General features: G+C 28.8%; 1 protein-coding gene across 1 annotated transcript; it reads left to right on the top strand.

Moving 5' to 3' along the window:
- Positions 1 to 710: 710 nt before the first annotated feature.
- On the top strand, positions 711 to 41,023 carry LOC100208832 (lysosomal Pro-X carboxypeptidase). Its single transcript, XM_065811321.1, has 14 exons — positions 711 to 888; positions 21,041 to 21,181; positions 23,883 to 23,984; positions 29,488 to 29,562; positions 29,746 to 29,803; positions 30,575 to 30,623; positions 35,091 to 35,145; positions 37,024 to 37,129; positions 38,116 to 38,232; positions 38,451 to 38,506; positions 38,634 to 38,798; positions 39,799 to 39,864; positions 40,082 to 40,203; positions 40,637 to 41,023. The coding sequence occupies exons 1-14, from the start codon at positions 757 to 759 to the stop codon at positions 40,851 to 40,853; spliced, it is 1,461 nt and encodes a 486-aa protein (XP_065667393.1). The 5' UTR covers positions 711 to 756; the 3' UTR covers positions 40,854 to 41,023.
- Positions 41,024 to 60,948: the final 19,925 nt, after the last annotated feature.

Genomic DNA, 60,948 nt, shown 5'->3' with positions numbered 1-60,948 from the left:
GGACGTCAAAGCTTACAGTTGTTTTAATTTTTAATTAAAAAGCAACTCAAAATTTGTTTTCAAAATAACCTAACATTAAATTGATTTACTTTGTTTTTTAAACGTTAAAGGTGTAAAAAAAAAAGTAAGTTAATTTAATGTTAGGTTATTTAGAAAATAAACTTTTCCTAAAGATATATATATATATATATATATATATATATATATATATATATATATATATATATATATATATATATATATATATATATATATATATATATATATTTAAACAACTTTAAAATGTATTCTACAAAATAGAGTGCTCTATGTTCTTAAAAAAAGCAGAGCAATTCTAAATTAGTAGTAAATCACTTAACAAAAATTTGTTTTTGTTTAACACTGTTTTATCAATAAAAACTCAAAAATCTCATCAGATTTCTGTTGGGTCTTTATTGATTAAACACAGTGTTAAATGAAAACAAAATTTTGTTAAGTGATTTTTTACTAATTTCAAATTTATATATATATATATATATATATATATATATATATATATATATATATATATATATATATATATATATATATATATATATATATATATATTTATATATAAATATAAATATATATATATATATATATATATTTATATATATATATATATATATATATATATATATATATATATATATATATATATATATATATATATTTATGTAGATAATTTTTTTTATTTATGTTCATTAGCTTTGTTTCTATATATAAGTAATAATCATGTGGCTGAGGATAACAATTTTGTTTATTGGAATTGGAGCCCTGATATCCACTAAGCCTTTATTTCCAAGGCAAAACAGAAAAGCTAAGGAGTCTGGATATTATTACACAACACACTGGTTTCCTCAGACAGTAAGCTATAAGCATTTCTTTTTTAGAATATTTTTAAAGGATATTGAAATAAAGTTTTTTTTTTTAATTTAAATTAATAACATTAATACATTTATTAATAGAAGAAAAATAAAAATTAAACCTTTTCATTTGCATTGAAAAAACTTTGAGACTTTTCTTTCTAATTATCGTAAAGATAAGTGTTTTCAAAATCTGAGCATATACTCAAATTTTGAACATCACATAAATTTTCAAAAAAGACCCCACTAAAGTAGTACTTTAGCAAGGTCATATTTTAAACTCTGTTAATATGTTTCTTATAATATTTAGCCTTGAGTAACAAAAATATTATAATAAATGGTTTGAAGTTATTTGATTTGATTTTAGATTATTTGAAGTTATTTTTGATTTTATTATTATTATTATTATTATTTTATATTTGCTTCCAACAAGGCTGCAAGCAACCACTATTGAAGTTGGAAGTTACTGGAGCTAGCTCTTTAGAGCAGTGCCCATTATAGTATTTATAGAAAAAAGAAAAAGAGACAACATTATGGCAATGTGAAAATGGTTGGAGGTTGGCTGCAAGAGCAGGTCCAACTATGTTTACGATGCATTTTTGCACCTTGTCTAAAAGAGAAAGGGCATCCTTAGAAGATCTGCCCCAAATATGGCAACAGTATTCCATACAATGTTGGATTTGAGATTTTTAAAGATAAAGAATAGAATCTGGAGTAAGAAAATGTTGAGCTCAATAAAGAGATGCAACCTTAGCAGATGCTAATTTTGCAATGGATTTGATATATGGTTTCCAAGAAAGATCGGAAGTAAGAGTTAATCCTAGAAGATGAAGGGTAGTTGACTCAACAAGTACATTACCGTTCATAAATATAGAAAAATCTAACTTATTGCAATAATGATTTGCTGAAAAAAGTTGAGTTTTATCTGAATCAAAGTTTACCAGCCACTGTGAGCCCCATGCTTTAGCAGAAGTGAGATCCTTTTCAAGCTCAGATGTCCCCTCCAAGAAATCAGAGAGTGTTGGCTTCTTATCACGACAAGAATAAATGGTAGTGTCATCAGAATTGAACCTTGAGGAACACCTGAAGTTACAGGATATACGGAAGAGTGCTGTCCATCAAGAACAATTTTTATACTACGATTGGAAAGGAAGAACTGAATAATCTTAAAGATGTTACCAGATACACCTTAAGAAGAAAGCTTATGGAGAAGACCATCATGCCAAACTTTATCAAAAGTTTTAGAAATGTCAAGAGCGATAGCTTTAACCTCTCCACCTCTATTTAATGCTCTTTAAAACCTATCGGCTATTACTGTTAGCAAATCAGCGCTAGAACGAGAAGATCAAAATTTATATTAATGATCAGAAAGTATATTATTAGATTCAAGATGAGAGATTAGGTGATTGTTAGTTAAATATTAAAAATTGTTGTTTATGATAGTAATAAGACTAATGGGACAGTAGTCAGACGAGTCAGATCGTTCTCCGAAATTTTCGAAAAAAGGTATACCAGATGCCGCTTTCCAGCATGCTAGAAAACAAAACTCTGATAAGCTCATGTTAAATAGTTTTGAAAGTATGGATGGCACTGGGGAACACTTCCGCAAGACTACGAAAGGTATGTTGTCTGGACCACAAGCTGTAGAAGCATCTAAGCAGGAAATTACTTTTGATACAGAAGCGGGAGTGATGTGAATCTCAAGCAATAGATCAACTTGTATGACGGCTATGTAAGAACACAACTAGAGGAATTAAGAGATGATTAGGGTGGAGCTTGTTTTTTAACTTTTGAAATATGATCTTCTTACCCTTTAATTATGTTCCTATTAATGAAATAATAATTCAGACAAAATATGAGCACAATTGAACAATATTTAGAGGTAGCTCAATGATGGTGAAGTTTCCAGCACTCTGCCATCAGACTCGGGGAGTCTTAGAGACTCAGATAGGTCCATAATTGTATTCTTTCAGTGTAAAATTTATTTTACAAGCTGTGTGGTTTTAATCCTTTATTAGTCTTTCCATCATAACAATCAATAATAGTTGGAATTGTTCATTCAAACAAAAATAAACTAAACTTGTGACATAATTATCATTAAAATCATAATATTCATCAGTTTAGTGTCTTTTATTCTTCTAATAAAATTAACTAACATGACACTGAAGGTTAGCTTACTTACTCACAGGTTAGAAGCAGTGCAACAGACTCACAGGTCAGAGGCAGTGCAACAGACTACCAAAGCTGACCGCCATTTGCTTTTAAGCATAAGAAATAAAAATTTTGTTTATACTGCTTATAAATGATTGAAATATTGATAATTTTTGTAAATTTGATTATTTTTTCTTCAACACTTGACTGCAACAAACAAGGTATTTAAAATTATTTTTAAATTTATATAAAATTATTTTGAAATTTATATAATGTAGTAGTATCACAGGTTACAGGTTTATCTTAGGTTGACTAGTTGAGCCTAAATATTTTTAAAATTGTTGCGGCAGTATGGCAAATTCAAAATATTTGCTTGATTAATTAAGGCATTGGTCTAATTTTTTAGTACAATTGTTGCTGAATAAACAGTGCTAAGTAACTGTTTTTAATGTTTCAAGTTTAAAAATAGTAAAATTAGTGATTCCAAAAGTCAAATGATAAAAATGCCTTTTCTAATTTTTTTCCAGATTAATTTCTAATCTAAAATGTCGTCTGTGGCAAAAGCAACAAGATCTCAAAACCAGTTTATCTTCTTGGGGACACTGTGACCGTATTAACAGGCAGCAAGTTGCCGTCATTGCGTATGGCTCTGGGGTTCTTTCTTCATCACCATCTCAAACTGAAGGAAACCATGAGACAATCGTTGGCTGTTACCATCAATGAAATATCAAAATTTTGGCTGAAAGCTAGAATCCCGATGAGAGAACATCAAAACTGTCAAACCAAGCTAGAGAAGTCATTTGAGGAATGGCGTCTTATCAAGAAGAACAAAGCACGAGCTTCACCAACTCAACTCGCAAGAGAGTCAGCTTTTGTTTCCACACTCGATGATCTTTTTGATGTTGCTCATGCTGATACTCTGAACATGAAATCAGCTTAGCAAGAAGATAAAGATTTCTTATTAGCGCAGCGAGAAAAAGGAAGGAGAGGGTCGATGGCTGGGGTAGATGAAAAGCTTGCTGCCAAGGAAAAAAGAGTGTCAAACAGAGAAAAAAAAATGCTTGCCAGGCGACAACAAATAAAACAGTTTGAAGATTTCTCAGTAGAACTGGTTTCATCTGGTTCGGAAAACAGTTCAACAGAAGACACAGAGAAAATGGAAACTGAGAATAATGCATGTGAGGAGGCTGTTGGAGGCATAGCACACTAGGCATAGGACACTGAAGAGAAAAAGAGGGCAAAAAACAGTTGTCACTCCTGAACTCGCGGCAGCACTGGATTGAACAAAAGTTTCAGACCGCAAGGCTGTTTTCATTATAGCAGAGACTGCCAAAAGCTTGGGACATAACATTGACGAACTTGCTCTAAACAGAGATTCAATACGACGACACAGAGTTGAACACAGAGTCCAGCGATCAGCAAACATAAAGGCTGAGTTTCAGGGCAACGTTCCCCTTGTTGTTCACTGGGACGGGAAGCTTATCCCTGATCTTATTGGAAAAGAGAAAGTCGATCGCCTGCCAGTATTGGTTTCAGGAAAAGGAGTTTCTCAGCTACTCACTGTTGCCAAGCTTCAATCCGGAACAGGTGAGGCTGAGGCTGCTGCAGTTTTTGGAGCCATTGAAGACTGGGGTATAGCCGATAGTATCTGAGCTATGTGTTTTGACACGACCAGCTCTAACACTGGTCAGATAGCTGGTGCCTGTGTCCTCCTTGAGCAGAAACTTAAAAAGGAGTTGTTATCGCTTGCTTGCAGGAATCACATTATGGAACTGATTATTGTTGCAGTCTTCCAAGTTTGTATGGGAGCCACCTCCTCACCCGTGGTTCAACTCTTCAAGCGCTTCCAGGAATACTGGGCATTCATAGACACGGCCAAATATGAACCAGGGATTGCAGCAGAAAATGTGGCAAATCTAGTGGAAGACATTAGGCAAAGCACCATGGATTTTGCCATCAAGCATCTTGAACAGAACCAGCTGAGAGATGATTATAAGGAATTCTTGGAACTCGTGATTGTTTTTCTCGGCGCTGCTCCTACCAGAGGAGTGCGATTCATGTTGCCTGGAGCAATGCATTATGCTCGCTGGATGAGTAAGGTCATATACAATCTCAAGATCTGGATGTTCAAGGCTCAATTCAAACTGACTCCTGCAGAAGAAAGAGGATTACGCGATGTGTGTGTTTTTGCAGTACGCATCTACTTGAAAGCCTGAATCTGTGCACCTCAAGCATCCAATGCTCCTTATAGCGACTTTCTGCTGCTCAAGTCTATGCTTGAATACTCCTCTATTCATTCTGCAATCTCAAAGCAAACATCAAAGAAGTTTTCCAATCATTTGTGGTACCTGTCGGAAGAACTTGTTACGCTGGCTTTCTTCAACGATCGGGTTAGTTCATCAACCAAGAGACTGATGGTGAGTGCAATGCAGAATGAAGAGGAGCAAGATAAGGACCAATCCAAGAGAATTACAGTAACTCTCGATTCCTTTAAAGACAAGAACTTGGAAGATTTTGTCACAGCTAAGTCAATGACTCTGCTCCGAATGATGGAACTTCCACATGGGTTCCTCAAAGTTGATCCGGATTTGTGGGAGGACAGAGATGATTTCAGGCAAGCTAAAGAAACAGTCAAGTCACTGAAAGTAGTAAATGATCACGCTGAACGTGGAGTTGCATTAATTCAGGAATACAGCGGCTTGTTAACTCGTGGTGAATTGCAGTTACAATTCCTCCTGCAAGTTGTCGAGGATCATCGTCGAATGTACCCTGACAGCAGAAAACAAACTATGTCTGGAGTACCATATAAACAATAAATGGAAATTATTGAACTGACACTATGAACTCTGTCTAAAACTGAACTGTGATTGCAATGTAATTGTGTTGAAAAATAATAACTGAAATGTTAAAAATAAATTGAGAATTCATGTAATTTTCATAATTTTTGTAAACTTTGAAGCTCTTGAGCTACCCCTAAACATAAGAATTTATTGTTCAAACTTTTTTTGTGGTGTTTCTATATTATAAGGAACAGATTAGGAGGGTAAGACTTTCAAAAATACTTGTTTTTTATTTTTTTTATTTTTAAGCTCCACTCTAGAGATATTGATAAAAAGTTCTTAGCAAACAATTCAGCTTTGTCTTTAGCTGAGGTGACAAAGTCTGAACCATACAAGAGAGGTGGAATAACAGATTTGCCCTTATTGTTGATACTGTTAAAGATTCTCCTGAAGTCAAGAGAGCCTAATTTTTGTGATAAAGTACATGTTTTTATGACCTGAGAATAGCGAGTTTTGGCGTTTGACAAAACCTTTTTACAATGGCTTCTAGCAATAGTAAACAGACGTCTATTTTCTACAGAATTGTTTTACTGATAGATATAGAAGTAATGGTTTTGATTGGGAGTTGCAGCAGCACAATGTGAGGAAAACCATGGAGAAGAGCAAGGCTTGACCTAGAATTGTCAAGACGGAATTAAAGATTCCATGCCAACCTGAATCCACAAAGTTATGTAAGAAGCACATTTGTCAGCAGGAAGACAAAAGTTTTCTACCCAAGCGCCATCACGAAGAAAATCACAGAGATAGTCCCAGTCAGCTTTAAAGTATTTGTAAGAGGTACAATGATAGGAGGATTCTGATGATGAAGAAGAATGAGATAGTAGTTTTAGAGAGATTAAACCGTGATCAGAAGCAGCCAAGGGTGAATATGGAGAAACTGAGCACTGAGTAGGATCAGAAACAAGACATTGTTCAAGTGGAGAAGGTAAATGATTCGGGTTGTCTGGAAAGCAAGTTGGGAAGTTGACTATTTGAGTTAGGGATTGAGAAAGGCAAAAGTTGAGGGCTTTAACACCAGCAGAGTCACTGACACTAGAACCAGGCCATTTAGTGTGATGAGCATTAAAGTCACCAACAACAACGTTTTTTGCTGATGGATAAAGAGAAAGAGCTTGGTCAATTTGATCAGAAATAACATCGAAAAGAGTGCAGTCTTGAGATTAAGGAGCGATAGAGAACAAGGAGAAAGGCGATAGAGTGAAGTGGTGCTAAACGAAAACACATAAAAGAATAGTCTGTGGATTCGAACCTAGTTTCCTGACAAATGAATGAATTGTTACGAATGTTAATGCCAAGACCAAGCATGTGGCTATTGGAGTCATTACGAATTAAAGGAAGATAACCATCAACACTAAAATCACAAGATGAGACAGCTAAACTCAAATTAGTCTCACAAAGAACAAGTAAGTCTGGTGAACTTTGCAAGAGATAAGACTCAACAAAAGAAAAGTTATTTCAAAGACCACAAATATTAGTGAATGATTGCTTTAGAGAACTTGGTAATGATGATGGTTTTTTTGTGTATTTTAGTTTTTAGTACTTTAGTCATTTTAAATTTTTTAAAGAACTTGACTCAAAGCATAGATTGTACTCAGTACACTAAACAATAGTCCAAGCAATTGCCCCATTACTAATAATGAACCCTAAGCCGTAACAAAGGTCTCCAAATGTGGATTTAACAATGCAAACCAAAAGTACAAACAGGGACACCATCTATGTGCAACATGGCACTGTTATTACTCTGATTTTTTTCAGCTGTTGAATTAATCAGCCTCATTTGATTTAAATTGATTTGATTTGAGTTTAGATTATTTGAGCAGCTTAAGTGCAGTGATTAGAGTGCTTACTTTACAAGCAAGGGATTTTTTTCAAAACTTTTCACTTTCAACAAGTCTGCAAGCAACTAAAATTAGATTTGGAAGTTACTGGATGAAAAAAGATGATGTTAAGCAAAATAACAATTAACAGACAACTTGAAAGATTGCAAATTATATGAATCAGGAAAACAAGATGAAGGGAGCAAACTGCAAAAAACAAGAGGAATAAGAATTTTTGTAGCACTTAGGAACAGTCACATCAAAAGTGTAAGACTTAATTGAATGGACAGCACTCTTCTTAATGTTCTGTAACTTTAGGGTTTCCTCAAGGTTCAATCCTTGGCCCTATACTCTTTTTAATTTACATTAACGATCTTCCAGATATTCTCGCATCTAAGGTGGCATTGTTCGCTTATGATGCTACCATTTATTATTTTCATGATAAGAAGCCAACACTCTCTGATTGCTTAGAGAGGGCATTTGAGCTTGAAAAGGATCTTACTATATCAGCATGGGGCTCACAATGGCTGGTGAGCTGTGATTCAGGTAAAACTCAATTTTTTTCAGCCAATCATTTTTGCAATAATTTAGATCTTCCTATATTTATGAGCGGTAATGTGCTTGATGAGTCATCTACCCTTCATCTTCTAGGATTAACTCTTACTTCTGATCTTTCTTGGAAACCATATTTAGCATCTGCTAAAGTTCAGGCTTGGTCGAGAAGTGGGAGTGATCGCTCTTGATAACTGACCACGGGAATAATATTTAGTTGCAAAATGCTGGCCAGATTTTTTAGTTGTTTTGAGAACATTTCAAAAAAAAAAAAGAAAGCGCAAAAAAGATTAATTGGACCAATGAGAGACAATTACAAAAAAAAAGCAAAATAAATTACGTTTAGATCAAATATTTTTGAAAGATTGCTCTTTTATAGTTTTTTTATAAAATTAAGCGACATTTTTTTATATAAAAAACATCTCACGATTGCTTAATAAGGAAACAAATGTTTTTTTATGTAATAAAGAGTTTAATATAATTTTTATTTATACACTCTTATCTTATTTTCAGTGCTGAAGAAGGGTTGGGGTTAAAGGGGGCTATAGTCCCGGGCCCCACAATGTTAGGGGCTCCGAAATAGTCAATATAAAAATAGCCCCCAGCCTCAAAAAGTCTAACAAGATTCTAATAAAACTAACGCTAGCTTTAGTTTTATTTAAGCTAAATTATTTTATAAATAAAAAAGTTAATTTTTTTAATAACAATTTTATGTTTCGCGTGAAAATTTTAGCATATTTGAAACAATTCTTCTAAGTAAGATGAACAATCAAATAATTAAATTAAAATTTTTGTTACTGTAGAAATTAAATTAACTAGATAGAAATCAACTAAAACTACTTTATGAAGAGGAAATGGAACTGCTTTAAAATATCGCTAATGATGTTTAGCGAGTGGGCTTTTTAATTTTAATTAGTATTTAAAACAGAAAAATGTAACTTTTAGTTAGAGGATAATGAGTTTGTAAGAATCGCAATTGAAGCAAAAATATTTAAAGCTAGTAAACCAATATGTAAGAACTTTAAAACTTTTCTTTATATTTAATAACTTTCTAAATATATATATATATATATATATATATATATATATATATATATATATATATATATATATATATATATATATATATATATATATATATATATGTATATATATATATATATATAGTATATAATATATATATATATATATATATATATATATATATATATATATATATATATTTATATATATATATAAGTTTATTTCATAATTAGTTTTATTAAACTTCAATGATTATTAACAATTTCATTGAAAACACAATTATTGTTGAAAGTCTTATTGTTTAACAAATAAATCGTAAAAATTATGATATATATATATATATATATATATATATATATATATATTATATAATAAAAATTTTAATATTTATATATATATATATATATATATATATATATATATATATATATATATATATATATATATAGCGCGAGTTACATTGTATGCATGTTTGTGCTTAGTTACCAGAAACTTCTTTTAAGTTTATTTCATAATTAGTTTTATTAAACTTCGATGATTATTAACAATTTCATTGAAAACACAATTATTGTTGAAAGTCTTATTGTTTAACAAATAAATCGTAAAAATTATGATATATATATATATATATATATATATATATATATATATATATATATATATATATATATATATATATATATATATATATATATATATGTATATATATATATATATATATTATATAATAAAAATTTTAATATTTATATATATATATATATATATATATATATATATATATATATATATATATATATATATATATATAGCGCGAGTTACATTGTATGCATGTTTGTGCTTAGTTACCAGAAACTTCTTTTAAGTTTATTTCATTATCAGTTTTATTAAACTTCGATGATTATTAACAATTTCATTGAAAACACCATTATTGTTGAAAGTCTTTTTGTTTAACAAATAAATCGTAAAAATTGCTTTAAAAGATTTCATTAGAATAAAAAACAGATGCACATAATTTCATTTACATAAAAAATACATACTTTTAACTAAAAAATAAGAATATACTAAAAAAATAAAAATCAATAATACATAATAAACTTTCAAAATTTTGACAATTTAAAAAATATATATTTAAAACACTTATTTTTGTAAACAAGTAATATTAATTTAAAAGATTTACAGCTTTGCAGATGTGTCTCCGAGAATGAGCCATAGTATTAAAGTATTAGTTCGTATGATATATGTTCTTAAAACAGTATATGCTAGAAATATCCAAAAAGTTCGAATAATACAATTATTATAACAAGTCAACAGAAAACTCTGGAACTTTATTTCGCTTAGTCAGCGTATTTTTTAAACCAATAGAAATAGTTTGTTCAAAGATTTGGCGGGTTTTTAGTGTTCGCGGATATTCTTTTTATTCTTCCACACCAAGATGTTTTGAGAACATTCAAGTTTATGTATGTTTCCATGTATGTCCATAAAACAAAAAATTTTTTTTACAGACATACATAAACTTAAATGATCTCGAAATGACTATAAAACCTGGCCAGTTTTTCGCAACTAAATATTATTTCCGTGGTCAGTAATTGAGAGCGATTGCTCCCACTTTCTGACCAAGCCTGAAGTTGCATCTCTTTATTGAGCTTGACACTTTCTTACTCCAGATTCTATTCTTTATCTCTATAAATCTTAAATCCAGCCTTGTATAGAATACTGTTGCCATATCTTGGGCGGATCTTCTAATGATACCCTTTCTCTTTTAGACAAGGTGCAAAAATACATTGTAAGCATAGTTATACCTGCTCTTGCAGTCAACCTCCAATCCTTATTACATCTTCGTAACATTGCTTCTCTTCCTCTTTTCTACAAATATTATAATGGGCACTGCTCTAAAGAGCTTGCATCTCTTGTGCCATCTACTAAAATTCATTCTTGTGTTACTTGTCATTCAATTAAGTGTCATCTTTTTTTTGTGACTGTTCCTAAATGCTCCAAAAACTTTTCTTTGTCTAGTTTTTTTCCTTGAACATTAGTTCTTTGGAATTCGCTTCCTTCATTTTGCTTTCCTAATTCATATTATTGGCAAACTTTTAAATTGTCTGTCAATCATTATCTTGCTCTGTAATCTTCATCTTTTCTCTTCCAGTAACTTCCAACTTTAACAGTGATTGCTTGCAGTCTTGTTGGAAGCAAAGATGAAAAAAGAAAAAGAACAAGAGGAATGACAAGTAATGAGAGAATGAATTTTAGTATATGGCACAAGAAATGCAAGCTCATTAGAGCAGTGCCCATTATAGTCTTTATAGAAAAGAGAAAGAGAAGCACCTTTATGACGATGTGACAATGGTTGAAGATTGGTTACAAGGACAGGTCTAACTATGTTAATGATATGTTTTATCACCTTATCTAAAAGAGAAAAGGGCATCATTCGAAGATCCGCTTCAGTGGCAACAGTATTCTATACAGAGTTTTTAACAAAGGCAAAAATAGCAAGACCAAGGCAAAAATAGCAAGACCAAGGCTGCATGTTCTAAAGTTATTTCTAAGGACAAGAGTTTCAAGGCCAAGGCCAATGCAAACATTTTTTAAGGCCAAAGACTTAAATTTCGGCCTTGCATTAAGGGCAATTATAAAAAAAATAGCAGGTAGCAAGTGCTGTGATAATGATAACACATGTTGTGAAATTTTACCTATGTTATGTGCAGAATTTGACCAAGTCAATAAAAATATTTGGAGATATATGAAAGACAAAAAAAAAATTGATAAAAATAAAGAATTGAAACTTTTAATTCTTAATTTTTATGTATTTTGTGCTTAATTCTAACAAATAACACATACATCTTTTAATTAAAATATGTTAATATTAGCTGTTGGCATTAAATATGTCAAAAGCATCAACTATCACTATATAGCCTATAGGTCTTTGTTACATTTAAGAAACATCAAAGTTTCAAGCAACGAATTAGAAATACAAGCTCTATGAGGGCACATTATCAATCCACTCTAAGAAAAGCTATCCTTGACAGGAGTTGGTGTTGCAGGGACACAGAAATACTTTTCAATTTATATTTCTAATTTTTTAATATTGTTTCATTGTGTATAGTTTTTTTAACGAAAACTCCTTTTGATTAAATTCTAGTGATTTATTTGTTCAAGATAGTTTGTCAAAACTATTTTGTTTGTGAAACATAATTTTTTCTATAATTTGCAAAAAGGCTTTTTTTTTTGGTAAGGTGTAACACTATTTTTAGTAGATGTCAAAGTGGTTTCTGGTATTTTTTTTGAGCAAATCTTTAATAGTTCAGTGACCGAACTATTAAAAAAGGATAATTAAACTATTGGTTATTGGTTCAAAGTTGTATTTTCTAAATAAAATTATTTAAAAATACTCTATTAAGAATATTTATAAAAATATAAACAAATTATAGTTTAAATATAATAAAAACTATTTTAATTCAAAAAACCTTTAAATTCTGTTTTTAATTTTAAGAAAAATTCACATGTTTGAATCTTTTTTAAATTTTGAAATGTTTTAACTAATAAAAAAAGTTGAAACAAATCATGTGACTTAATATATAGATGTAATAAATTTAGTCAAAAATGGCAATTTAAACCGTGACATAAAACAAAAAATTAAGTTCTAAAGCTTTCAAGTAAACAAAAGTAATTCTTGTAAACAAATCAACTGTATTATAATTTTTAAATTGCTAACACAAAAGAAAGTTCTAAATTCAATTAAAAAAGGTGGAAAGCCAAGTTCTAACTGTTCAAGGCTAAGACCAAGGCCAAAATGTTGAAGGCCAGTACCAAGGCCAACAGTTTCGAAGCCTTAATTTTTTGGCCTTTAGGCAAGGTTAAGGACTAACAACTCTGATTCCATACAAGGGCGAATTTGAGATTTATAGAGATAAAGAATAGAATCCAGAGTAAGAAAGTGGCAAGCACAATTAAGATATGCAACCTTAGCAGATGCTAGTTTTGCAATGGATTTGATATATAGTTTCCAAAAAAGATCGGAAGTAAGCGTTTATCCTAGAAGACAAAGGTAGATGACTCATCAAGTACATTACCAGTTATAAATATAGGAAGATCTAGGTTGTTGCGAGAGTCCCATGCTGTAGCAGAAGTGAGAACTTTTTTAAGCTCATATGCTCCCTTCAAGCAATCAGAGAGTGGTAGCTTCTTATTAAGACAAGTATAAATGGTAGTATCATCAGCGAACAGTTCACCTTAGATGTGAACTTCTGTGATTTTTTTGTACCAGGGGTGGGCTAAAGTTCAGAGGGGAAGGGATGGGGTTGTTATTATAATTTCTATCTTCTTTGTTATGTTAATATCAAACTGTTGTAAATAATTTTTTACAATCCAATATTGACACAAAAATGATAAAAAAGTTAACCATAGTGTTTAAGTCCTTACAGGTTAGTTTTCTGATTAACTACTTTAAAATACAAACAGCTTGATACAATTTAGAATTCAAGTATATCTAGAAATATATTTTCCATTAGTCTTTCCAAAGTTAAATTTTTCTGTTTTCAGCCATTTTAAGAAATTTAATTATTGGGTTATTACATTTCAAATGACCTAGAAATTTTTGAAAATGTTACCTTACATCTCAGATTTTGCTGATTTTTACACAGTTGAGAGTACTTAGTAAAATAAGAATTCCTTGAAAAATTTAGCCTCTGGCTTGAAGAAGATCCTGAAATATGACCATTTTGTATTTAGCAGATGTTTACCAGGCCCCTTTTGTCCCTTCAGTATTGCAACATCTATTTAGAGGTTCAAGTTGCATAACTTTAAAAATGTTTGATTTTTTTACTTAAAAATTTGCACCTGGCTATTTTCAGGGGTGGCGAATCCACCGAATTTGAATTTTTAAGTATCTGTATTTATCAATTTAAATTATATAATTAATACTTTTTTGTAGCAGTGTATTGCAATTGACTTTTTATTACCTTCCAGGCTAGTTACTGTAATGAAGTACTGAAATATTTTGCATTTCTGTAGTGTTGATGAATGTTCATGTTAAAGTTGTTTTCATGGCCTGAGGCGCCAGGAATGGAGGGGAGGACTGGGTTATGGGCCTCACTTTTTTGTAGTGGAATCTTGTGATAGATTTTTCACTACTTTCCAGACAAACTAGAGCTCTGAAAATTTCAGTCCTGATGAACATGTGTTAAAATTGTTACCAGGGCAGATCACCAGAGGGCTGGGGCACTGGAGGAGATGCCCCACTTTTCTCAAAAAAAAAAATTTTTTTGCATTTTAAATAAAGTAAAGATAACTTTGAAAATATTGTTTTCAAAAACTATTTTTGGTTTACATTTGTTCCATTCAGCTTTTAAACATGTATTTTCTTAAAACATTTTAAGAAAAAAATATGTCTTTGAGATTTTTGATTTGTAAGTTATTTGCAAGTTAAATTAAAAACATTGATCCATCTAAAATAATGATTTTACCAGGATTTTACATTGTATAATTTGCAACATTTTGAATTAAAAAAAAAAGACAGAACAACATTAATCTAACAAAGAGCAATAATTGAAGAATACAAATTGATGTCATCAGAGGTAATATACAATTTTACAGGTCATTCCTACATTGCAAAATGTCAAGCAAGGCAATAAAAAGAAAAAGTTGGCACTAGACTGTTATATTGTTTTAGGTGATTTTGCAGAAAGCTACACATTTGTGATTTAAGATAAATCTAAAGTTTGTATTATTGCCAGTCAATTCAAGTTACACAAAGTTTTTCTCTATTTATGAAACAAAAATGACTGGCTTAAAGAAAAATCATTCTGCTTCATGTTAGAAGATAATGAACATGACATTGGTTTTTTGTATGAAGTTCAGACACAAATAGTTAATTATATAAAAGAAAATCATCCTAATATTTCAAAGATTCTTTATTTTTTTAGATGGTTGTGCTGCACAATATAAAAACCACAAAAATATTTACAATATCTGTTTCCATACCATCACACGGTGACTTACCATGACAGATATTCACAATATCTGTCATGGTAAGTCACCATGTGATGGTATTGATTGCACTGTAAAACTATTTACTGCAAATGCAAGTCTACAAAGGCTCAAAAATGACCAGATATTTAATTGAAGAGATTATTTTTTTCAAGGTTGAAAAAGTAAGACTTACAGAATTGCGCACCATTTTGAAAAAAATGTTTTCAGCTAAGTAGAACAATTCCTAGAACTTGGAGCTATCATCAATTTAACCCAGAATCTAAAGATACTGTTAGCTTTAAACCTACAAGCGAAGATTATAATATATTAAAAGCATGTATTCTTTTTGGTATTCAAAGCATTCAACTTAATCAGCAAATTGACATCAATACATTGAAATTTGGTGAATTTTTTGTGTAAATATAATACATTTCATTGGATTGGTATGATAAATGAAATCGACAATATTGAGCAAGATGTTACAATAGCATTTATGCATCTTTTTAGCAAACTTTTCTAGCCATCTAGAGCAGATGAATGTTGGTTTCCAATTACCAACATAATTTGTATCATTGACGCACCTGCAACAACAACTGGACATATGTATACTTTGACTGTGGGGGCATCTAAGCAAAACACAGTTTTGATATATTTTTACTTTATATTTTTGTATTTTACTTTGTAAATAATTAAATAAAACTGAACAAGTACAAACCAAAAAATTTTTTGAAGACATTATTTTTAAAGTTATTTTTACATTGAAAAATGCAAATAAAATTTTTTTCTTTTCGAGAACTCAAGTGTGGCGTGGCCCCAGTGCCCTTGGCCATGGAGCCTCTAGTGGTCTATCCTGGAACCACGCATTTATCAGAACTACACAAACAGTGAAGTTTTAGAGCTTCAGTTGTCTAGAAATAGTGGAAAATCTATCACAAGATTCCACTTCAAAAAAGTGAGGCACTTGCCCCAGTCCCCCTTAATGTCTTAAGGCCCTGAAAACAATTTGAACATGCACTTTCATTGGCACTACAGAAATGCCAAAATTTTTAGAGCTTCAATTAGTCTGGAAGGTAGTGAAAAATCAATTGCAATATTCCACTACAAAAAAGTGGGGACCATGCACTGGCATCCATGTATAGAAATCCATATCAAATATAAGGGTTTCCATTTATGGATAACAGGACACAGATCAAAATCTTTATATTTTTTGAAAAATCGATGAATATAGAATAATGTGTAATACTTTTTTTTTTGATATCATCAAGGCAACATGGGTTTCTAGAGCATTAAAAACAGGTATATAAAAATTTATTTAACCCATATCCTACCATGATCCCCATTTGGGGATTTTTGGTTTTAGTTAACAGTAGTTGGTAGTGGATGCCATTTTTTCCATCTATTATTTTACGCTATACCAGCCATGATCCCCAGATGGGACTTTGTATAAATATTTTTTTTTTTTAACAATTTTTTTTTTTTATTAATTTAACTTGGATAAATACTTTCCCAGTTAAAAAAACAATTATATTTTACAAAATAAATGTTTTAAAAAATTTGGCAGGTAATGGGTTAAATTGATAATTACAAGTACTTAATAATAATTTTTTACACTTTTGATCATTTCATTGGATTCGTCACTGCCAAAAATAGCCAGTTACTAATTTTCAAGTAAAAAAATCAAATATTTTTAGACCTCCAAATAAATGTTGCAATTCTGAAGGGACAAGAAGGGTCTAGCCAATATCTGCTAAAAGTAAAACAGTCATATTTCAGGATTTTCTTGGAGCCAGAGGCTAAAATTTTCAAGGAATTCTTATTTTTCTAAGCACTTTCACCTGTATAAAAATCAGCAAAATCTGAGATGTATGGTGGCATGACCTGGGTCATTTGACATGGAATTACCCTATTCTAACATAATGGAAGCCTTTCCAGAGAAGGTGTGTGACCCACACTCGTGTCTTTGTACTAAGGACCAAAGAATTTAATTTTTTAATTTTTAAGTTTAACTGGGAGATAAGTTTAGATCTTATGTGTGTCCTGAATTTAACTTGATTTGATTGATTGAATTTAACTTGATTTGATTGATTGATTGATTAAATTTAACTGAATTTAAGCCATTTCAATCCTTGATACTAAATTTTAACGAAAATCTGAATTTGCACTTTAAAACTAAATTTAACTGAAAGTGGAATTCGGACTTCCTAAAACTGCATTTAACTAAAAGCTGTGTTTGTACTTTTATATTTAAGTTTAACTGACTAATCATGCATTTTGATTTATAATATACACATAATATATGTATGTTTAAAATTTTGTTAATCAAAATTTTCATAAATTAATGAAAATTAAAAAAAAAAACCTCATGAATTTTTTTTGTCAAAAATATTATATATATACTTAATAATATATAAACTTATTACTTTTATAAAAACAATTAAAGTAAATTATTACTTTAATTGTTTTTATAAAAGTAATAAGTTTATATATAATTAAGTATATATATAATATTTTTGACAAAAAAAGTTCATTTGGTTTTTTTTTTTAATTTTCATTAATTTATGAAAATTTTGATTACAAAATTTTAAACATACATATATTATGTGTATATTATAAATCAAAATGCATGATTAGTCAGTTAAATTTAAATATAAAAGTACAAACACGGCTTTTAGTAATTTGGAATAATTATTTTTATAAATCAAAATTATTTTTATAAATCAAAATTATTTTTATAAATCAAAATTATTTTTTAAATACCAAGCTTGTAATTAACCATTAGGGTGGTCCAAAAAATTTCTTTTTTTCAAAAAGTGCACATTAAAACCTCTCATACTTATCCATCTGCTAAAACAAAAATTTGGTAAAAATTCAAGGTGATTTAAAGCATTTTTAAAGGTTGCTCAAGATCCTTAAATATCAGGCAGGTCCCTAATATCAAAAAAAATTTTTTTGTAAAGTTTATCATATTGAGTTTTGCTCATAAAAGGCAAAATTTTACTAAACTTTAAAAAATTAATTCAATTTATATAGAGATTATTGATTTAAATTTGAAAATTTGCTTAAAAACTGTTGTTTTAAACAAAAAATAAAAGTACATTTTTAATATAGTTTTTAGATGAGAATTTTTTTCAACTTGTGTTTCAAATTTAAAAAAACAATAAAAAAAATTAAAAGTAATTTTAAATTTTTTTTTTCGTTTATTATTTCAAAATTGTTTATAAAATTTTAAAATACTTATACAACCTCAAAAACCTTATAATACTTCAAATCACCTCAAATATTTATCAAATGTTTTTTTTAGAAGATGTATAGAATGTTATGTTACAATATGCACTTTTTGTTATTAACCATATGGTTGACCCTATTAATTTGTTATTAGCCATATGAATGACCCTATTAGCTTGTTATTAACCATATGGATGACCATATTAGCTTGTTATTAACCATATTTCAAAATGTGATGAAAAAACAGCAATTCGTGTCTAATACAAAATAAAAAACGTAATAAAAATGTAATAAAAAACATAATAAAAAAATGTATTAAAAAACAGCAATTCGTGTCTAAAGCGAAAACCTGAGATCTAAAAATGCAGCAATAATGAGAAATCGAATTATGCAATCTTTACAGCTAATAAAGTTTTAAAATAAACATTAAAATGTTCATTGAAAAATTTCTAACAGTGAGGGGTGCAAGATATTGACAGATAGTATTTAACTGCATATTGTGAAGATTTTTACATTGTTTTGTTGCGCAAATCACATCATATCTTACCTTGAAAATCTCTTAAACTACTAAACAAGTGCTTTCCTTCTATCTGGCAAATGACATTTGTTGTTCTTATTTTTCAAAACTCCAGAGATTACTCTGACCCTCGCTCAGTCGGTCTATTACTATCATTATTTTAACTTTTTCTCAGTCAGTTTTCTTACCATCATTAGCATAGCTTTTGAACTTTTATAAAACAAACTTTGAATATTTCATGTTGACTTTATAATAACTTTCTTACAATCAATTTTAATTTCCTCTTGTTTTATAGTTTTATTGATGAAATTTAATTGCGATATTAGATTTTATCGTGATTTAGATAGCAGTAAAATAAAAGTTTGGAATGCTGGTTTTTTTTAATTGTAGTGTTTGTTAGGCAAAGTTTTCATTCTCTTCTTTATTCCAATGATAAAGTCTATAAGTACTAGTTCTAAGGTACCGCTAGTTTCCATCCTTGGTCCCATTTGTTTTTTATATACATTTACAATCTTTCTAACACATTTTCCATTACAGCTTTAGCTTCTTCTGCCGTCACAGCTGGAGCTTCTATCACATAGTTGTTTATTAAATTAATTTTGTTTTGCTAACAATATTATAAGTTTTTATAACAATATCATATATTGTCAATTACTATATTGTATTATAAATGTTTTATATTATGCATGTAGAACTATATAATAACGGGTGATGCGGAAGTTATCGGACAAAATAAAAACGTCAATAACTTATTTATAAATAAAAAAACAAACTACTATTATATTTTTTTTAAATAAAGCATTTATCTTTTAATAAAAATATATTATTTTTTATATGAAAAAACACCACCATCTGCAATTGATCTCAATTTCGCTCTGACGCCTTTCATATGCGACTGTAAAAATTTTAAATCAATTTCTTGTAGTTTTAGTTGAATGCAATCAATCAAAACTTGCTCTGTTGAAGCTTGCCAATCTCCGCTCGTAAACTTTCTGTGCCAAATGTCCCAAAAATTTTCAATTGGTCGTGCTTGAGGCACATTTGGGGGATTGGATTCTTTATCAACGTAATAGACATATTGGTCCATCTAATTTAGAGAATCTTTAGAATAATGAGAACTTGCTAAATCTGGCCAAAATAAATAGTTAAAGTCTCCATGATACTTGTGAATAAATGGAAGAAGTCTTTTTTCTAAACATTCATTAATATAGATTGATGAATTGATTGCTACAGCCTTGGAAGTGCGAAACAATGGCTCAGTCATACCACGGTCAGATATGGCTATCCACATTAATAATTTTTTTGGAAATTTCTCTTTTCCTATAAATCAAACACTTTCTGGGCTTGTCTTTTTGTTGTTTGTGTAGTATCCAGAATTTCCAGGCATGTTGTCCCCTGTAAAACAAAAGTATTTTTTGTCATCGATGACTAGAAGCGATTTTGTGTTATAGAGTTGGTTAACTAGTTTCCTGCTTCTTTTCTTTGCCTTTATTTGTTGTTCTATAGTGTATTTTGGAGTCTTTTCACGTTTTTTATATTTAATATTTTTTTTTTTTTAACTGACAACCAATCGTCGATTGATTTACACCGAATTTAATACCTATTTTTCTCTGACTGACCCTTTTTCGATTGTTGACAAGTCTCGTTAATTCTGCTTTCTTTTCTCTAGTCAAGGATGTCAGATGACCAGGGTGCTTTCTATCAGAAAACAATTGAACAGTTTTAAGTTTTTTTAGGTTATCATATATTGTACTTCGAGCAAATCCTTCCTTTTCAAAATGATTTACGATTTTTTTTTTTTTTTATATTAGGTTTATTTACAAAAAACATTTTTAGTCGCTTTCGAAAAGATTCTCGTTCAGCTGCATTTAACCTCATTTTGAATAATTGTGTTTCAAATAATAAAGTTTATATTTTATAGAATGTTTATGCCTACGCATAAAACCACAAAAACTAATTATTATGCTCAAATAATGAAATCAGGATTTGTCCGATAACTTCCGCATCACCCGTTATAATTTTGCATATTATATATAAGTCTTTTTTTTTAATTCGTTTAAGCTTGATCACTTTTCATTTCGGTCAGAAGACTATCAGTTTGCTCAAAGATATTTGATAAATGATGATTACTTTAAACCAGGTGCCCCTGTATTTTTTTACACTGGCAATGAGGGAGACATAACTTGGTTTTGTAATAACACAGTATGTATTTTTTTTAGTTTGTTTTTTTCTTAAATTTTTATTGTTATAAATGCAAAGATATATATATACATATATATATATATATATATATATATATATATATATATATATATATATATATATATATATATATATATATACTTAGTTTAACCAATAACAGATAGTTGTAGTATTACATTACAGTAATACATTACACATTGGTTTTTAATGTAAAAGTTCTAAATTTATATAAATAGAAAATTAATATAAAAAATATTTGCTTATTTATTATAGTACTTGAACCAAAAACAAAATCAAATTTATGTTTTGTCTTATATATTTATTCATTAAATGTTTTGCCTCATATTTTTAGCCATTAGTTGTTTTTAGAAAAACATATAAAGTATGTATTTCACATTAACATAAAAAGTAAAATACAAGAAACTTATAATACAATTTTATAGCTTCAGCATTTAACTTATAATAATAAACATGTTTTATTGTAAGACTTTACTGTGCAACAATAACAATTTGACTCAGAAAGGTCAAATTAAAATAACATTATTGGATCACATTATCATAGCAATCTGAATGACTAGAATTTATTCCAAACAAAATTATAGTTGAAAATGGGTAAATGATAGTGTCATAATGTACAAGTCTGCTTGGTAGTGCAATATGGATAATATGTGGAAAATCAAAAATCAAATTAAAATATAATACATTATGAGTTAAGAGACAGAAAAAAATACAATTAAAAAATTGTGATACTGTATTGTAAAAGTTGTAAGACCACAAATGTATAAATGTTTAAACAAGTAATAAGCACCAAGAACTTTTTAATTATAATAACAATAACATACAATTAGCATATTTAATAACAATCGAATCTTATATATGCAGGGCTTGTGGTGAAGCGAGCGCGATCGCGCTCCGCTCGTAAAACGGGCCTGTCAACAGTATTTTCAAACTGTCTAGGCGCGATGAACAACACTCGTTCAGCTTGTAACGAGCGTATAAAATAATCCTCGTACAATAGTTCGGGGAAATTTTTTTATTTTCATAAAATATTTAAAAAAGATTTTTTGTTAAAGATATTCTGTTATCAAAGCATTGATAAAAAATATAAAAAGCACAACGTCGTTCTCTTTTGCACTAACGTAATGAATGAGCAGTTGAGCATAGTCACTAATTTTAATAATGGAATGTGCACATGGAAACACAATGTGAATACAAAAATGCGCAAACAAAATAAGAATAGAAAATTAGAAAACCTTTTATAAGAAAATTGAAACTGCAGAGTATTTTTAATCTTGTGAAAATATCAAGTTAGATTTATTTGATTTATTGTTTGTAATATTCCACACATCGTTTATAATAAAAATAAATATTAATAATAGAGTAATTTTTAAAATTAGATTTTGTTCATAGTATAGGTTTTTTATTAACTATTATTTATTTTAACTCAAATTTGAAACAATTCAGTTGTTTAAAATGCTCGCGACCAAGGGCATTCGAAAAGGAACAAAGTAATGATGTCCACATTTATGAAATGGAAAGTTATTATTCTTATTTATTATTATTTCAAATTATCTTTGTATTATTTTTTTAAGATAAAAAAAACGTAATTTAAAAAAAAAATTTTAGAAAAAAATTAAATAATTAATTTGAATAAAAAATATCAAGAAATATAAAAACCATTAACCGTTAATTAAGTTTATAGCGTAACATTTTAAAATACATATATCAAAACAACGAATCAAAACTCAAGTCACTAAATTATACTTCAATACTAAATCAATAAAAGTTGCGTTTTTGTTTGATATTATTTTTTTATAACATAAATAGTTAAAAATAAAATCGCGATCTGACAATATACAAGAAGTTTGGAAATATAAAAATATACTTCGTTGAAGTAGTTTCATGAGTGTCATACTAATTCAAACATTTTTTGACAAAAGAATTATGTAACAAATAAAAAAAGATATAAAAAATAAAAAGCTTTTTGTAAGCATCGCCTTCAGCAATTTTCATGATGGCGCTCACCGACGTTATCTCAAGCGCACATAATCACGCTCGATGAAAACATATTCTAATTTTACGAGCGCGATATAACACGCTTGACGATTTTCTTCATCACAAGCCCTGATATGGCATTGATAAGTTGAGATTGTGTCTTGCTTAGTTGTCAAATAATGTTATTGATAATGCCTAAATGTTCTCTAAGAATCAGCTGTCTTTTGAGAGTACTGTAAAGTTGTTGTTATCAAGTTTTATCAAGTTTATGTCGCTATCAAGCATTTCTTTAACTTAATGTTCATAGCCATTTGTATTTAGCACTGCAATTCTGCTTCTTTTATTTGCTTTTTTATAGTAATAATTTTATTCAACTCAATTCAAGTTTCTTAATCCTTCTCTTGTTCTTGTCCTTGTTAATTTGCTGTTAGTTTATTATTGTTTTATCATTATTATTTTTATCATTATTATTATTATCATTAATTATATTTCATGGAATTCACGTAAGATTATTTTTTTAGCTATTTTTAAATGACCTTGACCTTAAGTTCTTTTGTTAAAAATGTTTACTGACTGATAGGTTTGGTTTTTTAGGGTTTCATGCTGGATATATTGACTTATAGATTTTTTTTTTAAGGGTTTCATGTGGGATATATTGACTGATAGATTTATTTTTTTAGCATTTAATGTAAAATATTTTTTTTAGGGTTTCATGTGGGATATAGCAGAAGAATTTAGTGCAATGCTTGTTTTTGCTGAGCATAGGTATTATGGAGAATCAATGCCATTTGGATCAGACTCTTATAAGGTATGATATTTTAACTTTTCTAGTAGAGATAGTCATTCAATTTTTTTATGCAGTTTTATTGAAAAATAATAATTTTTTTAATGTCAATTTTTAATGAAGTGATAATTTTTTTCATAAGTTTTATTGATTTATCAATCAGTTATTTAGCTTAACTTTAATAAATTTTATTGCAGAGGGGCACATAAAACATTACTGATAATATTAAAGTAAAGGAATGGCAGGCTTTAGTACATACAAAAACTTGAATGTTATATTATAGACAGGAATTCTCTTTGTATGGAGGTGATCTTTAATAGTAAAGAAAAATGTGTTTATTTTTAATTTATTTTTATTTTCTCAAATGTCTGCTCTCAAAAAATTCCAAAAATACCGAAAATTATTTAAAAAAAACAACACAAAAAACAAAAAAAAACAGAGGAGGTGCCATAATAATTATGCCCTAATAATTATGCCCTAATCTAATATGGTGTTAGGCATGTTCTAATTATGCACTAATCTAGTATGGTGTTGGGCATGTTCTAATGCATTTATATCACCTACCAATCAAGGAAACCAAATTTTCTAAGTATGGATGGGCAAATATTTTTTACAATTGTTTAATTGTTAATTTGTCTAAATATTTTTTCTGAAAGCGTAGCATTGCATCCTGGTTAATTTGAAAAAATAATAGTCAACATATTTCATATTGAAACTTTTCACAGTTCTCATTTTATGCTTTTATCTCTTTGTTTTTATGTCTTCTATGTCTCTTCTATAACAACATCATCTTCACTATTACACATGTTTTTATATTTTATATCTTGTAGGAGGCCTCCAATGCAAAGACTTTAGGGGTAAGCAGAATAATTCTGCTAACCAGCCTCGAACCCCTTTTTCATCTATTAGGCTGGTGTAGATGTAAATCTTGTTACATTATTTCCTGCCTAGGATGATGAATGCTGGATCTTCTTAACTCTTCTCATAAGTTTTTGCTTGTGCCTCCTTGATAGTGGTTATGTAACTCTTCCTGTTATCTCCTAATGCAGTGGTGTACCCTCCAGTTTTTTCCCAGTTGCCCTGCGGGCAACTAAAACAGTTTTCATTTCTCATTTGAGTTGTTCTCTATGATAATCAGTAGTCCTTTGAAAAAGTTTTTTTTTTGTATTTTTTCTTGGGTGAAGCTAATGATATTTTTAAAATTTTAGTTTATGCAAAGCTGTGTACTTTGTTTTTAAGGAGCAAATTATTATAAATTTGTAAAGGAAAAAGCTTTAAAACAAAAAAAAAAAAAAAAAAAAAAGTTACAACTACAAAAGTAGCAACACTCTAGTCAGCTGCATTATAAAAGTAATAAAACTATAATACCTGGCGGACAAAAGAAATAAGACCGCATATGCAAAACTTTTGTTCGTATTTTTACAGTTTTTTGCAAGTCATACAATGACTCTTTTTGTATTTTATGAAACCCATTGTTTGATTTATCAGGTGCACATATATTCATTAAAAAATATTTGTGTTCATTATTATTTCTGATTTACCTAAAAATATTTACCTTAAAAATGAAGTTGTCAGTGTTGACACTTAACTATCTTTTTAAAGCGGGTCCTAAAGACCTAAAGTCTTTGATGAAATTAACTGGGATACCTAAGGCAATAGTTGTAAGGTATTTAAAGAAAATGAGGAAAGAAATGAGCTTGGAGAGAAAGAAAGGAACCAAAAAAGACCAAAAAAACTTAATTTAAAGGACCAACAATGATTGATTCAATTAGCTCAAAAAGATGACACATAATCCGCCTGAGATATTCAAATTGAATTAATCAAAAAAAGCAGTCCCAAGATTGCTCCCAGAACCATTGCTCGTTATCTTAACCAAAGTGGGTACTTCAGTTTTGTTCCCAAAAATCAACCCCTATTGACTCCTGTTCAACAAGAAAATAGGATAAAATGGTGTGAAGAACACTTTAGAACAAGATGTAATCAATGGGTATTTAGTGACGAGAGTTGTTTTGAGTTATTTCGGACTCGAGAAGGTTGATGGGCAAAGAAACAATCGAGAATCGGCAAACCAAAGTTCAAACAGAGTCTCATGGTTTAGGGGCCAATTAGTTCCAAAGGTAAAACATCATTGCTTATAATCAAGGGCACTGTGAGTAGTGTAAAATACAGAGAAATACTTTTTGAAGCTGAACCAACTCTAAAAAAATTTTTCTCAAGGAGTTTTACATTTCAACAGGATGAGGTGATGTGTCACACTTCAAAATCAGTTTCTGAGTGGTTTACAGAACATAAATGGAAAGTTTCTTCTTGGCCCGCTAATTCACCGGATTTAAACCCCATTGAAAATGTGTGGTTAATGAAAAAAGCAGTAGAAAATGCAATTCAAGAAGTTCGGAACAGACTTTCCTTGGATTATTTGAAGTCATTAATTGACAGTATGAACCATCGTGTTCAAAAATGCATAGAAGTCCAAGGACACGTGAGCGAGTATTGATCAATATATTATTTTAAAAATTAAGCTTTACTCTTTATTTTCTATTGAACAATTTTATTATTAATTTATTATTTTAAAATTAAAACTTAAAAAACTTGGTCTCATTTTTTTTGTCTGCAAGGTAGTGTTATTACTTTTAAAGCACTTATAACTTTTATAGCACATTCTTTGTTGAAACAACATTAGTAGTTCCAAACATTAATAAAAGTAGATAAACATCGAGAAAATATAAAGTGGATATTCAAATATTATTAAAAACATTAGGAACTTTTGCAAATACTTAAACAACTTTATAAAAATGTACTTTATAAAAAGTTTGGCATTATGAAAAATATGACTAATAGTCCATTTAAAAGCGCATTTATGTTAAAATCAACCAATAAAAAGTTTTTATTAGTTAATTTTGAAATTGATGCACATTTATACGGACCATTAGTAACGTTTTTCATAATGCTAAACTTTTTATACAGTACGTTTTTATAAAGTTGTTTAAGTTCCTTAATAAGTTTTGAATATTTTTTAAATATCCATTCTATTTTTCTAGAGGCTTTTCTACTGCAATTAAAATATAGTTTTATTAATAAACACACTCTTATAAGTAACAAACTGTCCGGTCATCATGCTGGGCTACTGACAGGCTTTTTTTTTTAATTTAAGTCACACTTGGAAGAAATGAATTGTCCTGTGCCACCAGTTGGCGATGAGGGTACACCACTGTAATGAAGGCTCTAGCACTCAGTTTAATGGTTCTAAGGCCAGATAGTAGTAAGGTTTCTTGAACTCTGTGGTACTTCTCAGAGAGGCTGGTTCCATCAACAGCTTCAAAATATATTAACAGTGCCATGTTGCGCATGAATGGTGTCCTTGTTAATGCTTTTGGTGCACATTGTCGAGGCCACATAAGGAGCCCTATGTTATGAATTACGGTTAATTAACAGGACTGAGCAAATTGCATAGCTTATTGCTTAGGAGGCCATGCTCTATCTATGAATGAGTCAAATATTCTTTAAACTCAAATCATATTAAAAGTAACCTAAAATATTAAACATAAAAAACCATCCCCACTATCTGTTTTAATATATTTTTTACTAATATTCGTGGTCTGTGAAGCAACCTTCCATCAGATGAATCTTACCTCTTACAAAATTCACCAGACTTGCTTGCTCTTAGTGAGACTAATTTAAATTCTGCTGTTCCTTCTTCTGATCTAAATGTTGATGGATACTATCCTTCGATTTGCAAAGACTCCAATAGTCAAATGCCTGGCTTGGGGTATACATACGCATCAATTCACCTATTTATTGTGAAATCAGGTTCAAATCCTTTGACCACTCATTTATGTGCTTCTGCTTAGCACCTCTTCGCTCTATCACCTTTTCTTTGTTCTTTACCATTCTCCTTCTTCCCAAGACTGCACTCTTTTAGATGTAATTTCTGATCAAATTGACCATGCCCTCTCTATTTACCTCTCTGCCAATATAGTTGTTATTGGCAACTTTGATGCTCATCACACTAAATGGCTTGGCTTTAACGCCACTGACCCTGCTGGCACTAAACCCTATAACTTCTGGATTTCTCAATCTCTTATTCAGATACCTAACTTGTGACTTGTTTTCCTGACAACCCTAATTATTTACCTTCACTCCTTGATTTATGTCTGGTCTCTGATCCCTGCTTGTGTTCAGTTTCTCCTTATTCTCATTTAGGTGGTTCTGACCATACAGTGATCTTTTTAAATCTTTCATCTCGTACTTCCTTTTTGCACTCACCCTATCATCGCACTACTTAATTCTACCCTAAAGCTGACTGGGATTCTTTTCATGATTTTCTTTGTGATGGTCCTTGGGCTGATGTTTTTTCCCTCTCAGCTGAAAAATCCCCCTCCTGCATAACCTCCTGGATTCAGGCAGGAATGGATGCCTTTATTCCTTCTTGTCAGTTCCAAGTCAAGCCTCATTCTACTCCATGGTTTTCACCCTCTTGTGCAGTTGCTATATCTTATCGTAATCATTTTTTTCATCTTTTTCAAAAGAACAACCTTTTTGAGAACGAACAGCTATTTATCATTGCAAATAAGAGAATGGCCATAAGATTCTCTTGAATCTTATGGGCATTCTCTTCCTTACATTCCAATTAAACAGGTTAACCCATTGTTAGACATTCTAACCACTCCAGCTCTTGTTGCTTAAGTCATATCTTGGTTAAACTCTTCTATGGCTTGTGGTCCAAGCAACATTCCTGTCATAGTCTAACAAATGTGTTCCCCAGAGCTCTTGTCAATTCTCTCTAAAAAAATTTAACAAGTGCTTGACTGAGTCTTGTTCTCCTGCTTGCTGGAAAATAGCATTTTCATAGCTGGGGTACCTCAAGGTTCTATTCTTAGTCCTGTTTTGTTTCTTATCTACATCAATGATCTTCCCAACAACATTATTTTTAAAGTAGCTTTTTTTGCTGACTTTATACTCCTGTTTTGACAAAAAGTAAATTGTAAATTTTTACTCCAACAAAAATCAGTTATTTTTTTCAAACCAAATGATTCAAAACTTGAAAAAATTAAAACTTTAAACCCTAAAGAACTACTAAATATTTTAAATATTGGCCAGATAGTCTTGCAAATGAAAGGATAATTTTTTTATGCTTACGGATCAAATTATCTTTTGTAATACCTTGTGGACATTAACTTGCAAGACATAAAATGTTTTTTTGAACATAGAAGTTTAAGCTTCTAGACACTCTAGAAAGAAGTACAGAATCTTTTGAACCTGGATTCTAACTTACCCTGGTAAACAAGGTTTTAATAATACAGTCAGAAATTTTGTATTTTTTTTTAACTTTTTATTAAAGCTTATTTAAAATAAAATAATTTTATATATTTTCAAAGTATTAAGTGGTTTTATAAATATTTGAAATATTCTGTTTTTGAATACTTTAATGAATAATGTAATATTTTAACAATAGTTTTTAGTTATTTTCTTTATTAGTGAAAATCTAAAAACTATGAAGTATGTTTTTTTTTATAATACTTTTCTTAAGGATGCATCTCATCTTGGATATTTGACTTCAGAGCAGGCTCTTGCAGACTTTGCAGTTTTGATTGATTATATAAAGGTTTCTTTTAAAAAAAAATTTTTTAGTTGAAGTTTTATTTTTAACTTTCATTATTTGTTATTTTAAAAAAAAATTTTTTAAAGAAAAAATAGTCAACTTGATAAAATAATAAATATATTATGCAAAGATTTATTGATGATGAACTTAATGATGGGGTTTTTTTACTAGAAGTTTTTCATTTAGGTATCTGTGCCTGCTACTTCTGAAAGTCCTTTTATTGCATTTGGCGGATCTTATGGGGGTAAATGTAAATTTATAAAACCATACAAGCATGTCAAAAAAACAAAACATAACAAGAAAACATCCTGAGGAATGCTACAAAAACATATAAAGCTCTAATAATGCACTGAAAATATATTATATAAAACCATACTAGCAAGCCACATAGATACATATTAGGGTCTGTTAAGTACGAGATTAATATAGACTTTAACGTTAAAGATGTTCATTTAAATGATTGAATTATTTAAAATATCTAAAATTTATTTTGATTAAAAACAAATAAGACAGAAAAAGTTTAGAAAGTTTTAAAATAAAAATTATTTTACCTATTTATTTTTATTATCTAAAAATAGGTGTTGTTTTAATAAAAGATTTTAAGGTACTTAAACATTTATAATAAATAAAACTTATAATGGCATAATAAATAAACTGAATGATGTTGACTTTTAATATTGTATAATATATAAGAATTAGTAATCATATTTAATATTTTGAGTTTGTTCTTGAGGTTTTAGGAACTTTGAAGTTTGATGTTATATTTAAATGAGTTATATTTGTTTGATGATGAGTTATATTTTTTTGATGATGAGTTATATTTAAGAATTCTGTTTTCTAATGTTTCTTATGTTATGAGTTTTTTTAAGAATTTTTTTTGAGTTATAGAGTTATCTTTTGAGGTATTTTAAAATTATGAGTTGCCCAGGATGTTTTCAAGTTTTGACTTATCTTTTATGGTTAATGGTTTTAGAATTATTAGTTTTTAAAGTTTTAAAATTTATGATTTTTGTAGGAATGTTGGCTGCTTGGTTCAGAATGAAGTATCCTGCTTCAGTAGTTGGGTATTTATGAAATTTATTTCATTTATATTTATTTATAATATTTATTTAATATATACTTATTTATGAAAATTATTTTATAGAATTGTAATATAAATATTATTATATTATATATTAATATAAAACTTTTTTATAATATATTTAAAAAAATTTTCAACTACTTGAAATATAGTAATTTTATTTTATATAAAAGTTTTGCAAAAATTTGGAAGAGTAAAGATAATTATCCGAAATAATAAAATTGTGAGTTTTATTCTCAGAATATTTGATGAGTTCAAAATATTATCAACAAAAAACTTTAAGTGTGTCAATTTTGCTAAAAATGTTGAAAGATTTTAATAAAAGTTTTTATTAAAAACATCTTTACATACTCTAGTTTATATACAGTTTCTCTCATTGCACAGTGGGTCAAAAGTGACATTTTCTAGCCAAAACCTCTAAAACCAAAATTTTTTTATTTTTTTTAATTAGAAACGGTTTATTATATTGAAAAACATAGTTAGTGGAAAAAATAACATTTGTTTTTTAAAAACTTCAAATTTTATTACATAATTACGCAAATTATTAAAAAACTCATTTATTTTCCATTTATAAAAAATTCCATTTTTACTCAACAAAATTAACAACAAGGATATTATTAAAATTTATGTTTTACGCAGAGTATTCTATCGTTGGCTCTTGCAATAGTTCAAGTACACCAGATGGTAGACTTTTTTTTTTGTTATGTATCTTCTTTCTTAATGTGCAAATTAAAGGATCAGATGCACATAAAAGGCGATGAAAAAGGTCTATATTGTTTTTTTTCCGATCGCATTTTCTTGTAAAATTTTCACGAAAAATCTTTAAAACCTTATTGGTAGCCTCTTGAGCATCTTCATAAAACATACCTAATGGAAGAGTAAATAGTTATATGACTTCATAGCCATGAATCAAAATCTTATGAAGTGTTTGGGTCATAGGATACCAAGGGTACAGGAATACATAGAGCGAAGCAGTTTTTCAACAGAATGTTTTAAATTTGGATGAGTTAATTCATAACCACTTGATATTGTGGCCAGAATAATATGAAGCGTTTTCATAAGATCTACATCGATGTTCATTATACTAGCTGAGACATCGTGTTGCTGAAAAAATTGCCTAGCTGTGTTGCCATCGTTTGATGTACCTGCCCCACCTATTCTTGGTTGGTCTATGACAAGACCTATCCTTGTTTGAAATTCAGCACAGACTTCAAGCTTTCTCAGTTTAACAATATTTTTTTTGTCTTGATTTCTAGCCTGCCACTTCATAATCAGCATCTTATAAGAGATATGGAGCATACATTCTAAAAACCTTATCCAAGCATGCAAAGTTGAAACGCCATGTTTTATATTGCCTTCTAAAGTTTTTTTTTGAACAACTAAAGGTAAGTTGTTCATTTCGATTGGAGATGCACCACACACTGAACAGCATTGGTATGAGTTGGTTGCTGTGGAAATAATAGTTTGAATTTTTCCATTTATCATTGTTAAATTTACAATATGTTGTATTTCAACTTCCTTTGTTGTACCATCCTCCAATAAAACAGGTACAACAGATAATGTTATCTTTTTAATAGAAGCCATAATTGACTCATATTCTGCAAGAATTACTTCATTTGATTCTTTTCTATATTTAAATCTCAGAGGTCTGCAGTAATTAGTTGATGATGGTTTCGGATTTCTCCAAACAACCTGTTTTTTGTCATCTTTGAAACAATATAGTTCTAGAGGAACCAAGCAAGTTATGAAAAGTGATTCATCTGTATAAAGTTCACTAGAAACATCTGACAGTTGTTTATAAAAAGATTGTCCTGTTGCACCATCAAAACCAGCTTTGTATATTATAAATAGTTTAGTACAATCTTTAAGCACAGGTGAATTTAACACAACACTATAAGCTGAACATATTCTTGATGCAGTATGAAAAAGAAGAGCTTGTAATGGAACCTCTGCAGAGTAGTCACTGACCTGAATGTTTTAAGGGTAGCATTTATTTTTAGCCTCTTTTACAATATGATAGGATGGGTATAGAGAGCTGAATGGAAGAGCATTGTTTCTTAAATGCTGATAAGTTTATTTGGATAAATTAGCATCTAAGACTAGCGCTAATGATTGTTCTGAAGTAAGTGATTCTGTCGATAATTCTTTGTTGTATTTTTTTTTAACCACTTTTGCTTCTATAAACCTTTTATCCCTTTTCAAACTTTTACTTGCTGCATATAAAAGTTCGTTTAAATTATATTTACTCAAAAGCTCTTTAATTATGCGATCTTTAGTTCTCACAGACGCATCTTCAATTAAAATCGAAGGTCGTCAACCTTAAAGTATAATATTATTTTATCAATTATTAAATCGTCGTAATAATAATACAAATAAATTATACACATTATAATAAATTTACACATAGTTAAAGTAAACATACCACAGGTTTTTGTTTTGATTTTTTTTTTTTTTTTACAGTCAAATATTGCTAGGTTTAACCAAACTTTATATCTTTTTTCAAATACTGCACTTGTTCTATTCGATTTTTTCCACTTTTTTTTAGCTTGGTAAATGAATTTCGTAATAATTGACAAGTTATCATTAGATTCTTTAAAATTGCTTTGGGAAACAAAACTCAAAATCTTTGCATGTAAATCATCATTTTGTAGTAAATTATTTTCCATTATATAAGACATCTTCTATCCATTTTTAAGAGATCGTCTGTTCAATAAAATACTTTTAATTTGAAGAAAGTAATTTAAAATGTTTTTAATAAAGTAATTTTTTTATGAGCAGTAACTATGAAACTCAATTCCTTTCCTTTATTTCTCATTATTTGTTATCGTGTTTTTTATCAATTACATATAATTTTATTGTTTTCCGAAATTATAAAATAAATAATAAATATTATGTACCAAACTTGTACTATGTAGAAGTATATAATTCATATTTTATCACAGTCTCTGATTTTTTAGGAAATTAGGAATAATGGTTTCAATGCGATCTAAATGTTCATTGAGCAAATACGAGGAAGTTACTGGAAAGCAATTAAAAAATACAAAAATATTTAATTTTAAACTTATGTCTTTAATAAAAATTATTATAAAGTCAAACTGCAGTTTTTAAATTTTAAATCTTCTTAAATTTTTTGTTATCGATCAAAAGCGCATTAACAAGAAACGTGGACGTAGTTAATTGAATTTAAAAGTGTATTCGTTTAGGCAGCTATAGGCAGCCAATTTTTATACCACAAGATCAATGTCATATTGGTATTCAAATATATATCATTTTAAGTGGTTGATGCAGGTTGATCCGATGGTTTTAAATGATATTTTTGAAAAAAATAAAAACTTATAACTCAAAATTATTGATGTTTGCATTGTTGAAAATATTTATATAAAATGCAAAAAATATTTTTTTTTTATGTGATTTAAATATTAACATAATACTAAATAAGTCATTTATAAGTTAAAAAATAAACTTAAACTTCTTTAAAATAAGAAATCAAAGTTTTCAAAAGATGTAAAAAAATAAAATTTTCACACTTTTTTGTTGTTATTGATAAAAAGTATTTAAGGAAATATTTAAACAACAAATATGGCGTTTTATTGAAAAATTATTTTTTAATAAAATATAATTTCTGGCTTATTAATATATTGAGCAAAATTTGCCTTCAAAATTTCAAAATTTAAAAACTTTTTTGTATGGTTTTGCCGGCTTCTGACCCACTGTGCATTGTTTCAAAGCCTTTTTAGTAAATGGTAGAAAAAATATAATAATATTTCATCTTGATTTTCAATAGTTAACATTAGAAATTTCTTTTGTTAACAAGAATTTTAATAAGCAATAACAATAACAAGTAAACATTTATTGATAACTAATGTTTATATTAAAAACATCTTTACATACAATTATAGTTATAGCATTACAATTATAAATACAACAATGTTTGGGTTATATTTTACAATAGTTTTTACTAATAGTTACACTGTTACTGACACTTACAATAAACCATAAAAATGATAATTATGTAATTATTGATGCTTTTGTGATGGTTTTAAGATATTTGTTGGAAAGAAAAAACCAAAATTTGTTTTTAAAAAAATAATAATATTTACAGCATTAAAGCATCGAAATGAGATTAATCAAAATGACTTTATTGCCAAACCTTTTATTTTGGCTTTTAGTGAATATACTGAAGAGTTCCAGTGATGAACCTATTATCAATTTTAATGTCCAAAATATCAAAATAACATAAAGGAATAAAGCAGATTAATTAAATAATGAGAGATTACGATAGTTAAAGATTTTCAGATAATTAAATAAAGATAGTTAAATATAACGATATCTGATAAAATAAGATAAATTAGAGATACGGATAAGATTAAAATATATTTCTTGAAGTTCTAGTGTTGTTATTATAAAATTATTATTATTCATTTTTTACAAGCAAATTTTTGAAATTTAGCGCTATATCTTCTTCAGCACCTATTCTTGCTTTTGTGGATATGAATGATTGTGAAGTAAGTTGGATTTATAAACATGTTTTAATTAACATTTTTGGATTAATAAACATGTGTTGTAATATGTAATAGCACAATAAATTTTAACTTTTTTGGGGGGTCTGAAAAATTCCCACATTAAGAGCGACCACAAAAATGATTGTGTTCTCTTGGTTTCCTACATGTAGATAGTGTTAAATATGTTGTAGAATGTTTGTTTTCATTGCTTACACATTAGTTTTTATACTTGTAAACAGTTAAAAAATCAATATTTTTTGTTTACAATTTTTATACATTACAAATAAAAAATATTATTATACAACAATATATTGTTTAATAGTAATAAATGACAATTACTGCTTAAAATGTTGTTTTTTTTTAAATACTTTAACAAGTAAAGAAATTTTATGTTATTTTCATTTATTTTTTGAAGAAATTATACTGCTTGTTTCAATTTATGTTATGTTTTTTAAATATAATTCTTAAATTAGAAACATTCAATGAATGATAACTAACAAATTAAGATATAAACAAACTGGTAAAACAAAAACAAAAATATTTTTTAGAAAGTATTTTTGCTACAGTTTTTCATTAGTTGGTCTTAAAATATATTATATTATTTTATTTATAGTATTATATTTATTTTATTTTATAAGTATTTATTTAAAATTGCATAGTATATAATTGAATTTTACAATTTTTGCTTCATAATGTATCTGGAGTATTATTCTCTTAAGTTAAAAAATGATAAGTGGGAGATGTACCGACAATGTTATTACTACTTAATTATTGCTAGCTATTTTCTAAAACTCTATAATTACTTTGGTTAGGCGGTTCTTGATTGTAACAATCATATTTGGCTACAATTTTGATTGGAGCTTAATTGATAATCTTGATAGTTTTTATGATCTTCTGCTTGACAATTTTTGTTGTAAACAAAAAAATTTTAAAAAGTCAGAAAATTTATTAGACAACATTTTGGTACTTTTTTCTTTTTTATGTAAAGGATATCTGTATTTGCATAGTGAGAAGATGCAGGATCTGGAATACTTAATTGAAAATACATATAAATACAATACCTAAATAATGAATGCTTGATCAATGGAGTTATTTGAGGTTTATTTAGAATCATTGACAAAAATAGAATCATTTCAAATTATGTAGATTTAATTGTCATCATCATTAGAATCATATCTAATTATGTAGATTTCTTGATTAGAAGAAAGTATAAAACAAAGCATGAGTTAAAATTTTTATTTTTTTACAAAGTGAACTGTTTCATTTCTTTAGAAAATCTTGTATTGGTTAAAATATAACTCTAAATGAAGTAAATTTCATATTGCTAGTGTCATATAATTTCCTTTTTTTTTTTTTATTAGAAGCAACATAAGGCAATGATCATAACAACATAAGGCAATGATCAGAATTTATTACACTGTTGTCTGCATTTGCTTCTTTAAACTTTCTACTGATTTGCATTGTTTGGAGTTTTATTCTTTCTTTGCAGTTGTATATAGTAAATTGTAGACAGTAGCAGTGTAGTGGTAGAGTACTCACTTCCCAAGTAAAAAGTTCAATCAACAGGTTTGTCCCTTGTAATACCACGCTTAACTTGTTACTCTGTAGTATTGCTCGTCAAAGGTCATCTTTTATTGTTAAAGGGTTTAAAGAGGTTGCAAAATTTTGATTTGGTCATTTTTTATTGTCTTTAGCTCCTCTGACTCTATATATAACCAATATATTTTTTTTATTAAAATTTTTACCAACATTTCTGTAATTTAAGTAGTACCTATATTTTCCTATTGCTTTTTTTTTTTAAATTTTCAGTCATTTTTATAACAAAAGTATAAATATAATTTAGAAAATTGTATTTTTTAGGAAAGCCATTTTCTTTTTTAGTTATTCTATCAAATTTCTACTAATGATTTCAAGCTAGCTGGCGGCAATGCTTGTGCAACTTCTATAAGAAACTCATGGCAAACTGTTTTAAATATTGGAGAAACAGGTTGTTTTTTTTTTGTTTTTTCTTTCATTCTTGATATAAATTGTATATATATATATTTTTTTTTTTTTTGAAAGGAAACTTGAGTGTTTTTATTTTTTGATTTTAATTTTTGTTTAAAATATTTTTTTATTATTTTTTTAATGCTTATTTTTAGTGTTGTTACGACTAATAAATAATTTGACTGTCTGTTCGACTAATGCATTTTTGAAATTTGTCGATTTAGTTGAAGTACGGGAATAATTTATTTTTTTGAAATTAATTGCAATAAAAATAACAAAGCAATTTATATTAAATTATTTAAATAATAATGGAGCAAAACAATACGAGAGAATGGTTGCTCTGGCAATAGGACAATCTATTCCCAGACCCCAATGGTTTTGGGATTGGCTCAAATACATGTTCAAATACATATCAAAAAATCATTACAATCTTATTTACAATGTGATTGTATAGATTAATGAAATTTAGATTTTGGAACTTCACAACATAACTTTTTCCCCAGGGCCTCGAGCCAGCTTGGAGCTTTCCTATATGAAAGTATTTATGAAAATCACAAGCATTGAGGAAACAAAAGATAAAAAATTAATGAAATACATAATCATAAGTTTATTTAGGTATATTAATATGCTAACATGCTATGACTTAGACAAAACTTTAAGTGAGTAAACAAAAAACTAGGTAATAGTTATAATAGTACATACTATTGTTATTTAAATGAACAAACAAAAATTAATGATTGAAAAGTTAAATCGAATGAAAAGATATAAGGGTTTTAAGAATTTTTCTTGACAAAATTGACTTTTATTTGATTAGTAGAAAGTCTATAGTTGGTTAAATTGACTATACAATTTTTCAAAGTTGACTAATTTTGACTCTAAACTAGTAGACTTTTAGTTGTGATTTAGTCGAGGTCAATAACAATAATACTTTTTTAACAGATAACTTAAATTTTTTATTTATAACAGATACTTTTTTGTTTATAACAGATACTGGTCGTTTAAAATTATCAGAGCTATTTAAACTTTGCAAGCCATTAAAAACATTTGATGATGTTTACAATCTGAACAATTGGTTTTCTGAAGTTTGGGTTAATTTAGCTATGGGTAAGTTTAGATGGTGGTATTACAATTTAAAAAATTATAAAATTTCTAATAAAATTGTTTTAAACAAGTGCTCTTTAACATTCCTAAGCATCAAATTTAGTTATAAATGATAATCACTTTTTTAATTCATTTATTTTTTTTTTTATTTTTCTTTTTAATTAGTGTATTTCGTAACAAATATGTAATCATTTTTTAATCTTTTTTTTTTTTTTTTTTAGTTAACTATCCTTATCCTGCAAATTTTCTTGAGGATTTACCTGCATGGCCAATAAATGTGAGTCTGTTAATAAATTGTAACAGAAATTTTATTGAATATTACGTTAAAAATAATGCCATAATTATTTTAAAGGTTTACATAGTTTCAGGTTTTTTAAAGAGTTTCAAATATTAATATTTTTCAGGAAGTATGCAAGCATCTCCAAAATAGCAATGCCACAGGAGATGAGCTAATTCAAAATCTTGTCAACGCTGTAAATGTTTATTTTAATTTTACTGGTCAATCTTCTTGTTTAAACATTGAGCAACAAGCTTCTGGAAGTTTAGGAGATCAAGGATGGGATTTTCAAGTATTTTAGTTTGTTTTTTTCATTTCTACACTTCTACTTACTCTTTGTTTATTTATTTTATTGTTATATCTTAAAGTTAAAATTTTTTATTGTTATATCTTAAAGTTAAAATTTTTTATTGTTATATCTTAAAGTTAAAATTTTTTATTGTTATATCTTAAAGTTAAAATTTTTTATTGTTATATCTTAAAGTTAAAATTTTTTATTGTTATATCTTAAAGTTAAAATTTTTTATTGTTATATCTTAAAGTTAAAATTTTTTATTGTTATATCTTAAAGTTAAAATTTTTTATTGTTATATCTTAAAGTTAAAATTTTTTATTGTTATATCTTAAAGTTAAAATTTTTTATCGCTATGTCATTTAGTTTAAATTTTTTTATCGCTGTCAATAAGTTAAAATTTTTTTATCGTATGTCATTAAGTTATTTCTAATTCAAAAAAGTGATCTTCAATTTGAAAATTCAGTAAAAATGAAAAGTTTTTAATGTTTATGTCTTGAATAGAACTTCATGATATAAGCAAATCTTTAAAACTTTGTATATTTGCAAACAAAATGCTAAACAAGTTATTGTTAAGCATTATTATTGGGAGATGTATAGAATATAATATATAACCAAAGTAGTTAAGATTTTTAACTCGTCTGAACTTAGTAATCGTGTTTCAAAAATATAAATTACAAATTTTAAAAAATTAAATCTCGTTTTACATGCATTGTAAATTTAACTGATATCGTATTTGCAGGAGCATCTATTTTTGATAGGGCGTCTTGGTATCAAAAGTTTTGAAACTATTATTAATATTTAATATTTTTGAGGCATCGGTATTTTTTACTTTTTTTTTATTTGTTTTTTTCCCGCAAAACATAATAAGTTGAAAAAAAGTCAACAATTATTTTGTGTCAAATTTTAGTTTATAAATTTATGAGTTTTGTTATTAAAAGTTATATTTTAAAATTAATTTAATAAGTCTATTAATTTTAAGAGTTTATATTTTTATTAGGCGTGTACAGAAATGGCTATGCCTCTATGTCAAGATGGTATTCGAGACATGTGGCTACCATATAAGGTATTAAATCTTCTCACTATCTCCGTTAATTTTATTCAACTTTTTTTAAAACCTCATAATCCTAAGAGTTGTGGAGTTTTTTTTTATTCCAGAGAAAACCTGTAAACAACAGGGGGTGCTTTTTTAGTAGATAAAAGTTTAAACAATATTTCTCGACAACGCCTTCATAATCGTTTTATAAATTGTTAAGAAATTACGATATTTATAATTTTTTTAGTATGATTTCGATGATTTTGCAACTTCTTGTAAACAGAAATGGGGCGTAACAACGCGCAAGTATTGGTCTCAATCACAATACGGGGGTTTTAATCTTAACGGTGCAAGTAATATAGTCTTTAGGTATATAATATATTCTTTAGATAGACAATGCTTGTATTGTGAATATGTTTTTACATTTGTTATAAAATAGGTAATATAGGGATGGTGTTAAATACAAGGGAACCAACATAAGAAAAATTAGTTTTTAAAAAAGAATGAATAACAAATAAATAAGTTGGCACAACTGTCACAAAATGGCGCACGCTAATGATATGCTTAGATTCTTTTTACAAAGTATGTATTAGTATTTTTTATAAAGTATGGTTCTAATGAAACACAAACTGAATTTTAAGGCAAATTTGAGATTGATTCCATTTTGTTTAACACCTCCCATATGTCTTATGTTGATAATGTTTCTATTGTTCTCAGTTATCATCGTTTCCGTCGTAGAAATGATTTCTTTTTTAATATTGTTTCAACATTTTTTTCTTGGTTGAACCTTTTGAATCTTTAGTAATGGCAAGTTAGATCCTTGGTCTGGCTATGGAGTACTGAAGTCTCAGTCCCCAACTATTAAAGTTGTTATGATTGAAGATGGCGCGCACCATCTTGACCTAAGAAAATCAAACTCGCTTGACCCACAGTCAGTAATTGATGCAAGGAACATACACAAAAGTAATATTCATAGTTGGATAAACGAGTATCACATGCAAAAGAAAAACACAATTTAGAACTCGTTTTATATTTTTTATGTAATTGATTTTATTTTATAAAAATTTGCACATATGTAATATAAACGAAGTAAAAGTAATATTTCAACATAATTATATGTCTTTTTGAATATCATTTTATATGATCATTCGTTGTAAAACTTTTTTTATTATCAGATAATCTGTTTTTATAGCTTTCTATTCACTCACTGACGAGTCCGCATTTTTTTTTTGTGGAGGCCAAAACTTCACAGCGCTTTTTGAAGCAATTCTTTTGATCGTACAGCCCTGAAATTTTACAAATAATCTTTTGCCGACTAACAATAGCTATATTTGTTACATTTGATTCAATAAGTATTTTAGATTTACGATGCCCCACCTCCCCGTTGGTTAGATCTGGAACTCCGAAAAAAATATCGGAAACCGAGAGGGCATCAAAAAGTGATAAGTATCAATATAAATTTAATCAAAAATTTTACGAATATTCCACTTGTTAATTTCAGACAAATAAAAATGCGTCCAAAACAGAACAAATACATCAACCGAGAAGAAGACCCAACCAACATTTAAATTAATAAAAAAAAATATGCTCCAAATATTTTTGTTAATTATTATATACAGAATTCAAAATAAATTTTTATTGAATATTAATCATAATCAATAAGTGTAATAATTCAATTTTATCAAGACTAAAAAGTAGAAAATAAAATAAATAAAAAAAACTTTTTAAAAATAGCTTTCTATTCAATCGATTAAAAAGTAGAAAATAACTTTTTTCTGTTTCTGGTACTCGTGGAAATCATGTACTTAGTAATAATCACTTTTGTAAAGCCAATACTGGAAGACATTGAAGGCAATTCATGTACGTATGTAAACAAACAAACTCATCGAAGTAAAGGAATAGAAAGTTTGGCGCCTTTAGCTTTATGTACATTTATAACGAATTTGATTTTGAAAGCATCTGACATAAAAGGCGCCAAACTTTCTATTCCTTTACTTCGATGAGTTTGTTTGTTTACATACGTACATGAATTGCCTTCAATGTCTTCCAGTATTGGCTTTACAAAAGTGATTATTACTAAATACATGATTTCCACGAGTACCAGAAACAGAAAAAAGTTATTTTCTACTTTTTAGTCGATTGAATAGAAAGCTATTTTTAAAAAGGTTTTTTTTTTCATTTGTAATTTGAAAAAGTCAAATAGAGATTACGATTTCGCTGTTCTTATTTTAGCTATATTTTGCAACGCATTGTGGTAAATATTAAGATAAAATGATAATTCGGTGTCCGCAATGTTTTTTATATTTACGTTATACAGACTTTATCTTATAAAGACAAATAATCATATTTTATTATAGTAACATGTAATAAAGAGGTATGTATGATCACACTGTTTTCATTATAAATTATTTTCCTTCGCTATATACAGTATTGGCCATTAATAACATTCCATCATGTTATTGTAGTATGAATATAAGTTTGAAATTACATATTTTAAAAATTAAAAGAGATTTTTTCTTCAATTTTTTTTTATTCAAATAAACCAAATAATTACTATATAAATTTATTATAAAGTAATAATAAAATAAAAAAATTAAAAACTGAAATATTGAAATGAAAACAAGTGTTCATATGTATCAAAAAAAATGTGGCCAAAATAAACAAACCACATCAACAAAATTAACTAACTATAAGAACAAAAAAAAATTATAATACACAAAAAATGAAAAAAAAAAACAAAATTAATATTTTGTTGATAATCCTTTAGCTTTTAAGCATTCATTGATCCGTTTCGGCATGGAATTCACTAAATTCTTAGTAATATCTTTTGGAACATTATTTAGTAATTTTGTTACTTCTTCTTTCAGCTGGTCCAGATCTTTTATTTCAATTTTACCAAGATTGTGGTCTAACCAAGACCACAAATTCTCTATGCAATTGAGATCTGGACTATTGGAAGGCCAAGACATGACTTTAATGTAGTTTTCTTCAAACCATTGCTTGCAAATCTTAGCAGTGTGACATGGAGCGTTATCTTGTTGGAAGATAATTCCCGTGTCTTTTCGGAAAATGTCAATATAAGGCATCAAATAATTATCCAATATGTCTAAATATCTTTGAGAATCAAGCCTGCCATCAAATAGTTTGAAGCAACCGACACCTTCATAGTTCATGCAGGCCCAGATACCTATACTGCCACTACCTTGTTTTTTTCTATACATAGAACAATCTGGGCGCATTCTTTCATGTGGCATTCTTCTCAGCATTACTCGGTTTTTTCTTGAATCAACCTCATTGTTCATTTCATCGCTGAAAAGAACGTTGTGCCACATGCTCTTAGGCCAAATTTTTCGAGCTAAGCACCAGTTTTTCCTTGCTTTCCGGTGTTTTTTTGATAGACGGGGTTTTTTGCAAGCAGCTCGCCACATGTAATTAGGTTTTTGTAGTACTCTTCTAATTGCTCGAACACTAGCAACAACACCAGAAGCATACTGCCATTTTCGACTGAGATCAGTAGATGATAACTTTCTACTTTTTTTCACTATGCGAATAAGTGAACGTTCATTTCTTTCATTTGAAATGGTGGGTCTTCGAGGACGCGGAATATTTTCAATTGTTTTGTATTCATGATATCGGTTGATTATTCTGCTAACAGGTGGATGTGTTGTGTTTAAATGTTTCGCAATTTTTCTCATTGAGATGTTTTGTTCATTCATAGCTATGATTTTACATTTTGTCATATTATCAGTAGTTTTTCCAGTCATTTTGATTTTTTTATTGCTGAAATGTTGTAGTTGCTAATTAGATGCAAAATTTTATATTTCATTTACACAAACTTTTTAAACATTTGTAACAATTTTTAAGAAAAACTCTCTAACAATAATTATTAATTTGCAAATAACTTTAAAGTTTTACTCAAAGACAAACGTAATTTTGAAGGAATTTTAAAATAATAGAGTGGATAGTTAATTTTGGCCATTATAAATATTTTAGATTATGAGGTAAGTGTTAAAAAAAACCAGATGATTAGCGCATCGATTGATACTTTTATGAAAATCTATATTTATTTAAAAGAAAATATGATACTCATCAATTTACACTTTTTATATTTGAAATGAGTCAAACAATCATTGATTTATTATCAATCAAAGTCGAATAATATCAAAAAAACCATGGTGGATTGTTATTAATGGCCAATACTGTATAGTATAGTTTACTGATCACTATGTATATAGTCCACCAAATCAGAAAACTCCTATTAAGTAATTATGGCATTTTAAAGATTTTTTCGCGCCTTTTATTTTGCGCCTTTTTTTGCAAGTGTTTTGCGCCATTTTTTGGTCCGACATGTTCTCGTTCAAAATTTTATTGTAAAAGTTACAGACAATTTATTGGAAATGAATAATACAGATGGTATTGTGTTATATTACATAGTTTAAAAGTGGATAATCACATAATCGGAATGTTTTAAATCATTAAAATATTTACAAATATAAAATTAAAAACTATTTCTTCTTGAATTGAATCACTAAAAGATATCAACATGTCCAAGAGAAACAAGATGTTTTCATTATAAGAACTTAATGCCCTTACTAAATTATGTCCATTATTAGAATTATTTGCGGACACCATGTACCGTTTCCACGAGGCAGTTTTGAAGAGGAATAGACTCCAAGGCCTATTTTTTTTTGTTTTACAGAATTCAGATACATGATTGAACTGGATATGAAATTTTGGTGTTAAAGTAATACCATGTTCCAACATCAAATTTTTATAGCAGGCTTTTAAATTTTCGATACTAGTATGAAAGTTTTTATCAAGTCCGGATCCAAAGCAAGACTCAACAACTAAATTTAACAACCATAAGCATTCTCCAAAAGACTTTAGTTTAATTGGCAGCTTGTCATTTAAGACTTCCCAATTTTTAAGAATTTTTCGAAAAGAATTTCCATTAAATTTTTCACTATGTTTACCAGCCTTTATAATTTTCAACTGTTCGTAAATCTTCTTCATATTCATTTCCGACCAAACCCGTTCCCATGTTTTCCATTACATGGTTGACAGTTCCCTCCATTATATGAAGCTCCGGTAAAACAAGTCTATCTACAAGAAATTTAGAGGGGTTTTCATGTACTAATACGGGGTTTATACAATTTTTAAAATGTTGTGTACACTTAGGTTTTGAACCAGATTCTTTGAATTTTGTATAGTTGTTTTGACAGCTCTCGAAAGTTATGAATGTAGCATTAGTCCAAGTTTCTCTTCTATCCCACTCACATACATAACAGGGATGAATTGAACCGCTACTTGGAGATATAGCTGTCAGAACTTGAGTAAGTTTTATGTCGCATACCCCAATGTGCTCAACTTTTTCAAGATTTAATTTTTCAAATAATATTTTAATGTTTAAATATCTTTCTGAGATTTCTGGAGCTACCAGGAGAAATGAAGCATTTACTGACGAATCTTTAAATATTTTTTTTAGACCATTTTCATATAAAGACCTACCACCCAGCTAACACACATACATTGATAAAACGTTAGAACAATGTTGTGCGTTGCGTTGGCCCAACATCGACCGCCAACGTTGTTTTTATATTATTTTGGTTACAAATGCGACATTGCCGATAACCAAAAAACAACGTTGTACTTTACGTTGGTACAACGTTGTATTTCACGTTGGCAAAACGTTGTATTTCAAGTTGATTCAACGTTATATTTTACGTTTGCACAACTTTATATTTACCTTTTATCGGAACCGAATTAATTTGTTTTATGATAGGCATATACAATATCGGACAAAACGAGTGCAACCAAATAATGCTAATTTAGTTTCTTTATAAAAAAGTGCTGCATTTTTTCAATTTAGAGAAATAACTATGTAACTGTTTAGAGACAGAGTTCTTCTAGTTTTATTCATCACAAAGTTCATTATTTGTACACGAAAATTAATAAATTAATCAAAAGTATTAAAAAAAATTGATTTCCTTCTGGACAAAACAAGTGCAACTCGACAAAATGTTGACCAAGCTGTATTTCGCTATCAATATTTCGTGGCGAATCCTTTGTTGTCGATCACAGCCTTGCATCTTCGAGGCATAGATTCGATCAGGTGATCAATGAAACTTTGTGGAATCGCTGCCCAGATCTTTTGGATTTGTTCAAACAGTTGATCTTTATTACGAACACCTTCACGATTATTTCTGCGGTTGACAATCTCCCACAGGTTCTCGATAGGGTTGAGATCCGGAGATTGAGGCGGGCCATCCATCACCGATAGGTGGTTGTCTTGAAACCACTGCTTGACTACTTTTGCAGTGTGTTTCGGATCGTTGTCTTGCTGAAAAACCGATTGTATTGGCATATTCCCTTCAGCATGAGGTAACATAACACCTTTCAGGATATTTTTTAAACATGAAACGGTCCATTATTCCATTGTTTTGATGTATTGGACCTAGACCGTTAGCAGAAAAACACCCCCAGACCATTACATTGCCTCCACCATGCTTCACGGGCAGTAACGTAAATCGAGGCGTTTTCCGTCCGGTCAGCGTACACGGCAAATGTCATCGCTCCCAATCATGTTGAACTTTGATTCATCACTGAACAGGACAATTTGCCATTTCTGCACATTCCAGTCGATATGAGATGTACCAAATAGGAGTCTTTTCTTGTGGTTTTTTAGTGAAATCAGCGGTTTCTTTGCAGGGCGTCGAGAAAACAATCCGGCTTCAACAGCACGTCGTGTGATTGTTCGGTCCGATACAAGCAGCTCTAATTGCTTTTGTACCTCGACTGATGATATCCAAAGATCCTTCTCGACGGATCTGACGATCATAGAATCCTCTCTAGAAGTGGTGGAACGCGGTCTTCCACCTTTGTTATCTGCTGCCAACTTCCCCGTAGAACGATATTTGGAACATAGTCTTGATACGGTCCATTTTTTCACGCGATATTTATTACAAATACTTTTTGTGACATTCCACTTACGTAATCGTCAATAATTTTCTTTCTTAGTTCCAATCCAAGACTGTCGGGAGCCATTTTTGCACTTGAAGTCATAAAAATAATAAAAATAAATAATCACGCTTCTCAAGGCTTACCGTGTTACATTTACCTTGTGATGATACAATAATGTATACAATACAATAATGCTCTGTGGAACACAACGTCTTGGTTGGATGTGGACTGTATTGATGTAATGAAACACTTGTTGTATTTCACTTCTTGTATTGATGTTCTTCGATAAAACACTTTGATAAAACTCACTTGGATACACTGTCTTGATAATACTGAATGATTGACTTCCATATACTGACTGAATTACATGTCGATTTACATGTCTCTTATATAGTAAAATGAACCTGTGTGAGCCTGTTCTGGAAGATTCTAGATGCTTCTTTTCAATGCTTCTGAAAGCTTCTGGATGCATCTGGATGCTTCTGAATTATTCTGGATATTTCTGGATGCTACTGGATGCTTCCAGATGCTTCTTCTGGAAACTTTTGGAAGCTTCTGGAAACTTCTGGAAACTTCTGGATACTTCCTTTAATTATTAAAAAATTTCCGTGACGTTGACACGGACGAGACTTAAGAAAATGAAACAAACCAAAAAAGTTGCACTTGTTTTGTCCGCTGCAAAATGGCACTTGTCAACGAATTTCTGCCTGTGTGCTGTCACCTGATTGCTCATGTCATGGCATGCTATGACTCCAGACTCCTGAACTGTTTGCTGTGGTAGTATAGTTCGTTTCGTTTTTAAGACATGTATAATTAGGAACACTTTTTTAGCATTGTTCGATGTTGGTTGCAAATGTTTTGTCCAATACTGTACATTTAAACATAAAATATTATATATTTATGCGCGTGTATAGTTGTAAAAATGGGTATTGTGGTTTATCCTCCTCCGGCTAATTGTCATATAGAGGCCACATACCCGGGCCAGCGAAGACAAGTTCAGCTCATCAAAGAGCGTCATCACCAGCATTGCTGAACAAGAGTAAGTGAATTTAAGAAGAACGAAGTAAGCTAAAGTGAAAGTCAGAAGTCGAGTTAGAAAGATAGCATAGAGTTAGCGGGACAGATATTGCACTAGGTGTTAGAATGTGCAAATTTTAATAAATGTATTTATACATTAAACGCTGTATTAATGTATGTAATAACATCGTTGTAAGAATCGTTGTAAAAATGTATAAATGTATTTTAACATATATTATTACTATTATTATATTGCATCTGATTAAAGAAACATTATTCGTGTTTGCTTTGCTTGTGGGTTGATATTTCATTACATACAAAATATATTAGCAAATCTATTTCCATGATGAACTGAAATATCTAAATGAAAAATAATTCTCATAAATTATTCAAATGTATATTTGTATATCCGCCTTTTCTCTATGCAAACGCAATGTTAATCCACTGTATAATATCCAACGTATTTCCAATGTATGTACATACACCAAATCAACGACGTGTTATAACATTGGATCAACGTTGGGTTTAGATCGTAAAAACAACCAACTTTTTGCGATGTTTTTACATACACTAATTCAGCGTTGGTTTATACACATTAAATCAACGTCGGTTTAATAACGTTGGGCCAACGTTGGGTTTACATCGTAAAAACAATCAATTTTTTGCGATGTTTTTACATACGTTGAACCAATGTAAATAAGCCAGCTGTTTTTAGTTTCGTCGGTATTTATTTCATCATTAAACAAATGACATGGGATCAACGTTGGTTTTGCATTGGAAAAAACAGCCGACGTTTGCGATGGTTTTACATACGTTGGCCCAACGTAAGTGTGCTAGCTGGGCTGCAAGCTGTTATCGGTTTTGTTTTAAGGTAATCTATTTCAACTTTGCCGTAATTTTCAAAAATTTCATTGAGATTAACTATATTTAAACAAAATTTGAAAAAACCACTTCCCCCGTCAACAGCAATTTTTAGCAACTGATTCTTAGAATCGACACATTTAAGATCCAGGAGTAGTTTAACAAAAAGAGTAACATCATTGCAGTACGCTACTGTAATATTTTTATATTCCCCAAGTTTTATCTTTGTTTTTAAATTCAAATAAAATATTTTCTTCGGTAAATAATGAGAGAAGATAACTGTTCAAATCAGAAACAGTCTTTCAGTCCAGGTTCTACAGCGTTTCTTCTTTTTTCAACAACTCTGTAATTATCAATTTTTTTATATAATAAGTTTTACTCCAAATTTTGCATCATTTTATTGTGCAGAATTAAATTTGTATTAGTATTGTGATTTTACCTTATCATATTAGCAAGTTTTATCATTTGACGGTTACTTAAGGAAAGAGAATTCTGAATATTAAGAAGATTTTTGTGAGCCAAACTGGTTGTTTTTGGAGTATTCTCAGATGCAATAGATAGTTCTAGTTTACTGCCTCCTGTCTTCAATGAAATGGTGCCACCACTTTCACTACATAGTTTTTTTTAATTAACCTGAGAAGCCATTAGTTCCTTGACATCTAAATAAGTTACAAAACTATGAAGACTGAATGAAAAAGGTTTCGACAACTTTACATTGGTAAAAAGGTTATAGGTTCAAAAGCTTACAAAGGTTTTTTTTAATTAAAATTATCATTTTTGTTTTATCATTCTTAGCATCACTTATCTCTCTATTATCTATTAGTAACGCAAATTAATACGGTTTTTCTAATACCTTGATATCCGGATGCAGCTGATATGTTATTTCTGAAAAAAAAATTACATTTACAAACTTGTATTCTATAGAACATGGTATACAACCTTTCACATTCAAATAATCAAAGTTATAAAAACGTTTTCTACCTGAGCGTTGTTGCATTGCATTTATGATGCAATCCTCTTTTAACTTTAGTCAGACAAGAACTACACCGCGGACTAATAGCTGCCGTAAAACTCTTTATACCAGATTTTTTCTTGGGTATCCTTCCCTGCGTTTTTGCGATTTTGCATACTTCACAGCTGCAAGTTTTTAGTTTCCTGAAATTATATAAAAAATTGTAATTTTATATTTCTTTACAACAGATATACAAAAAAATTTTTTTTTTACCGATTTCGTGTTTTAGTCGGGATAGTCATCTTTGACCAGTCAATATCAAAATTAATTTTCTGCCTGAGATCAACATCATTTGTTCTTTCAACTATATCCCAACACCTTAAAAAGCTAAAGATATGCTAGTATCAAGCAAAATGAGATTTGATTCATTAATCAAATCTTATTTTTTTGAGTTCAACAAGGTATCCAATTTTTCAGTTATGTGAATGGTTATACGTTTATGACATATAGACTTTTTATGTATATTTATTTAGTTAAAAATCATTAAGTATACCAACCTTGGACACAATCCAGTAGGGTATCGATCATCAGCAATGTTATAATCCGAAAAACAGCTCTGAAATTTAGAAATTGAATGGCTTTGGCTGTTAATTTTTGTATGACATTTGCGACCACGAAGAAGACATACTTTTTCTCTGTTCTTTTGATGATCTAAAATAGTCTGAGGATGTGATTTTCCGGTTCTTAACATTTTTTTAAACAAAATTTGTTCTTTTGCAATTAAATTTGTGGTAGAAAAAATGGCGGATTAAAGATGATTGTTAATGATAAAAAAGGCGTAAAAAAATATTAAAAATGCCATAATTACTTAATAGGAATTTTCTGATTTAGTGGACGTAGTGATCAGTAAAATATACTCTTTTAGAAAACGTTGAAATTAATTTGGACACAATTCAGAAAACCTAAATTTAGTTAAGGCTAACCGTGCTTATGTACAACCTATTACTAGATAAAACTTATGTACAACCTATTCCTAAATAAAAAAATATTTATCGATCGAGTAATACTTATCTGTTGTAATTTACATAATTTATAAAACTAAAAAGATATTTTAAGCATTTTCAATTGAATTATTTGATAAAGAAAATTAAGTTTTTTAAACGATTTCTTTTAAACATATTTCTAAACTTATTTTATTTAGTATTATTTGTCAGTATTGCTATCATCAGCAACCGTCATCATCAGCAATTATTGGCTAAAAATAAAACATATAGCAGCATATTGCCTAACAGTGGTTATTAGAATTTTATAATTTTTTATCACTCTATTGATTGTTTTATATGCACTTTAGCCGAGCGATTGGTTTTTCTTCAGAGAAGGTAAATATTTGACAAAACATTCTGTAAAAAGAATTTTAATCCTCTTTCCTTTCCAATTCCAAAGTCTGCTTCCAAGTAAGTTGAATTTGAAAGCCTGTACTACTACCACCATCAGTAATATACATTAGTAAAACTCCCACCCTAAGTTTTTTTTTTCTACTAGTATATATTTTTTAGTAGTATACATCAAAACAATACTCTCACAATAAATATCTGAATCGAATATTAGAAGGAGAAACTTTTTTATGAAACAAGCATTGTTTTTAAAGTTTTTTCCTTTGATTCCAAAATAAGAGTATAGCGAAAGTGTAAGTGAAGAAAATCTACCCATGTTATTAGTGTTTACGTTACGTTGCTTGTTGTCATGATGAATCTTAAATAGAGATGTCATACCTTAGTCTACACCAAACCATACAGAAGTTTAATTTCTGAGCAAGTGTTTTAACGTAAACATTACAAAAAAAAAAAAACTTTCTTACTGTCAATGTCGCTTTTTGAATCCCCTCTTTTTGTTTGAGTGACTTAAAAAACTAGCTTATGGCAAAATATTCAAAAATTGTGAACAATTCGTTACTTTATAAGCTAGAATGAAATTTGAAATAGAAACTTGTTACATTTATATTTTTCTTTTCGTTCTTTATTTATCACAAATACGTGATAATATCACGAATTTGTATAGGAAAAGTGACAGGTGTCTGGTTAATAATACCATCGGTCTTGTGATGGTTTTGAGCGTTCTTTAAATAACGTCTAATTTTTTTTTTAATTAATTAACGGGTAATTCCGCATCAAATCACCCAAAATTTAGAAAATTTTGAACCATGGGTCTTCAAATTTTTTAAAAACCTCTTTGGCTGTTGCATCTTAAAAAGAAAAGTTAACACATAAAATTTTAGCTAAAAATGTTGAGAGGTTGACAAGATACTGCAATTTTAATACTGACCTGGTTTCCTAAAATGACCCGGTTTTCATAACACTCTGAAAAAACATTTTTCTTAAAATAATAAGAAATAAAAATGGACAAAACATGAAAATAAACATATATAATGTTTTTTTGATGCTGAATTCAATAAATGTACTTAAAATGCTAAAATATATATGGATGTGCATTTGTTTTTAAAATTTTGACAACTTTTGTAAAAGTTTATAATAACTAGTTTATAAAAAGTTCAGTTAAAAAACAGCATTCGTAAATTTTATTTAAATTTTAACAAATTAACAATTTGATATATATATAAATTGTATATATATATAAATATATCTATAAAGAAAATTAACAATATCTATCAGTGTAAAAAATTATACAACAGTGGGATTCTGAAAAGGTTTGAATTATTTCTATATTAAATTTTTTTTTTTTACTAAAAATTAAGTAGGAAAATTCTTTTATTTAAGTAGGAGAATTCTTTTAATTAAGTAGGAGAATTCTCTTTTTTTTAGGAAATACATTTATACAAAGTAGTTTATTATAAGATGTGTTCTATTGGGTTAATGACATCAGATGCATGCAAAGGCCAACAAGATGTTATTGGAACTTTAAGCAACGAAGAAAAAATTGCTATATCATTACGCTGTAACATTGAACTATCAAACTTAACAACATTATGTGAAAAACATGCTACAAATTATTTGAAAATGTATCCTATATGGCAGAAAGCATGCTGTGATTCATACAAAAAACATACAAAGAAAATTACAAGTAAGTAAAAGTGGAATTTAAGTATTTTAATATATATATTCTTTTAATTTGTGTTTTCCAAAACATAAACAATGTTTTAAACAATTGTGCAGATAAGCTATATACAACTATACATACAATTATACATAATATACAAAATACATAAAGCTATATGCAATTATATATACAATTCAATTACTTTTAGAAAATCTTAGAGTAGTTACGATAAATGAGTCACAAGACATGATGAGAAGTAGCTTAAATATTGCTCCTGGGAAGAAACTTTGCAAACCCTGTAAGCAAAAGATTGCCAAAAAAGCAGATCTTAAAGAAGAGAAGCAAAGTCAGGGTGAACAAGATGAAGATTTTCGAATATCATCATTCAAATCAAAAAGACAGGAGATCAATGAAGAACTTGAAAATTTTAATATATCTCCTCTAAAATCTTATTCAAAGTCATCAAAACATATACTCTCAGAAGGAAAGCGAAAAGTTGCGCGCATCAACGAAATGGTAAATAACCTTACTAGAAAAACTGAAAGTCAATTCAATGTTCCCTCAAAACTGTGTTATGAACCAAATGACATTAAAAAGAAGGCTGAAAACTTTGATGAAATTATGAGCTTGATAAAAGAAAAAATTCTATGTTCTGACAAAAGAACAATTGTTCAACTTCTAACACTGACACCCCCAAATTGGTCAATATTAGAAGTACATAATAACTTTGCAGTTACAGAATACCAAGCAAAGAAGGCTAGACAACTTTTTAATAAAAAAGAATTGCTGGCTACCTCACCTATGTATAAAGGGAAAGTCTTACAAAAAAAAAAAGAAGGTTCTGTTAAACTTTTTTATGATTCAAGTGATTTATGTAGAACTATGCCTGGAAAAAAAGATTATGTTAGCATTCAAAAGAACGTCCATAAACAAAAAAAATTGCTTTTGTGTAATTTAAAGGAACTATATTTATTATACAAAGAAAACAATCCAGAAATACAAATAAATTACTCAAAAATTGCTTCACTTAGACCAAAGTGGTGCATTTTGCCAGGTGCAAGTGATACACATTCTGTTTGTGTTTGTTCTTATCACCAAAATGCCATATTGCTAGTAGATGCTTTAAATATTGGACTAAAGTATAAGGACTTACTTTCAAAAACCGTTTGCTCAGTAGAAAACAAAGAATGCATGCTTGCACAGTGTGATGATTGTCCTGGTAAAGAACCCCTCACCAAATATTTGTATGAGATTTTTGGAGAATACGAAGATGATTTTGAGATACACTACAAGCAATGGCAAACTACTGACTGTGCAACACTATTAAGTTTAACAGCTGATGTTCCAACGTTTGTTGAACTATTAGCATCTTGTTTTGAAAAGCTACAAGCTCATTCTTTTATAGCTCACTCTCAATCACAGTACCTTAACCAACTGAAACAATTTATGGATCAATCAAACATTATCATTATTGGCGACTTTGCTGAAAATTATGCTTTTGTTGTCCAAGATGAAATACAGAGCTATCATTGGAACGCCCAACAATGTTCTTTACATCAATTAGTCATATACTATAAAGATAATAAAGTTGAACTGAAACATATTTCTTACTGTTTTACATCAGATGACATTATACACGATGTAACTTATGTGTACAAAATATTCCAACTAATCATACCAATATTAAAAATAAAATTTTCCAATCTGTCCAAATTACATTTATTCACTGATGGTTGCGCAGGACAGTACAAAAATTGTAAAAGCTTTTACAATCTATGCCAACTAGAGAGCGAATTTTGCCTTAAAATTGAATGGAACTTTTTTGCCACGTCCCACGGAAAGTCACCATGCGATGGGATTGGTGGTACTGTAAAAAGATTAACAGCACGAGAAAGTTTAAAACGACCGTACAGAAACCAAATTCTCACATCAGAAGCTTTGTATGAATTTTGTATTGATAAAATCAAAGTTGTTAACTTCATTTACATAAAGGGATTGGATTTACAATTGCAACGTGAACAGCAAAAAGAAAGGTGCACTGGTGTAACAACTCTACCTGGTACTCGTAGCTTTCATCAATTTATACATCTTGGAGATAACAAGGTTGGGGCAAAGAGGTGTAGTACAGACACTAATTATACAATAATCCACAATCTTAAAAAGAAACAAGACATATCTCTATTTGATACTGTCACTTTAGGTTGTTATGTCGCTGTAGTCTGTGATGATAAGTGGTGGATCGGCATTGTAACTAAAACCAACTTAGAAGAAGTTGATGCTAAAGTTAAGTTTCTTCATCCATATGGTCCATCAATCTGTTTTAACTGGCCTGAAAGAGACGACTACTGTTTTATTCCAAACACCAACATATTGAAAAAACTATCTGTTCCACAAGCTTGCTCTAGTTCTGGTAGAAACTATGTGTTTGAAAATGCTGAAATAGAGGAAGTACAAGTAAAATGGGAGCAATATTGTAAACTATTACAAACACAGTCAAAATAACTTTTATCTTTGATACCTTTTCAAATCTTGTATATTTAAGTAACTTTTTAAATTATGATTAACTTTATTTTATTTACAAATATTTGTAAATAAAATAAAGTTTGAAAATGAACATATATAATGTAAATTATTTACATTATATATGTTCATTTTCATGTTTTTGCCATTTTTATTTCTTATTATTTTAAGGAAAATGTTTTTTCAGAGTGTTATGAAAACCGGGTCATTTTGGGAAACCAGGTCAGTATTAAAATTGCAATATTAAAATCTTGTCAGTATTAAAATCTTGTCAACCAGGTCAGTATTAAAAACCAGGTCAGTATTAAAACCAGGTCAGTATTAAAATTGCAATATTAAAATCTTGCAGTATTAAAATCTTGTCAACCGCTCAACTTTTTTAGCTGAAATTTTGCATGCAATATTTTTTTATAATTAGGAATAATGTGTCAAATATAACACAAAAGGAAGACACATGGTTCAATGGACTGGGTGATTTGATGTGGAATTGCCCTAACGTCTTTTTTACTTTTTCTTTTTTTTTTTTTTTTTTTTTTTTTTGTGAATTATACAACATTTGTGGATTTAATTATATACTTAGATTTATTTAAACGTCTTTTTACTTTTTTTCATTGTTATTGTTGATGGCTTTTTTACATTACTTAACTCCACATACTGCAATAAATGTTTGCAATAAATAATATTATAAATAATACCTTTTAATAATATAATTGCAATAAGTAATATTATTTTATAATATTGTTGCAATAAATAATATTACTTTATAATATTATAGCAATAGATAATATTATTTTATATTCTTATTGCAATAAATAATGTTGTTTTATCACATTATTTAATTTTTCTCGCTAATTAAATAATTGCGTGGTTTGATGTATCTGCATTTAAAATATATAAAAGTTTGTTTTATTATTAAAAAACATATTAAAAGTGAGGTCAAATGCAGAGAAACGAGAATTTTTTTAAAAACCTCGCAATTTTTTTTGTATAAAACCATAGTATAAAAAAAATTCATTTCGAAAGAGAAGAAATAGTACAAAATACAATTATGATAACTTAAAAAGACTCAAAACTGATCATTCATTTTCTGATAAAAAGCATTCTGGTCATCACGCATCTTGGACTAGAGAAAAGAAAGCCAAACTAAAGAGACTTGTTAATAACGGAAAGGGGGTCTGAGAAAATCGGGTTTTAAATTGTAAACCAATTTGTCGTCAATTAAAAAAAAATGAATATTCAATACAGATAACGTGAAAAGACTCCCAAATACACTATTGAACAACAATACAGATAACGTGAAAAGACTCCCAAATACACTATTGAACAACAATACAGATAACGTGAAAGACTCCCAAATACACTATTGAACAACAATACAGAAAACGTGAAAAGACTCCCAAATACATTATTGAACAACAATACAGATAACGTGAAAAGACTCCCAAATACACTATTAAACAACAATACAGATAACGTAAAAAGACTCCCAAATACACTATTGAACAACAATACAGATAACGTGAAAAGACTCCCAAATATTGAACAACAAATAGAAGCATGAAGAGGAAAACTCAATTATATAACACGAAATCATTTTTAATCATTGATGATAAGAAATACTTTGGTTTTGCAGGTAGTAAAACAAATAGAAAAGCTGGATTTTACACAGAAATCAAAGAAACATGCCAAGAATATGTTCGCTTTGTGGAAAAAGATTTAGAACAGTTAGAAATAGCAATGTACATTATTAGTTTTTTAAAAAAATTATAATGTAGACTGCTATTTCTAACTGTTGTGAGTCTAAGCCATTTTTTCGTATTTCCAAGGCTGTAGCGACCAATACATCAGTCTGTGTTGATGAATGTTTAGAAACACAGCTTTATCCATTCATTGATAAATATCAAGTTGCATTTCTTTGTCTTTTCTACAATTATAATTTTCACTGCTCAAACGAGCTGTTGTTTATATTTCCCGCAAATAAACTCTTTCTCTCTTAACTCGTCTTTTAGCAAAACAGCACCCTTTATGTATATGTCCTTTACGCTCTAAAAAATTTTTCATCTAGTTTTTTTTCTCGCACATCAATGCTTTGGAACTAGTATATTTCCTGACTCACACAAATTACAGTTCTTTAAGTCTTTTGTTAACCATTATCTTGCTCTCTAACAGTATTCTTTGCTTATTGGTAACTCATAACTTTCTGGTAACTCCAAACTTAAATAAAAGTTACTAAATAAGGGTTTCTTTTAACCTTGTTGGGGTTGATTATTATTGCAAGTTTTTTTTTTTTTTTTTTTTTTAATAACACAATAAAGATATTCCTCATGCTTTAATGAGCTGTTGTAAGACAATTCCGCCATTCCGCCCCTCCCGCTTTTTATAATTTAACTGGATAACTTGTTCTGGCTAAATATAGAATTTCCTAAAAATATTAAAGCACATTCTTTCGGAAAAAATAAAAAAAAATATTATTTTCTTGAATTGTTGAGTTAGTCAAAACAACTGTTATATTCATTCTTCGAAGTTTCATTTGAATCAATTTTACGGTCTTTTTGATAAAATCTTTTTGATAAAATTGTAACTCTGCCCATTGGATAAACTAGGGTTTATCCAATAAGCAACTATCGCCTTGACGGAAAAAAGTTAAAGATGTCACACTTCAAAAAAATTAAAAGTACAAGACACAAAAAAAGATCCTGAAACTTGAGGACTTCTTCCTGAGCTCATATACATAAATATTTACTTACAAATAAATGATTAACACTTGAAATGTATATATATATATATATATATATATATATATATATATATATATATATATATATATATATATATATATATATATATATATATATATATATATATATATATATATATATATATATATATATATATATATATATATATATATATATATATATATATATATATATAATTAGAAAACTACACCTGGTGACATGAAATATTGTTCCTTAACATAATAAAATTATTTATTAAAAAAAAGCGTAATAGGATAGTAAAGAAAAGAAAATATATGGCTTACAGCTGTGTGAACTTTCCATGTAACACTGAGCTGAACACTCTCGAGTGTGTAATGCGCGCATTCAATTAAATCTGCATAGGACCCTTTTGATTCCCGAACAACAGTTTCAATGTTATCTTCTGCTGTCATACGAAAGAATTCAGCTTAAGAGCATTTAAAATTTCTTAGACAGTTTATAACTGAAAATAAGTATTTTTTCCATAATTTTTAATATATCTCTTAAGTATATCCACCAGTTATACATACATGCCTAAATTGTTTTCATTGAATACTGCACTTTATTTTTTCCAAAACATCATACAATTATGTATAACCACCTCTCAAACAAAGGCCATATGCTAATGAGAAGCAATGCAAGTTTACTTACTATTCCCATTAAAATATTGAGTTCAGGAACAAGAACTAACTTTAAAGATGAGTTTCAGGCTCTTCCTCTCAGATTTATAACATTTTTGAAGTGTAACATCTTTAACTTCTTTCCGTCAAGGTAAAATTATCTTATCTGTTATCTGTATTGTTAATACCTTATCTTATGCATTTAAGATCAAATGGAAGACAATACAATTCAAAGACTACTGTAAACTTAAGTCTACTCATCATATGTATTCTCATCACACTTAAATGTACGGTTAAGAATGACATACATACATAAAACACTTTATCATGTAGTATATGTATATAATCAAAAATTAAACATAACATAGATCTTAAACATAAATAATATACTTAAATGTCTCAATCTAGATCATACTTATACTTTAAGTGTATGTACATGAAATGTGCATTTGTATAACCAAATGTACATTACATTTGAATATACCTTTAAGTATTCAAATGCATTAAAAAAAACTGAATGTTTTTTTAATTACACATAAGTGTTAATATGAAGCATTAAGTTTTTTTAATTTCATATTTTTAGTTAAGAAAATTTATGTATGTAAATAAAACGGAAGTACTAGAAAATAGTAATACAAAAAAAATATATATATATAACGACAAAAACATACATTTTTATTGTGGGTATCTTCTCTATTTAGTTCCCAAGGTACTCCATTTTGGTCTTATTGAGGTTGTATAGGTTTCTGTGGCAAATATTACAAATAGTTACAAATAGTTGTAGGTTAGCTGGTTACCTCTAAATTATACTGGTTCCAGACGAAGGTTTTAAGCTTTGTTTCAATTGCAGAAGCAATATTTTTAGTTTAGATGACTTTTTATCAAACTGTGCGAGACAAATAGCACACATTTTGTGTAAACAGCCCGCCATTGTTTACATAATTTATTAATTTTGCAGATTTTTAACTGTTTTTGTCTAAAATTTATAATCATTTTTATGGATTAAACATTTATTTTTAAACAACAATTCTTTTACGTTGTCCAACCCCTCAGAAGTTCTAAATATCATAAATGATGTTTGGTAATGTATACCTAACTATTGGAAAATAAAGTTCTTCGACTTGGAAAACAACTTACCCTGGCGGTCACTCTGGTTCACAGTGCACAATTATCTTCACTCGTGTATTTTTACTTCTTTTACAACTTATGCACATTACTCTATAACAAAACGTAACTACACATGTGTAATATAATTACGTTGTCGTATATTATGCAGTGCACTGTTTCAGTCTAAAAAAATATTTATTATAATAACAAAAACCTAACATGTTTCTAGTATTGTTAAAAGCAATATGTACTTATAAAAAATACCCATATTTATCACATAACTAAAGGCAACGCTCATATTGCCGACATACCTGGTCATACACACAATAGTTACATTTAAAAAAATTCAAAGTAATGCTTACACGTTCTATTTAAGACCTTTATGTACGAAGCAAAACAGATAACTATGTATCACTTGATTTTATAACTTATATAATGACAATCTAACAGAGACTGGTAAAGAACATATCTTTTTTAAGTGCAAATCATTTTGATAGCGGAAAGCTGCGATGATTAACGATTTATTACAAATCCATCCATTGGGTTAATTACATCCATTTTTGTAAGGATCAAGAATTTACAAGACACTAAAGGTCCGAGACCACGACCAATACTCCAGAATTTCAAGACCAAGGCCAAGACTCCAAACCTGTCTTCTTCATACCCTTGACACCATCATATATATTAATACACAAAACTTATAAATCTTTATATTTACGGCTAACTAAATAGATAAGAAAATAAACAAAAAAATTTTTAAAAATATTGCAAGGTGTTCAGGATGATATAAAAGGTCCTTGGAAGGATTTTATCACTCCTAACACAATTTTTAAAATTTACGTAATAATTGGAAACTTTTTTCCAAAAAAATTGTCTTATGAACAACTTGTAAAAGAGCGCAATCAATACAATAGACAATGCTTCAAAAGTATTTTTATAAAAATTTTTATTTAACAATGAAGTATTAGAATTCGTTTGACAAAAATGCGACAAATATGTGACAAATATGCACATTTTTTGAGCATTACATCTATACTTTATAGCATCATTTGAAGAATCGTTACGAATTGCTTACCTTACTTATAAAAAAATATTAGGAATTTAAATAAAAACTTTTTTTTATTGTATCTGTACTAAAAGTTTAGACTTTATTAAAAATGGTTGTGTTATTACAAATTAGACTACTTGAGTTGCTACTTAAATGAAAGACAAAACGCCAATTTGACAAAAACGGATAAGCTACAGGAAATCCATTAAATAGCTT

Source organism: Hydra vulgaris, chromosome 12, assembly GCF_038396675.1.
Source record: "Hydra vulgaris chromosome 12, alternate assembly HydraT2T_AEP".
NCBI classification, from domain to species: domain Eukaryota; kingdom Metazoa; phylum Cnidaria; class Hydrozoa; order Anthoathecata; family Hydridae; genus Hydra; species Hydra vulgaris.
The sequence above is the reverse complement of the archived record's forward strand: the minus strand, read 5'-3'. Positions and strand labels throughout refer to the sequence as shown.

Coding starts and splice junctions, on each gene's coding strand:
- LOC100208832 (XM_065811321.1), top strand. CDS start 757: ATGTGGCTGAGGATAACAATTTTGTTTATTGGAATTGGAGCCCTGATA. Junction 889..21,040: donor CACACTGGTTTCCTCAGACA/GTAAGCTATAAG, acceptor AATTCGTTTAAG/CTTGATCACTTTTCATTTCG. Junction 23,985..29,487: donor TTGGATCAGACTCTTATAAG/GTATGATATTTT, acceptor ACTTTTCTTAAG/GATGCATCTCATCTTGGATA.